This window comes from Solanum verrucosum, unplaced genomic scaffold (genome assembly GCF_900185275.1).
Source record: "Solanum verrucosum unplaced genomic scaffold, falcon-dt-bn FXZP01000294.1, whole genome shotgun sequence".
Taxonomy (NCBI): domain Eukaryota; kingdom Viridiplantae; phylum Streptophyta; class Magnoliopsida; order Solanales; family Solanaceae; genus Solanum; species Solanum verrucosum.
Genome location: NW_026019925.1, coordinates 292,949 through 365,037, shown reverse-complemented (window position 1 = coordinate 365,037; position 72,089 = coordinate 292,949). Strand labels below are relative to the sequence as shown.

The following is a 72,089-nucleotide window of genomic DNA, read 5'->3' as shown; positions in this document are numbered from 1 at the left end:
CTAAGAGAACAAATTTTGCACCCGAAAAGTGAGTGGGATAGAGAGTCATGTGATTGCTTGTGCTTGAAATGCTTGCTTCTATACAAGTGTCGTTTAGAGTCTTAGTGCGTCGCTTGAGGACAAACAACTAATTTAAGTTGAGGGTGTTGAAATACCGTGAGTTTACAGTATTTCTAATACATTTCACTTACAAGTTGTGTGTGTCTAGGGCCTTTTTGTATTGGTTTTTATCATATTTTGCAGGAAAGATGTTCAGGTGTGGAAGTAAAGAGACAGCTGAAAGAAATGCAGAAAAGGGCATCTACGGAGGTGATCTACGGACCTTAGGTCCATTGACGCTCCGTAGATGGTGGTCGTAGATCAGCAAGCAAGGCATGGAAGGCAAATCAGGGAAATCTGACCAAGTGTGGAACCACAGTGGCCATTGACGGTCCGTAGATGGATCTACAGACCGTACTGCTGATCCGTAGATTGATACTGCGAGGGTTCCAGTACCTGATGTTTGAAAAATTCTACGTATGGAGCTACAGAGAGTGATTGACGGACCGTAGATCGATCTTCGGTTCGTACTGCAACTCCATCATTTGCTTCAGAGAAGCTGATTTTTGGAAGCAATAATATTTTCCAAGTCCTGGCTGACGGAAGGGACTCATGGACCGTAGATCCATTGACGGTCCGTGAGTCAGTCTCGTGGAATGAAGACGCATGCCTGAACAAACTTTCCTTATTTTTTTTCCCTTTTAATTTAGGACTTGTTTCTTATAAATAGGGTATGTAAACCTCGTTTTTGGGGGTTAGACATTATTATTTTATTCTAGTTCTTGACTTGGGAGATTAACTTGCAACTTTAGCAATTCTTAATTTCTTAAGTTCGTTTTGAAGATTTTGGTGTTGCAATTCAAGTTGAATTTCTGGGTTTATTATTCTTCTTACGTAAGTTCATAATTCCTTCATCTAAATAATGAATTGTGTTCATATGATTATGGGTAACTAAACTCCACAACTAGGATTGTGGGAACCATGAGCGATTAACAAATTATGAATAGTAAATAAACAATTCTTGAATATTGTTTTGCATGCATTGATAATTCTTTCGTTTAGAAGTCTTTTTAACAAGTGCACGCGTTAGAACTCGCCTTGTTGCTACTTGCTGGACCAAGGAGGTAATCAACAAGAAAAGAATTATCAACATAGATTTAGTGTGATACTATCTAATAGGCTAGTGTCGATTGGTGTGAAGTAATAACTAAGCCAAACATTGATTATGATGTTTAATATGAGGTAAAGGTAAGGGTTAGTAAATTATACATACGTAGCCGGACCAAGGTGCAGGGTGAAATTCTCTAGATGTCAGACCAAGGATTTAGAGATACCTAACTTATCACTTTGCATGTAGTACACTAGGAAAAGATTGCTATTACTAGGATTACTGCGTTATGAGCTTGTGGGGAACACGTATACCCTAGTTATTTCTCTTATCTTGATAACAACCAAAATTGAGTTTTGATTACTGATTACTTATTGAATTATTACAATTTGTTTCACAACCCCCCTCCCCCTTTAATTACTTATTTCTGGAAATAATTTGACTAATAGAATATAATTGTTGATTAAATTAAAGTCTAAACCATTTTCCTCGTGGGATCGACCCCAACCTACAAGTTGGGTTCTTTACTTGATAACGACCGCTTATGCTTCTTTAGGGAGGTGTAATTTGAGCGTGTCAGTAATTCACTACATGCTCATTCTTACGTTGTTTATACTTGTGAACTCCACCATGATTATTGCACGATGGGTGCCGAAAAAATGATTAAGAAACTAATTTTCGAGTTGTCCCCAACTATCAATGGACTCATGTTCCAAGTTGATATACCAGTTAAATACATTCCCTTTCAATGAAAGAAAAAAATGTTTTACCAAAAAGTCACCATGTATTTCAGCATTGCTACAAATTTCAATAAAGTAGGTGATATGTTGCCTCTAGTTTCCTTTACCATCAAATTATTGTAGTTTAGGTGGTTGATAGTTCATTGGCATGTGTAGATACTCAATTCGTTTGCTATAAGGTTTGGAGTAATATAATGAATTTTGGGTGCTCCACCATATTGACCCCTAATAGTGTTTATTATCATGTCTTGTAGTTGTTGAATAGATAGAGTCGTAACTAAAGTAAATTCTTTCTCTTTTCGAAATTTAGACTTACCTTGTGACTCCTCAACATGCTTATTTAGCGGAACAAATCTAGGTGGACAAGTGGCGAAGTGACTCGACTCTCCGGGAGAGAAGAACTCTATTTTATTCATAAGTTGAGAGATTTGAAGACTTTTATCATCAACAGACTTCTTCAGGTCTTAATGATTTGTTCCATCATTGCGAACTTCTCTTCCATGTCGGTTGCGTCAACCATCAAGGTGTTGACATTCGTTTGAGTTGGAGAGTCCGTTGAACCCCAGATTCACCAAAGTTGAAGCCAATATGAGAAGGTTCTTCAAACAACATAGATGCAAGGCTACCCCAGTGATCTTGGTTACATCGCCATCTGGATTTACTTTTTTTTTAATATCTCCAAAGAGGTAAGTATTCAGATCCATCCAAACCACTACTTTTGAATTTGCATCATGTGATGGGTCCAACATGATTGAGCTTAGAAAACGTGGCAGTAGTAGAGTCCTAGCATGAAGCATCATTGATTTTTTCGAAGTCCACTACAGTAGTTGGATTTGTAGTTTTTTTTTTAATTTTCAGGTTGAAGAAATGAAGAGAAGAACTGGTTCCACTAGGTGTGCCAAATTTGTTCGCAATAAATTTTTGTAGTGCTTAAAATTAACTTCAATCAAAATAAATTTTTAAAAAACTAATATTGATGAATCTTCATGAGTACAATTTCGTTGTTCTCTTGATTTATTGATGAATCTTCATGAGTATAATTCTGTTATTCTCTTGATTCTTCTCTCCAAATATTTTTTATGATTCGAGGGCTGACAGTAGTGTATTTATCAAATGTAGGATGATGTAGATCTTTGAAAACATCAGACAACACTTTGTCGTCAAGTCGATCTCGGAAAAGAATTTTGTTGATCACACTTTCAAAGAACTATGTAGTTGATGTTTGGGCTTTCTTCAATGCTTCCAAGATGTCCTAAAAAAATTATGTAACCCTCATAATTATAGTTGTATAAGAGAGGCACCCCAAATATGAATGAACTCTTATACCTTCTTCTGATTGGTTTATGTAACTCATCAAGCTTATTCAAAATACTATGTGATAAGGTAGCTTTTTAATTGATTGTTGAACTTTGACCGATTACCACATCATTTGAACACATGAGATCCTCTTGTTGGTCTTTAAACTTGACTGGGACGCCAAGTCACCTTGATATGTGATATGAGCTTGGACCTTAAGATGAAATGAACTTTGAACTTGAAATTAATAAAATGAATTTATTTATTTGTGATGTTAAATATTCAACTCAAATGAATATAGATTTAATCCAATTTTTGTATGAATTGAATCCAACAAAATTTATGTGTCTACACTAATAAACAATATTAACCCATAAAAATGGGTTGATATGTTGTTTTACCATGAAAACAAAATTCAATCTATTTTCAAGAAAGATATTTTCTTATTCGATATGTTAAATATAGTCATAATTAAGAAATAATATAATTTTATTAGATATTAAATAATTATAAAATAATAAAATAAAAGAAAATAACGACCCACCTTTTAGAGGCAGTGCAATCTATTTTAACATGCTCAAATTAACCAAATTCAGCTATTTGACACTATTCACACATCCATAATGAAAAATGTATAACCTTAGGTAGGAGTGACAATTTAAGCCCATATATGTAAAATGGAACCATTTTTTCCTTATTAAATTAAATGGATCACTCATATTTTCTTAAATGGGTAAATATGGACTGACAAACTATTTAAGCTCATATTAATATGGACAAAATGGGTAAACATAAGAATCCATATATATATATATATATATATATATATATATCACTCTCTTATCATAAAAATCCCTAATTGTACCATTTATTTTTAAAAATAAAATATAAAAAATTGGGTGTGGGTGTGGGGGCAAAAAAATGGGTGTGGGGGGGGGGATATAGGGGGTAGGGGTTGCCATTTTTTTTTTTCAAAATAAAGTCTTTTTAATTTTTTTTTGGTCGTGGTGGGGGGGTATAGGGGTGGGGTGGTAGGGGTAGGGTGGGATGGTAAGAGTTGAAGTATTAACAACTTAGCTTTGATTTAATATATTTTGGCTTCAGGAGATTAAATTGGGTTACAACCATTTTACTCAAATCATATTTGACCAAATTCATATTTACCCATATTTTATATGAATAAATTGTAATCCAATATATTTTAACTCAATTCATATTCAATCCATTCAATTGCCAACCCGAACCTTTGGTAAAAAATAGGAGAGATTGTCCTTGTAAGACATAGTTGAGTGAAAATGAATATTTGAAGTAGATAAAATAATTTGTCAGATGTGTGGGGATGGTTTTCATTCAAAGTTTGGCCGGCCTTTTCTTTGAAAAGTTGAGACAAGTCAATCAGTGAATACAAGAATCACATGTGGCACTGACTCACCTTCTACTACCTAATGTTATCCATTCAAACGACTTTAGCTTTTTGCACCGAAAAACTCATTCACACTCACTATCAACATCTTTAATTAATTTATTTATTTATTTAATTTCAACAAACAACTTAAACTTATAATATATGAGCAAAACAAACTTTATGTTTAGTTATCATACGTCATATACCTAATGGTTTGTAACATATACACCTGAAATAAAAGTAAGTTTTATTCCAATTTCATCTCAATTTATGTGACACATTCGGATTAGAGATTCAAACTAGTCTATCTTTGACCGTAAGGTTTTCATATATCTTTTGAATATTTTTGAATTGTCAATTATTGTGACTTATAGTACTTTAGACTAAGCTAATAAGGCAATATGGAATACATTACAAGAAAACAATTAATGGTAGAAAAACAAGGAATCTTGTTAAACATAACTGAATTGAAATAAATTTGAGTGTTTGGTTGTCTATTGATTGGATTAGTCTCCCATCATTGTACAAAATTTGCTATTTATATAAAAAGAAGTCTCTCCTTAAAAATATTCAATCGCACTAGGGGGTATGTTTAAGTGAAAATTTTATAAATGACATTTATAAGATTAATATTTTCAAGTTATAGCAGTAGAGTAAAACTTTCAAGTTGTAAAAATAAAAAGTTTCAGGTTGTAAATTTTATTTAATTTTTTTAAAATTAATTTTAGAAAATCAGTTTTGGAAAAAAAAAAAGATAAAAAAGGAAAACAAATCGACTTTGAAAAAAAGAAGAAGATAAAAAACGGATAAAGGTGTATTAATTATTTTTGAATTCATTGATGATAATTGTTAATTAATATAAATCTAGGAGATTTAATTAGGAATATTTATTTTTCTTATTTTACTCTAATTTGTTAACATTAATTAAAAAATTAATTTTTATTCATTTTGTTCAAAGTTTTTATCTCTTCGTTTTTTTTTTCCAGAATTTTAGTTATAACATTTTACTAAAATAAAAAAACAATTTAAAATAATAGTAAAAAACAATTAGTATGAAAAATAAATAAGGTAAAAACGGATATTTTAGTAGTAAATAATTTGAAAATATTAATGATAATTAATAAGAGACATAAAAATAGAAGAGTCATAACAAAGGAATATTTATTTTCCTTGTTTAGCTCAAAGCAGTTATTGACATTTTGGAGCATATTTCTTTTCTTTTCTTCAAATGTTTCTCTCTCTTCTCAATATTTTCGCTGGTTAGTCGTCGCTCTCGTCTAATTTCTATTTGTTTTTTTCCAATAATCTTCATTTTCTTGTAATGGATAGTTTCTTATCAGCATTAATAAATCATTGTGGTAAATAGAATCCTTTAGGTTAGTGTTCGATATTTTATTCGTATTGGTAACAAAATGTGACAAAAATTATGAACATTCAAACTGGAATTTTTTTAAAGATTTTGTTTGTGTACAATAGTTTTATTTAAGGTGTTTTTTTTTTTGTTTTATATACTGTTAGATTTTGATATGAACATTCATTTTTTTTGTGTGTTTCTGATTTAAAATTACATAAAATTTGTTTGAAATTGACATGTTGGTACGATTCTAGTATTATTTATTCTGATGGCGTGATTCTGGTATGAATAAGTAATGACTTATGGCATGAAATAGGTATGATTTTGGCATCCAATAGATATGAAAAGTGTGCATAAAAATTGTATGAAATTTGTATACTGATTTCTGATTTTTCGTTGTGTATAATAATATTAGTTATGACATTTAAAAGTATAATGTTGAACATTTAATTTGTTCATTATTTGTCTGAATCATATATCATTTTTTTGGTATCTTTTTGGTTAAAAAAATTACATAATATTTTTTTGAAATTTGTAGACTACTTATGATAGACATGAATGGCAATTTATAATGTTTTTGGTACGATTCTGGTATGATTGATTGTTGTTTTTGGCATTATATTGGAATGAATTTGGGAATAATAATGTAATGAATTTGGTATATTGTGTATTTAATAAATGACAATTAATAGGTAGAAATGAAATTATTTTGATATTATAGTGGCATGATTCTAGTATGAATAATTGATGAATTTTGGCATGAAATATGTATGAAATGTGTGAATAAACTTGAACGCTGGAAGGGGTTTGCTGATGTGAAATTCAAGAGGTCTAAAGTTACATGCAATACATGTCGTCGAAAAGGCCACAACGGGAAGACATGTTCAAATTACCATGCACAAAAAAAAGTCATAATTTATAGTTGTGACAGACTCATGTTTTGATTTATTATGTCTTTTACTAACGAATTATAATTTCAGAACATTTATTATTAGTACTGTAAAATCTGTTTTTATGTATTCATTGTATTTCAAATATATAGTGAACAATTTATTAAGTAATGTTGGTATGCAATTGGTATCCATTTGGTATGCAATTGAAGTCACACAAATACTAGTTTATTGTAATTTTCAATTAGTATTCTTTTGGTATCCACTTGGTGTCCGACTTGAAAAAAAATATAAAACAAGATGTAATTGAGGTGGATACAATATAAAATGGTCACAGTTTTACATTGTCAGCTTCATTCTTCCCAGATTTATACAAGGTTGATACCAACTTCATACAATTTTTATTTTTTAATGTTTGTCTTAAATTCTCAAGTTAAAATACCAAATGTATACGATACCAATTTAATGTCATTCTTATTTTTCAATTTGGAGATCAAGTTGATACAATGTAAGCCAATATACCAACATTACTTAATCAATTGTTCATTGTTTTTCAGATATATAGTGAACAATATGCAATTGGTATTCATTTGGTATGCAATTGAAGTCACATAGATACTAGTTAGTGTAATTTTCAATTGGTATTCTTTTGGTTTCCACCTGATGTCCGACTTGAAAAAATTATAAAACAAGATGTAATTGAGGTGGATACAATATAAAATGGTCACTGTTTTACATTGTCAGCTTCATTCTTCCCAGATTTATACAAATTAGATACCAATTTAATGTCATTCTTATTTTTCAATTTGGAGATCAATTAGTTACAATGTAAGCCAACATAAAATAATTCATGTAATTTTAATTGGTGTCCATTTGATTCGAACTGATATCACATTGCAAAAATAGAAACATTAAGATGTATTTAAGATTTCAAACCAAGTTATCCAAACTAAAACTAGTTAATGATGTATCCAATTGGTATGCATTTTGTATACCACTGGTATCCCACTAAAAAATTATAAGAAACAAAACGTAAAACTAGGTAATGTATTATTCATTTGATATCTATTTGGAAAGCTTAAGTGTAACAATGTATACAATTGTGGTGTACTATGTTTATGAGGTGTTTTTCAAGACTAAAGTCTAATAAAAATTTGGCTAATGTTGATATTCAAATTGTATAAACTTGATATCCAACTTGAAAACTTTTGACAAATTAAAAATAAAATTGTATGAAGTTGGTATCCAACTGGAACAAATTACTAAAAGAAATAAATTTGAAATGTAAAACAATGCATATTGTATTGTTGCATAAAACTGTAGCAAAAACAAATATATATCATTTAAAAATTAAAAAAACATGACAATGATTATACATATAGATGCATAGATCATGCCAATTTCATGCCAACATTAAACAAATTTCATACTAGAATCATATGCATAAAGAAATAGTTTTTTTTTTTTTTTAAAATCCTACTAAATTAAATAATTGCTAAAATAATCTAACAACTTTTTTACCTTTTTTTGAAATTGAAATTTTTGAGTCATCTTTCATTGTTGCTCTTCTTTTAGAGGGTTTTGATGACTGACACCATTCGACATTTGTTGATTTTTTATTTTTTATTTTTAAAAAATCTCGCTTACAAAATCTGAGTCTGAATTTGAAGGGGGTTCCACCATTTTCCCTTTTCTCTTTTGTTACTTTTGATTTGGAGGACTTGCAATTTTCTTTGCTTCTCTTTTCTTCTTCTTTTCTGGAATTTGTTTCTTCTTTTGTGGGGTAATAACCTTTCTCGCCGAACTTGTATTCTTGTTGGTCGGCGGCGATTGAGTCAATATGTTAAAAGTTGGAGCCTTGATTTCAATAGTAGAACTCATTTCGACTAATCTAGGGCTCTTTCTAGGAGTATGCTCAAGTTTCTTCTACATTGTTTTCACATATTTGGCTTTTCTTTTGATTGTAGAATAAAGATGTCAGATTATGGTGATAGAGAGATGATTTACGATTTCTAAAGAAGATGAATGAAGAGGTGAGAGAGAAATGTTTAATTTTTGAACGTCGGGGTGGTGGGGTGTTGTTATGGTGTGTGAGAAGAATAGAAGAAACGTGGTGGTTGGGAGGTGGGGTTTGAAGTGTGACAGTAAAACAAATACAAGAATCAAGGTAAATCCCTAACAATGGGTAACATATAATTATGACTGATTCTTTAATTATATCACCTAATAATTAAAATATAATTATAAAATACTAATTATTTAATAAAGTAGAATTAAAATAAAAATAGATATGTTATATCCCACAATTAAAATGTTATAAGCAATAAATTTTAAAAGTAAATTTTAAACCCGTAATATTACTCCTTAAATATATATGGGGGGTAATTTTTCCTTTGTTTAATAGGGTACATTAGGAAAAATAATCCATATATTATGGATGATATTATTTAGTACTATATTTTGTAGAAATATTAGGCCTATATATAACTAATGCATGTATTAATTATACACCCTATATGTTATTATAAGATGTATAATTAATACCTTCCATTTGGTGGTATTAATAATATATGAAATTTAATATCATGAGATTAATCTAGATAAAAATACCCCCTCAAATTATTTTAATCGTTTTGTTTATTTTTCTATTTTCTATTTTATATTTGTACTAGTAAATTTATTTCAATAAATTAGCGTACATATTTTATTATTTAGAGAGAGTTTTTTATTGCTAAATAAATTCAATACAAATGAAATGTACAATGTTTAATCTAGTTATTATTAATATAAAATATTATAATCCGACTAATATAATAATGTTGATGTATGAATTTAAGACCAAGAAGCACCAACAAAATCATGAATTAACCTTAAATTAAAATAAGTATATAAGATGATAGTCTAATCATGAAAGAGACCATAAATACAAGTTAAAGCAATGCATTATGATCAAGTTTCCGGTTGCTTTCAGATGAGAAAAATTGAGATGACAATTTTATATCAGTTAAGAAATTACTAGACTAAAAAAATCTAAAAATAAAAAATTTTCAAATCAGACCAAAAAGTTCAATTTTATATGATAAAATTCTCGTTTCCCATAAGATCTAATAACTTTTCAAAATATTTTATTTAAAAAATACATCTTAGGTATGAAAATAGTTTAATTTCTTTTACTATTCTTATTTTTTAGTTTTTATTTTATGATAAATAGTATTTTTTTGTGATAAAAGTCCTAAGTTAATGATATTATTGATACAAAATAAAGTTCAATGACTTTTCTCTAAAAATTCTTATAGTTGTGTGATATTTTGAGATATTAACTCCAATTTATTAAGATGACAATTATTCATCCTAAAGTAATTTAAGTGAGTGTATCGACTTGTTCCCGTCATTATAGAAAAGCCAATGGGGAAAATTTTTGGACCGAAAAACTTTTTGGTAGTATCATGAAATTTCCCAACCTAGTCCAGATTTGGACGAAATCGGAGTCAGTGAGGACTAGGGAAATCTGGTAACAAATGGGAGGTCTAATTGTGAATTTGATTATATGAGTAGGTATCTAAGATGTTAAGGAACCCGTACGACTTTACAAAATTAAATTCAGGCGAGTAGAACTCCCAAAAATGATCTTAGCGTGAACGGATATTTTTTGAGTGTCGTGAGATGAAGGTGTGTTTTGAAATGGGGGTTTGAGAATTTTTTATTTAGCTCTTTGTTCCGTGCAAGCCTCTATGGTGGGATTTGTGCCGCCAGAGCGGGGCCGCTGCAGCGGGGTGAGGACCGTTGTGGCGGGACATACACGACTCAAGTCGGAGATAAACCCCAAATGCCATTATTGTGCACTTTTCGATTTTGAGAGCTAAGGAACGACCACTGGTGTTTTCTTGACAATTTTTCACCATTCTTGAAGCTAAAGGTAAGGTTTTCACGTCCCGAAGATCAGTAGAACTTAGTTTCTTGGATAATTATCGATGTGGGAGGATTTTGATCGGGGATTTATGGTGGGAAAAGCCCTAATCTGGGTATGGGGATCAAGGGTTTGACCTAGCGTTAATTTTATTGATCATAATCCGAGAATTTGGGTTTTTTTTATTGATCCTCACATTATTATGATTGTTTGTACATCAAGATTAAGTGGAAAAATTCTGAAAAGGAAGAATCAAGTTTCTTAGGGGATTCAAGATTTGTTTGAGGTAGGTGATGATTGTGATTTCATGTTTGTGTGATATATGTTTGTAATTGCTTCATTGTATTGCATGTATGTATGTATTCAAATGTTGCATTATTGATCACACTAATTTGTAAATGAGTATGAACAATAACTATATGCCATGAATCACCTTTTAGTTGCATGATTGTGAGAATGTACATTGTGATTGTGATTGTGATTGTGATTGTGGTATGTTGAATGGTGCAGGTGTCACGTTCCGACACACTAACTGGGATCGGATGTTACGTACCGACATGAATATTGGAACGGGTGTCACGCTACGACACACTAACTTGTAACGGGTGCCACGATCCGGTACATTAACTATTTGGGTTTGGGTTCCATGAGAGGAACAATGATTTGTTATGCACGCACTTATTGTTGAGAATGTGGAATTGTACATTGATCCTGAAATGATATTGATGTTGTATATGTTCAGTGTATGCATGTTTATGATGTTGTAATGACCTGCTTATGTTGCCTTAATTGGGATAGCCGCGTGATCCTACCAGTACACTGTGGTTTGTGTAGTGATACTGCACTTGCTCGTTCTTTGTTGAGTACATGGCATCTTCAGGCGGTTACTGGTAGACCTCAACTAGGGGATCTTGATCCCAATTATAGTGGATAGACTCATCCACTACAAGATCTCTACTAACAAACACCTTCTTACTACTAACATTGTACACTTTGTTTCCTTTTGCAACTGTACTATAGCCCAACAGAACACACGGTTCTGCCTTGCTATCTAATTTACCTCTTTTAGCATCAGGAACATGTGCATAGCATACCAAACAAAATACATTCAAGTGTCTTGCAGACAACTTGATACCCTTCCATGCTTCAAATGGTGTCATGTTTTGGACTGCTCTAGTTGGTAATCTATTTAGCAAATAGACAGTGGTATTTACTGCTTCAACCCAAAAGTATTTAGGCATGTTCTTTTCTGCCAACATGCATCTCGCCATCTCCATCACAGTTCTGTTCTTTCTCTTAGAAACCCCGTTCTGCTGTGGAGTGTAGCTAACAGTGAATTGTTGTTGGATACCCAAATCTTTACAATACTTGCTGAACTGATATGAAGTATATTCAGTTCCATTATCGGATCTAATATACTTCAATTTACAGCCACTCTCCCTTTCTACCATAGCTTTGAATTATTTGAAAATAGAAAACACTTGATATTTGCTACTAAGAAAGTAGACCCATGTCATTCGAGTCAGATCATCTACAAAGAGAACAAAATACTTATTTCCACTCAAAGAAGCCGTCCTCATTGGTCCATCTGGATGAACCAACTTTAGATTTTCCTTAGCTCTCCAAAGACTTCCTTTAGGAAAGGATCGTCTATGCAATTTACCAAATTGACATGACTCACAAATATCTCTACACATGTCAATTTTGTGTACTTCAAGCACCATACCCTTTGATTGCATATACATCAGTGAGCTAAGATTATAATGACCAAACCTTTTGTGCCAAAGCCAAGTATCGCTCAATTCAACATTAAAAGAGCAAGTATCAATAAAATAGCATGAAATTGGAAAGGAATTGTCAATCATGCTAATTTTAGCTACTTCACATCCTTTAGGATCATAAATGACACATTGTTTATCCTTAAAATTAAGAGAATAATTTTTATGAAGCAATTGAGAAACACTTAACAAGTTTTGAGTCAAATTTGGCACATAAAGAACATCATTAATAATTTTCGTACCTTCTTCAGTAGGAAGTTTTAATGACCCTCTTCCGTAAACTTCCACCAAAGCACCATTTCCAAGCTTCACTTTGGTTCTATCAGATCTATCCAAGGTAACAAACATATTTTCATCAATCGCCATGTGCCTTGTGCACGCGCTATCAACATACCATTTACATTGGTCAATATGTGATGTGTGCGAGGCCATGAAAACCTCCTCCTCTGATTTTCCAACTTGGTGATCATCTGCGAAATTCACTCGATGGGAAGACTGGCCACTTTGATTTTGATTTTGCCTACAATACTTCTCAATGTGACCATACTTCTTACAATATCTACATTGAATTGGAGACCTCTTTGAATTATTGCAACAATTCTTCTTTAAGTGGTTTGTCTTCTTTCAAATGCCACAAGGTGGAAATTTTCCTTATATCGACAAATCACCTTGGTTTCCACCAGATTTTACCTCTCCAGATTTATCCAACCAGACTTTTCTACTTTTCTTTTGATGTTTTCATTTATGCCTCACTTGAAAGGGATCATTTACTATCCCTTCACTTCTCATAGTGACCGTTGCTCTTGGACTTGCAATTTGGAGATTAGTTCGGCTATTGTAAGAGTAGTCAAGTCACAAGACTCATCAATAACTGAGATTTTTGATTAAAACTTTTCTGGAAGGCTGACCAATATCTTTTCTACAACTTTCTGATCTGGAAAGGTTTCACCAAGTATTCTTATTTGGTTCACAATCTCCATCAGCTTTGAAGAGTATTCTTTCACACTATCTGAGTCTTTCATCTTCAAAAGCTCAAACTCTCTCTTCAATGCTAAGAGTCTAACAGACTTTACTTTACTGCAGCCTTTAAACTCTTCCTTTAACTTATACCATGCCTCTTTGGCTGTTTCACAAGTCATAATCCTCGTAAACATCACGTCTGTAAGACTTGAATGTATGCAGGTGAGAGCTCGTGGGGATCTTGTCACCAACTCATCATACTTCTTAATTTCATTGAGAGTTACATTAACTCTCAATGGCTGGACAACAAGTTCTCCAAGCTCAACAACTTCCTATAAGTTGAGAGCGTTTAGATAAGTCTTCATTTTGATGATCCATATGTGATAATTCTCTCCGGTAAAAGTTGGAGGACCCATCGTTGGTTGATTTTCAGGTGGTATGAATTTTTTTCAGCAAGCAAATTCAAGAAAGAACAGAAAGTAGATGAGCGAAACAAACAAAATTTGATTCAGATCCCTTAGGAAATAGGCTTTGATACCATGTTACAACGAAAAGGAAGAAGAACTTTAGGTCTACAAGGTGTAAACAGTAGGAAATAGCAGTTGTAAATTGCTACAGAAAATCTGAAAGTGAAGAAGAACGCTTAAGTTTTCTTGAGTTCAATTTTTTTTCACTCGATGTTTCATTACATATGGTGTATTTATAGATAAAGTGTGAGAATTACAACCACATAATAAGCAAAATATCTCACACCAAACTATGTACCTATGTGGCTCACTAACCACCATTCATTTTAAATCAAGACTAACATATCTACTACAAAATATCTCCAACCTAGGAGTTTCTAGACAATTCTTACTTTTCTAACATATCTAATACAAAATATCTCCAACTTAGGAGTTTCTAGACAAAATCTTACTTTTCTAACATATCTAATACAAAATATCTCCAATCTAGGAGTTTCTAGACAAATCTTAATTTTCTAACAAACCACGACTGTTACATACTGTGTTATGATCACCTCATTTCCCTATTTAGACTCTAAAGTTCTTTCCAACAAATATCTGACCAAATTGCCAATGTGATGGGGCTATGTTCCACGAGGTAGATTTGTGTTTATCGCTAGTTGTGACCCTGAATGACAATGAATGACCAACCAAAACGGAGTTGGTTTGCCAGTTCTGACCCCAATTACGACTCAACATTATCCAGTTAGTCCTCGTACCCTTCAACATAATCTTCGTAATGTCACCTGCACCCGCGACATTCGTGACTAAAACCAAGTTGAAGTAACTAAAACCATTGATAGTGAACCTTATTCCACCTTGCTTCCTACATGGCACCCTGCATAAAAAAATTACAAATGACTTTTAACTTCTACACGCTGACACTATAAAAGAACTTTTACACTATCGCGTTTACTCTCAAGTGTGAAAGTAAATTGTACCTAATGTGAACATGTATACATGGTCATTGTGTTGTAGAATTTAAATCCTATGTTACCATGAAACATGGACCGTTAATTGTTGGAATTCAACCTTCTTCTCCACCATCTTCTCAACCATTGATAGCATGTTCTAATTTCACTAGAGAGAAGATAAATATGTCTTATCATGTCTTGTTTGAGAAAAGCAAATGGGCCAAGAGTGATATTGGGTCACAGAAGAAGACACGGCTAGGCTCATCTTGGAATTAGATAAATAATGTATAGGTTAAGATTTATTTAATTTTCCACACTTGTATAAATAGAGGATTCTTTACGCAGTAAATACACACGAGAAAATTTTCTATACGACCTTCAATTTTTACATGGTATAAGAGCGGTCAGAATTTTCTATTATTCTAATTCACATCAATGGGCGACAATTCAACCCTAGCTACTACTGCTGCCAGTATCATAGCTTCAATTGATTCAAATCATCCTCTCTATCTTCATGCTTCTAATAATCTTGGACTGACCTTGGTTAATAGTCTATTTGATGGTAAAGGCTATCAGGGGTGGAAGAGATCCTTAATCATAGCACTATCGGCAAAGAATAAAGTGGGTTTTATCAATGGTACTCTTGTCATTCCAACATCAGGTTCTTCAGATCTGCAACCTTGGTATAGAGCCAACGACATGGTGACTTCCTGGCTCTTGAATTCTCTGTCAAAAGAAATTGCTAATAGTGTCATCTATTCAAGAACGACTCATGAACTATGGACTAGCTTGGAGCACAGGTTTGGCCAGACCAATGGTGCAAAGTTGTTTCATCTACAGAAGGAGTTGAGTAGGTCATCACAAGGAACAAATAATATTTCTGCATATTTTACCAAACTGAAGAAGTTGTGGGATGACCTTGATTCCATCAACTCGAGTGTTAAGTGCATTTGTGTGTGCTCTTGTGAAGGAAAACATAAACTCCAAAAATCTTTGGAAGATGAAAGACTTATGTAGTTTCTCATGGGTTTAAATGACACTTATGCACAGACTAGGGGGAATATTTTGATGGTAAACCCCTTACCAAGTATCAACCATGCCTACTCTTTTAGTTTACAAGTTGAGAATCAGAGAGAGACTTATCTCATTCCTCATCTTTCATCTGATTCTTCTTCTTCTTTCATGGTGGGTAATACCAATCAATACAAACATGGAAAGCAGGCACAAAGGTATCCAACACCTTCATAGAGATCTGGGATCTCACAATCAAGAAATATCACTTCCCAAGAGCCACAAAGGTTCCAGAAACAACAAATCAATTTCAGAAATTCAAAGGAAAAAGGGCTAAGTATGATCCTAATGTTACCTGCACATATTATGGAAAAACAGGCCATGTAGAGGACAATTGTTTTAGAAAAATAGGTTTTCCAGAAGACTTTGTGTTCACAAATAATAAAGGAATGCAGGGACAAATCAGGGGAAATTGAGCATTGATTACCGAAGACAATGAAGGAAGAAACAATGATCAAACATATGCCACAAATGTTGCTCACAATTACAACAAAGAACAATACAATTAATTTCTTCATATGTTTAGACAAATGAAAATGGAGGAGGCATCACAGAAAAACACAGGCTCAGAGATCAACAGTAATGTTGTGGCTGGTACAATTTCAAAGTATCTTGGATCCTGTTTTTCTGTTATTGATTCTAGCACCTGGATCATTGATTCATGTGCATATGAACACGTGTTATAATCCCCAATGTTTTACCTCCATGTCCCCTCTTCAATTCCCTTTGACCATTAATCTTCCTAATTGTCAAACCATTTAAGTCACTCATTCAGGGACTGTGCCTATATTTTCTGATATCATTTTACAAAACGTTTTGTATGTTCCCAGTTTCAAGTTCAATCTCATATCTGTTCATAAATTCTGTGTTCAATTTCCTTACACACTATTTTTTACATGACATGAATGAGTGTTTCAGGACTCTTCAATGAGGAGGGGTCAAGTTTTTTGTGAAGCCAAGGAGGGTCTCTACTTGCTACAACCTAGTCCTCAGAAGTGTAGTTCTTTTTTTAGCAATAATGTTTCAGTTTCACCACATACTATATTTAGTGGATCTAGTCCTTTATCTTTACCTATTTCAGTTCTTGTTGAATCAGTTTCAGTTTCTCATTCTGTATATACAAGTGCAACTTCTAATGTAAAATTGTGGCATATTAGATTGGGGAATTTGCCTTACTCTTCAATGAAAAATGTCAGTTTCCTTTCTTTTTCGAGTAATTATGACTGTGTTTGTGATGTGTGTCCTAAATCTAGGCAATCCAGGCTACCCTTTCCCATTAGTCAAATTTCTAGCAAATCTATTTTTGATCTTATCCATGTTGATACTTGGGGACCTTATAAACTAGCTACTCATAATCATTATAGGTATTTTTTGACTATTGTTGATGGTTTTAGTAGAGCTACTTCGACTTGTTGGCTACAAAGAGCAATGCATTCACAGTCTTGCAAAGTTATTTACAAATGGTGGAAAGACAGTTCAATGCGAAGGTTAAAGTCATTAGATCGGATAATGCCTTAGAACTAGGAAAGAGTGAAGCAAGTTCTCAATTCTTTAGTTCTCATGGGATTGTGCATCAGACCTCTTGTGTGGCCACTCCACAATAAAATGGGATAGTGGAGAGAAAATACAAACACTTACTAGAGCTTGCAAGGGCTTTAATATTTCAATCTCATGTTCCTATCGTTTACTGGGGAGTGTCCATCCTTACAACCACTTATTTGATTAACAGGTTACCTTCTAAGGTGCTAAAAGGAAAAAATACCTTATGACATCATATTCGGGAAGTGACCATCTTATCATACTTTGAAGTGTTTTGGATGTTTATGCTATGCTAACACTTTAACTCATTGCAGGGATAAGTTTCAACCTAGACCTATGAAGTGTGTTTTCCTAGGTTATCCTAGTGATAAAAAAAGGTACAAGTTACTGAATCTTGAAAGTAAAAGGATATTTGTATCCAAAGATGTTCATTTCTTTGAGCATATTTTTCCCTTTGTAGATAAATCTGATGACATTCCTTCTTCTATATTTCCAGATTATGCCAATTTATCTACTGATCAGCCTGGTTCTCAAACTGATCTGATTCCTCATACCATTCCATCTACTAGTTCCTCTTCTTCACCATATCATCCATTCACTTCATCATCACCTGATTCAACTCATACTCAGATTTCCCCTCGGTTCAACTCACTCTCATATTTCATCCCCTGATCCTCCCATTAATAATCCCTGAAGATCTCACAGAATAAAGGTACTTTACCGTCATATCTTCAAGATTATTATTGCAACACCATTTTTTTAGTGATGTGACAAACTCCTATTTTGACACTCCTACTAAACCTAGTGTTATTTCTTTTAATGCTCTTTCTCTTTCTAATAAATCCATCATACAATTAGTTTCTACAATCACTGAGCCCACCAGTTATAAAGAAGCTTTTACTCATCCAGGTTGGAGGAAGGCTATGGATGATGAAATGGAGGCTTTACAAGCAAATCATATATGGGACTTAGTTGCTTTACCTCTGGGTAGACAAGCTTTACCTTGCAAGTGGGTTTACAAGGTGAAGCAACATGCTGATGGGACACTTGAGAGGCTGAAAGCAAGGTTGGTGATCAGGGGTGATATAAAGAAAGAGGGGATAGATTTCAACACTACTAGAAAATAGGTCTGTTGCAACACAAGAAAATTCATTGCCATAGACTCAAAGACTGTTGCAATTGCATTATGGCAACGGAAGATGGTGTGTTGCATATAAGCCTGTTGCGATATGTCTATAGTAACGGTTTTATGGCAACAGTTGTAAACCATTGCAATACACTATGTATAGCAACAATTATTCTTTAGTCTAGGCCGACACTATTCTATGGTTGCTATAACGGCTGCGTTTCGTTGCAAATGATATATCGCAACAACTTTACTGTACACAACGGTTTTGCTAAACTATTGCAACAATGTTATTAAGCTATTGCAATAGACTTTTTTAATGGTTATTGCAGGCTATTGTAGGCACTGTGTATATTCTTTATTTTTGAGATAAACTATAATACAATGATAGAAAATATTAAATCAATATGTACTTCAACTAGTAGCATCCACATATCAAAGATAAAAACACATGATCTTGATTTACAATTCAAGAGTTAACATACATGAGGTTCACAAACATTAAGCCAAACATAAAAATAGTCCTATAATGTTCAAGAGTTGGCATTCATTTAAGTTCACAAAAATTAGGCCAAAAAGTGAAAATAGTGCTAGAATGTTTGTAGATATATTGATAAACCAATTCTCTTTAAGTAACGTTTTCACTGCTTTCATCCCCACTTTGCTCATTTTGTTCACCTACAATTTCAAAGGGGTCAACAATTCGGAAAGAGGAAGTTCAAAAATGAAAAGGGAAAAGAAGACACACAACTCCTAATTTTTACTCTTTCTGGACATAACCTATACTACCACATCACTTTTTTTAAAAAAGAAAAATGCAAAGTTACTGATATTGTAGTTTGGAAGGGAGCAGAGAATTACAATAATGTGGACTTACCAAAGGAGGACAAACTGTACAAGAACAACGAGTAGATTAAAGATAAAAGGGGCCATGATGAAAATAACTCACAGAAACCAAGACTCTAAGTGATAGTACTAACATAGAGAAGCTCTAACTGTTCATGAGGAGGAGCCAAACCTATCAGGAAACAACTTGAAAAATATAGCTATAACAGTGTACATGGATGAGGACAATTTAGCAGCCAGTAAACACTTAGAAGAATTAGCACCAGGTGAAGAAGCTGAGAGGGAACAACCAAGTCAGAACAAATCAGTTAGCTGACTACATTACAAGCATTGCACTTGAACAAGACAACTCAATCCATTACCACAGTTTTCAAGCTCTACCCACCAAAGGACGGAAGACATTAAATTCCGATAAATCAGAAATTACAATCCTCAGAATCAGAACTAGAAAGATTACACAGTCATAAACATGATATTTGTTGATCAAAATAGAACAATTAAACACAAGAGACAACAACAAATAAGGGCTACATGAAGAGGCAATACAAGAAGAACAAAGTCGGTCACTATACATCAGAAACAAACGATGAACCAAAAGGGAAAAACCAACAAATAGGGTCAATATATTTTTACTAGAAACCAACAACACCTAAAATCAACCCAGATCTTGAGCACACCTTTTAAAACCTTTTTAATCAATTGATGTTTTAAGTTTAGTTCAATACTCCTAAACTATGCAAACAACAGTAACACTAATCTCGATAATATCAACTTCGATAAAAATAAAAAGATGATCGCAGTTGCACCAACAATAATACAAGAAGATTGCAAGTGTAGTAGCATAAGAAAAAGAAGTAGAAGTAGATTAACATAATAAGCCATAAATGAAGATGAACCAAACAGAAAACTGCAAAAGCAGTAGTAGAATAAAATAAAGAAGAAGGAGGATGATTCTGACCTTGATTGTTGCTACTGGTAGATGAACGATGAATTGGCCGAATATTTGTTTCTCGTGTTGACGAAACATCAAGTAATGTTGCCAAAACATTAACATCAATTGGTAGGCCTGAACGTTGAAGTTTTGTTATGACATCTTCTACAATTTCTTGTCTCATCGTGGTCTTTTGTTGGTCAAATTGTTCCTTCTGTTCCTCCATTTTTTCCTCCATTCTCAGCATTCTGTCTTCCATTTTTTTCACGAGGTCATTTGTTGCATTTAATGAGGCTTCAAAATTTCCCACTTTCCCTTTCAAAGTAGTTTTTGTAACCCCTCTTCCATATAATCTCAAACGTCCTGGATGTTCTGATCCCATGACAGAAGCAAATGCATCAATTGTCTCATTACCATCTTCATTTTGTTGCATTTCAATATTCTCCATCTCAGCCTATAATGCAGTTTTATTATTAAAAAACAAGAGAATTCAAGTACACATATAAAGAGTAAATATGAAAAAACAAATTCAAATCAAACAAAATAAAAATTAGATAGAAATCTCACAATTTTACTAGCTGTATCTTCATCTGTACCCTTGTATGATCGATTGGGCTTTCTTTTTCTTGTAACCACAAAAAATTCCTTAGGTGATGGAGTATCATTAGTTTCCCTCTCTTTTTTCCTGTACACATTAAAAGTGGATATCAAACATCTTCTTTAAAATGCGACATGTTTTTATTCAATGCTACGCAGGAGCTCATACCAAATCATTGCAAACTAAATCAAAGCTTTTCTTGCCAACAGTATGTGGAATCTTCAACTTTTTCCGATTCTCACGGTTGGCTTTAGACATTTTCTACAAATAGAAGAGAAGTTCCACAATGATCAAGTGATTTTTATAGAAGAGGAAAGCTTTTTTCCAGTGACTAGTGATCCGTAAAAAAGATGAGAGCTCAGTGGTCTCCCAGAAAGAAGAGACACTGCCAGTGATCAGTTACAAAAGAAAAGAGCTCTTTATATAGCTTAAAATATTTTGGAAATGAAGAGCAAAAATAACCACCAAATCAGCTAATCACAATATTCTCTAACTAAAAGAGAAGTAACTCAATCCATAAGGAATAAAATTTGACCAAGAAACATGTATTACAGGTTGTTCTCGGATCCAACAAGGACAGAAGGGAAAATGATAATATAAATCCCAACTTACCATAATTGAACCACTACCAAAGCTATCATATAATTAAACCAAGTAGCAAGGATGGAAAGAAAACAATCGTTTAAGAAAAATATTATATACTCAAAAGTATTAATTTAACAGTGGGATAAAGGTTCAATTACTATATTTAAGCAAGTACTATGACTGCCACAGTTAATTATGGGAGTGATAAACTAGAATCAATCACAATATAGAAGTAAAATCAGTAACTTTCTTTAATTAATCTAAAATAAAATTGTAAAGAAGTTGGACCCACGAAACACTAAAATGAAGGAGATTTTTTTTATCTTTTCCTAAGATCGATGAGTCAAATAACTCTTATTTCGTATTACCAACTAGTAAGACTTACCTGAAATTTTTCTGAGTTCCAATATTTAAGAAGTTCCTTAAATTGAGATGTTGGAACATCATCAAGCTTTTTTTCCATCTGAATTTAATCATTAGCGTAGGCATCAAAGTGGTGTGTTTTCAAATCAAACTTACGCCTTCTCCTGAAAATTTGGACATTGAGTTAGTGCAATAAATGTTAAATATATTTAACTTAACAGAGAATTGAAAACTTCAAACCTTGGTATAATCCCACAAATCCTTTTTTGTGTCAAGCAACTTCCAATTTTCTATATCAAGAGGACAAAGGGTCGCTTTCCTGGCAAGTGTACCGTAGAAGCTGCTCAACTCTATCACGACATCATTACTAGGACCAACTGGCTAACCAGCTTTATTCAGTACAATCAGTTTACGATCATGCCTTCCATGTACAACTAACATCTTTGTTTGATCTCTTTGTCTTTTTTAGTGGAAGAGTCTACAATAATACACAAATAAAGATAACCCTTCCAAAGTAGTATTGTAATTTGATTTTATAATTAAAAAAGAAAAGTAATATTATAAATAAAATATGGATGTTCTTCCCTTGTTCTTCACATTGTTCATTTACTTTAAGAGAAGTAGAATTCAATTGAATTTGTTCTTCTACGGGTTGGACTACATTGTTAGTTGAGTCAGCTTGTATATGAACTCCTGCCTCTGGATTGTGTGATTCTAGCACATCTCGTTCTTCTATTACATCTGTTAGACGCTGACGCTTTTCGATCAGTAGATCCTTTCTTCTTCTAGCTAGCAACAACTTCTTTTGATTCGCCAAAGATGTGAGTGTTCCAGCTGGAACAGTTGCTCTTGTTTCTTTATTCCTTATTCTTGAAGACTCTCGCTGTTTCATGACTACCAAGTATTGCCTGCTGTAAAATAGAGATATAAAGATAAGGAGTTAGACATCCCAACAGAATCAAGAAGATAAAGCAGAATTAGTGAAAATAAGATTAGAGTCACAATAAGACGAACTAGTAAAAAGGAGAAAACGTGAAGCAGAAATCAGAATCACCACTTCTTGCTACCTGATTCACATAGGCTTTCTAAAGAAAAATCACTCAGCTCGTTTCAGCAAATGAAGCACTAAAGCAATCTCTAATAATATTTAGATAACCCAAAAAGACAGAAGTACACAATAATAATAAAATAGGCAAAATCAACATTCTTTCAATTGACTTTCAAACCAATAGTACATATAAGAAAATGCAATAGAGATATATAAGAAAAATCCCTTCGTCAATCATCAGCCACCATCCAATCCCAATCGACATCATCAAAGTACTCATCTTCTTCTAATGTGTCCATATCTTCTTCTATATATTCTGAATGTTGATCATGAGTTGGCATATCAATGACATCACCAGGTACATCTTCTCTTGACCATCTGAGATCAACATCAACATCAGGTATTCCATTTGATGGTCCAATGTCATTGTCTGGCTCCCTAAAAAATGTATCTCCAATATTAGGGCAATTCTCTTCTTCTAAATCAAATAAATCAACATGAACTTTGGTCCTTGCATAATAAACATCTTTCTCAATTGGATCCTCTACATAGAAAACTTTATGCACTTGAGATGCCAGTACAAATGGATCTTCAGTACTGCATAACTTGTTGAAGTATACCCGAGTTAATCTATATTCATCTACTTCATTACGAAACCAATCACATTTAAACAACACAACACTAAAGCAACCCCAATAATCAATCTTTATGATATCTTGAATAACTCCATAATAGACAACTTCTCCATCAATGGGGTTTTGGTCTCTAGCACTAGCAAAACTATCAGTCGTTGCTGATAAAGTCACTCCATAGTTCTGGGTCTTACCTTGACTATCTCGTTTCATTGTATGAAATTGATATCCATTGATGAAATATGTTGTATATCTTTTTGCCGCAGTATTAGGCCCTTTAGCGAGTTGTCGTAAATGTTCAGGCACTTCAACAGATTTAACTTTCTCCTTAAACCAGTTGCCAAATTCCTGACTATGATTCTATGCTCTAATCCATGCATTTGATCTACTATGATTGTCAATTACAGTCTTATGTTCCCTGCAAGCAAGAATGTTTCAAATTAGCATGTTTCAAAGTTCTTATCATATAAAAAATATTGAAGTTTATAATAATAGTGACAGATCTTACATGATAGTGGTCTCCATTTTTCATCTCCGATATTAAACAATACATATCGATGTATATCAACACATAACTTGAGATCCATGTGAAAATTATTGCCTTTGTTTTTTTTCTCCCTTCCAATCAGATGGCCAAATTTAGGGAATATAGGTGACAAATTATCCCTCTGTTTCAGTTCCCTGCTCATCCTCTAATTGGAATCAACTAAATTTTGTTTTCACCCCAGCATGTAGGTATCTAGGACATAAATTCACGCGCTCTAGTGCCACGAATCCCTCTAGTATTGATGCTTCTAGATGAAATCGATTACGAACAAGCCCCTTGAAGAAACATAGGTTTCTTTTAGTGGAATACATCCAACGAAGATGTGTCGGACCCCCAAGCTTAATTTCATTTACTAAATGGATGGGCAAATGTACCATTATATCAAAAATGGATGGAGGGAAAATCTTTTCAAGGTCAGATATAATCTCATTGATCTTAGACTGCATTGTATCAAGATCTGCTTGCCTTATCACCTTGCTACTTATGACTTTAAAGAAGTTCCCCAATCGAATCAAAGCCATAGAAACTTTTTTGGGCAACACTTTTCTAACAACAATTTGGAGCAAGTAATGCATTATGAAATGAGCTTCATGGCTCTTGTAACTTGATATTTTCATATCAGTCACTTCCTCACATCTTGATATATTTGAAACACAACCTTTTGGTAATTTGGCATTTTTAAGAACAGTGCAAAATAACTTCTTTTCTGTTGGTTTCATGGAGAAACAGGCTTTAGCCATATGAACTCTTCCATTATCATCTTGTACTGGTTGAAGCTCCTTTCGTATCCCCATTTCTTGCAAATCATATCGAGAATTTACATGGTCTTTTGACTTTCCAGTTACATCCAACAAAGTCCCGAGCAAACTGTCACAAATATTTTTTTCAATGTGCATAACATCAAGATTGTGCCTCAGTTTGTTATGTTCCCAGTATGGCAATTCAAAAAAGATGGATCTTTTTTTCCATGGACCCTCACTATCACGACGCTTCCTTTTTTGGCCCTTTCTGAAAACATTATTGAATTCACACAACTCTTCTAATACTTCTGTGCCTAATAAGGGAGTAGGTGCAGATCTGTGATCTTCTTTACCATCAAATGATTTCTTATCTCTTCGAAATGGATGATGAGGAGGTAAGAATGCCCGATGACCCATGTAACACATCTTACGACTATGCTTGACATATTAAGAGCATGTCCCATTATTACAAGTTGGGCATGCCTTTCTTCCTTTTGTGCTCCAACTAGAAAGCATTGCATGGGCTGGAAAATCACTAATTGTCCACAATAAAGCTGCACGCAATTGAAAAGTTTGGTTAGAATCAGCATCATATGTTTCCATCCCAGTTTCCCACAATTCTTTCAATTCTGCAATTAGTGGTTGAAGGTAGACATCAATATCCTTTCCTGGAGACGATGGACCTGGAATGATCATAGATAATATCATATACTCCGGTTTCATGCAAATCCACGGTGATAAATTATAATTGATTAACATAACAGTCCATGTGCTATGGGAAATACTCATGGTTCAAAACGGGTTGAAACCGTCACTTGAAAGACCCAATCTAACATTACGAGGATCTCTAGCAAAATCTTTGTGCAAGGAATCAAAATTCTTCCAAGCTTCCCCGTCAGCCGCATGCCTTATGTTGCCATCTTTGGGTTATTCAGTATCATGCCATTTCATATTTGCAGCTGTTTCAGGACACATGAATATTCTCTGAAGCCTAGGTTTTAAGGGAAGGTACCTTAAAACCTTTGCAGGAATTTTGGAGCTTTCATTAGTCAAGGGATCATTAACAGTCTTCCATCTAGACGAGCCACAAACAGAGCAATTATTTTCCTTCCAAAATAACATGCAATCATTAGGACATGCATGTATTTTTTCATAATCAAGACCCAAATCTTTAATCACATTTTTTGCTTTGTGGAACGACTCAGGTATATGAGCAAATGGAAATGCCTCTCTTAACAGGTCTAGCAAGTCTCCAAAGGCCACATTACTCAAACCATGAATGCATTTGAACAAGAATAATCGAATGGTGAAATTCAGTTTAGAAAAATTCTCACACCCATGATATAACTCTTGTTTACCTTCCTCCTGCAATTTAAAAAATTTCTTTGCATCTTCGGATGGCCCCTCTCTCACTCCCTCACCTCAAGTCACCTGCAACATCTCTAAAAGTATCATGAAGTAGGCCATCAATATTGTCACGCATGTTGGAACCTTCCTTATTATTATGATCTGGATTATTTCTCGAGGAAAAACTTTCCCCATGAAAAATCCATTTGGTGTACCCTTGTACAAACCCATAAACAACCAAGTGATCGTCTACCACATTTCGATGATGCCACTTACAATTAGCACACTTTTTACAAGGACATAATATTTCATCTCCTTTGTCAGCTCGTTCAAAAGCTGTATCAAGAAAGTTATTCACACCACTGATATACTCATTGGTGGATCTCCGGAGACCCATCCAACTTTTATCTCCACTATCCATTTAATATATAATATCCTATATGACACCAAAATCAAATTACCAAGATAAGAAATAAAAGAGAAGATTCTGAATAGCACACCAACATATTTGGTTCCCTTAAAAACTTACATTCAACAGATTTTGATCAGTGGCTCTATCTTATTTTATTTAACAACATAAATGAAATGTCTTGTTTCCTTGAACTATTTGTTATACATAATCAGCTCTCTACTTAACAATACCTATTTTACCTAGAATTTCAATTAGTTAAAAGATAAATGATGTAAAAGATTTAAAATCTAAAAACTCAATCTTAAGATAATAAGACACGACAGTAAAGTGAAATGATTTTGACAAATCTAAACACTTAAAAGATGTAATGGATTTCATATAAAAAATACAAAATTTCATATTATTTTGTCAAAGACAACAACCTCACTCAAGAAACTAAGCAACACACGATTGCAAGACTCCCCCTTGAGAGGCTGAGTTAATGTTCAAAACCTTATGTGTAGCTCAACCAGACCCAATATCTACTCAATCAGTTCTAGAATCAGCAATGGCCACAAAATAGAACATGAATCAGAAAAAAAGAGTAATAGGAAAGTCACATAAAAGGGAAATCTTATCCAACACTCTAAACTTACTATACATGTACAACATTTAGAGAGCACATATATGGGGAAAGAATCACCTGGAAATGATTATAAACAACACAAAAAGAAGAGTAAAAACCAAGATTCACACACACATCAATGGAAGTGAGAATAGACTAAAAAGAAACTGACTACAAAATTAAGAGACAAGGGAATATTACCTCTTTTTATGCAGTGAATGGCTCACTACATGAAAACTTTACTAGTTATAACCTTTTAAATTAAAGATAAGCATAACTAAGCTAACTAGGCAAATTTGAGTTAACAAGTTGAGGGTGTTGTGTCTCTAATTAAAGACTTCTAAATAAATTTAAAGGTAAAAGAAAAGCATAAAAGGACAACAAAACCAAAGTCACTAATCTCACTCAAGAAACTAAGCAGCTCAATCGTAAAACTTCAAATTTATAAGAAAAGACAAGGGGCAGCCTTAGAGAACTTGGATGTATGGTTAAATGTAGACATGCATATCTAAATCTAGGAGCAGCCTTAGAGAGGTTGAGTTAACACTCAAAGCCTTATTTTGTGCTCAACTACACCAAGGATCTACTCAATGTATTCCAAACGCAAAAATGATCTTAAAACAGAAAATACAATATTTATCACAAAAAGAATATTAAAGTAGAAAACAAAGAACTACTCAATACCTAAAGTTTTATTCGGTGCTCAAAGAATAAAGAGGTTGGTTTCATAATCAAAACCTTATTCTATCATCAACTAGACGCTAGGTCTGCCCAATGTATTCCTGAACTAGTAATGCTAGTTAAAAGCACCTGGTAACCTTAATGACAATCATTAAAAAAGCTATGACCTCAGACTTCTGTTTTCATTTCAAGAAGAATACACACCACCACTACACAACTATGTTTAGAAGAAAAGCTTTCTTGCATTGGTACACTAGGGAATGAATGGACGAGATGGAGTTCACTAAGGCAGAAAGTAACATGAATGATCTAGTTTCTGAAGCTCTTAACTCACAACAGAGAAAATTGATCATGAAATATTTTTTACAATAAAGCATAAAGTGAAAGTTTTTCCAACATTCTAAACTTACAATACAGACCTTAAATCTGAAAAACACAGTCATATGGAATGATTTAACTAAAAAATGAATAAGAAACAACGAACAGAGATAAGTAAACGTAAAATATCTAACATACACACATATATACATCAAAGTAAAATAAGAGAAACAGGAACATTACCTCTTTTTAAGCAGTGAGCTGAGCTTGATGACCAACTTGTAGTTTGTCCACTAAAAAAATTAGACAAGAAGGAAGAAAGTATAAACTTAGAGCTTAAAAATTGAACTCGAAAGAGAGAAACAAAATCCCTTAATGTTCGATTTCAATGACTTTTGGAGTTGAAAAATATTTCAGTTCATTTTATTCTTAGAAATCGTTTGTCCTGTTCAAAAACTTGAGGTTTTTTGATAGATAAGAATTATCATGTAGAATGAGGAATCGAAACTCATCTTTCATAACATTAACTCTTCATAAACTGAGAATTTCCATCTAAACATTTTTGCAGAGATTTCTCAATCTTCACCAAAATTGAGATACACACTCTAATGCACAATAAGATTACATTATAAACATAAACTCTAGCAAAGAACATCTACTTCACAGAAATCCATTTGTCTATTTTCAAATCTTTTTCAAGAACCCTTCTAATAAATTTCTTACTTTGAAGAAGATGGAATACGACATACCTGTAGCTACAGAAACGTAAAACCCACGAAGAAGAAGACCCAAAACCTGCAGATTCCTACAAGGAAAATCAAAGAAGAAGGATTAAAGGAAAATGCTACTTTTGTTCTTCAGAGAGAAAGGAGAAAGTCGATACCTACGAGGATGAAAAGTCTGAAGAAACAAATTAACCTAGTGATATTTTACCTTTTATTTTATTTTTACAATTAATTAAAAAAAAACTCTTTTGGCGGGTGTAGTAAAATTAGTAGAGGGAAATAATTGAGGGAAAGAGTTTGGCGGAACCGTTGCCATAGAGTACCTAAGGCGACAATTTGTAGGAATCGTTGCAATAAAAGATACTATGGCAACGGTTGTCACAATAATGCAACGATTTACTTCTTAAAGTGTTTCATTAGGTCCATTTGTCTATTGCAAAGGTTATAACCGTTGTGAATTACTGTCTATTGCAACGCATATTTAGTTGTTGCTAAATAATTGTTGCTACAGGCATGTTTTTTAGTAGTGCAATAAGACTTTTTCCCCGGTGGTCAAAATGACCACTATCAAATGTTTGCTAGCCTTTGCAGCCAAGAAGAATTGAGAAATTTCTCAATTTGATGTAAATAATGCCTTCTTGCAGGGAGATTTGCAAGAAGAAGTTTACATGAAGTTCCCAATTTGTGTTGATCCTCCTAAAGCTAGTTTGGTTTGCAAGTTACAAAAGTTTTTATATGGTCTCAAGCAAGCCTCTAGGCAATGGTATGCCAGACTTGCAGGGGCCCTCAGTTTCAAAGGTTTTATTGCCTCTTTGATTGATTATTCTCTTTTCTTTAAGAAAGTAGGGGATACTATTGCTATTGTGGCTATTTATGTGATGATATATTGATAACTAGAGATGCTACACTGTGATAGAGGATCTAAAGGTCTTTCTTAATTCAGAATTTAAGATCAAGAGTCTTGGGTCCCTGCATTACTTTCTTGGTATGGAAATCTTAAGGGACAATCATGGTTTGATAGTCAGTCAAAAGAAATATACCTCTGATTTGTTGTGCGAATTTGATGTCTCACATCTTCCTCCAGTTGCCTCTCTATTAGATCCTGCAGTGAAATTTGTCATAGAATTAGTAGAGTATATGGAAGAACAACCTTATATTGGCACATCATTGGTAAGTTAAATTACTTAACTCATACACGACCGGATATATGTCATGCAGTTTTGATTCTCGGTCAATTTATGCAAAAACCAAGTCTTGATCACTATCATGGAGCTTTGAGGGTTGTAAGTTACCTGAAACAGTATCCGCATCAGAGTCTATTCTTTTCTTCTTCTCCACCCTTTTCCCTTAATGCTTTTTGTGATATGGATTGGGCTTCGTGTAGAGACTCACCGAGATCTATCAGTGGTTTTTTCATTAGTTTAGGGGGTTCCCCCATTTCTTGGAAGTCCAATAAACAAATCTCTATATCCCTCTCTTCCACAGAGGTAGAGTATCGATCTATGCGTCAATTGGTGGCTGAATTAACCTGACTTACTCGATTATTGGATGATCTCTCTGTTCCGCCTCAACTTCTTGTACCTGTGCACTCTGATAGTGCTGCTGCCATTCATATCGCATGAAATCCAGTCTTTCATGAGCGGAAGAAGCACGTTGAGTTGGATTGTCATTTTGTCCGTCAACAGTACTTGTTAGGGATCATTTCCCTATCTTTTGTTCCTTCCAAAGAGAAACTCACTGACATATTCACTAAGCCTCTTCATGGCCCGCAACATCATGGAGTTCTAAGCAAGTCAGGTTCTCACTCCGCTCCCCTCCACCTTGAGGGGGGATGTTGGAATTAAGCCTTCTTCTACACCATCTTCTCAACCATTGATAGCATGTTCTAATTTCACCAGAGAGAAGATGAATATGTCTGATGATGTCTTGTTTGAGAAAAGCAAATGGGCCAAGAGTGATATTGTGTCGTAGAAGAAGGCATGGATGGGCTCGGCTTGGAATTAGACAAATAATGTATATGTTAAGATTTATTTAATTTTCCACAGTAGTATAAATACAGGATTCTTTACGCAGTAAATACACACGAGAAAATTTTCTATACGGCCTTCAAGTTTTACATTAATTAAGGATGGAAAAAACACTTTGGCTGTGACATTTTCACACCACCTAGGGGTTTAGAGTTTGACATTCAAATGGAGACAAGTTCCCCAATTTTCCACAAACAAAATGTTTCAAATTTTTCATTACTAGTGCATCCATCTGTTCACTTTTACTTGTTCACTTCAAATTTTTGATAACCCTTAGAAAAAAATGATTAATGTAGTTCACACCCAGCTTTGACAAGTGATAACAATGCCCTATGACATAAAATAACTATTAATCCCTCTATCCCAATTTATGTAGAACTTTCTTTTTTTTGAAAGTCAAACAGTGTAAGTTTGACCGGTAATTTGCACATGGAATGTTCAAATTTTTTGAAATGAAATTTATAGATTTGTAAACTAGGTAAAAAATACTATAAGTCATAATAGTTGATAATTCAATTTTTTTTAAAAAGCTATGAAAAACTTACTGTCAAAAATAAACTTATTTGAATCTTGAAATCCGAAAAGTCTCACATAAAATGAGACGGTGGGAGTACTTCAATAACTATCAAACAAAAAACTAATAAAGGAAACCAACTCAACATGACCCCACAAAAGAAAAAGAAAAAGGAAAAAGAACAAGAAAACACAAATAAATGAAAAAACAAGAAAAGCTCAAAAAAGCTAATTAAGCTCTTTTCCCACTTTTGGCTTCACTCGTCATGAATCTGAATTAGTCCATCAATTGATTTCGAATATTGAATATCTATAGACTTTCTAAACAAATACATATGATATACATAAGTTATATTCTTTAAGAAAAAGCCTTATTTTTATCGGGTTATCAATTAACACTTATAATATAAACAAAGTTTGAAAAAATGCTTACCTACGATAAACAACAGGGGTGATACCAGCACGATACTTTGAGATATTGAGGAACATAGGCATGGTGAGATCAAAATGAGTATGAGGTGGATTACACCAACCACCATTACCATTACGCAATGCATAATTTGGAGGACAAAAGTTAGTTGCAGTAATCAAAAATTTCTGGCGAGTTGAATATACTATTTTATTCAGAGTTAATCTTTTGAGTTAAAGATTTTGTAATTTAGTTCAATGAATTTTATTCAGTTTTAAGCTTTGTATGCTTGTAGTCAGCCAAGATGAGGGTTCGCTTGGGGGACAACAATGGTTCTCGAGTGTCGGATGAGCATGCCAACCATCTTCGTATTGTTCTAGGTGTTCTTGGGAGACAAAATTTATACGCCAAATTTTCTAAGTGTGAGTTTTGGTAGGATTCAGTTACCTTTTTGGGACTTGTAGTTTCAAGGAAATGGGTAATGGTAGATCCCCAATACATTGAAGCGGTTAAGAATTGGGTCCGACAAAGCTCTGTGACTGAAGTTAGGAGTTTTGTCGGGCTCACTAGCTACTATCGTCAATTTGTGAAAATTTTTACTTCTATTGCCACACATTTGTCAAGGTTGACCAAAAATGAGGTGCCTTTTGAATTGACTAAAGAGTGTGAAGAGAGATTTCAAAAGCTCAAGACCCTTTTGACCATAACACTTATCCTGGCACTACCGGTGGAAGGTAAGGATTTCATTGTTTATTGTGATGCTTCACATTCGGGTTCGGGTGCTGTGTTAATGCAAGATAAAAATGTTATAGCTTATGCATTGCGACAGTTGAAGGTGCATGAGAGAAATTGCCTAACATATGATTTAGAGTTGGCAACGGTAGTGTTTGCTTTTAAGATTTTGTGGCATTACCTCTTTGGTGTCAAGTGTGAGGTGTTTACTGATCATCGTAGTCTACAACATGTATTTACTCAAAATGATATGAATTTGAGACAACGAAGGTGGATGGAGTTACTTAAGGATTATAATGAGACCATTCAGTATCATCCGGGTAAGGCTAACGTGGTGGCAGGGACATTAAGCCGAAAGGCGATGAGTATGGGTAGTCTAGCTTGCTTGAGTCTATTCGAGCGACATTTGGCTAAGGAAATTCAAACCTTGGAATCTAAGTTCATGCAGTTGGGCATATTAGAAAAACATGGGGTTTTAGCTAGCATTGAGGTGAAGGCTACATTCATTGAGGAGATCAAGGCCAAACAATTTGAGGAAGACAACTTGAATGAGCTCAGAAAGAAGACAGTGTCTAGAAATGCACAAGATACCACTCTTGAAGCGGGGGGCGTGCTCAGCTTTACAAGAAGGGTTTGTGTTCCTTGAATTGATGTCTTGATTTTGAAATTATTGACAGAAGCTCATGGTTCGAGGTATTCCATTCATCCGGGTGTGACCAAGATGTACCGAGACTTGAAGCGACTTTATTAGTGGCCTGGCATAAAGAAAGACATAGCCGAGTTTATAACTAAGTGCCAAAACTGTCAGCAGGTAAAGTATGAGCATCAAAGGCCTGCAAGTTTTCTCCAAAGAATGTCAATTCCAAAATGGAAGTGGGAAAGGATCGCTATAGATTTTGTGGTTGGTTTTCCCAAGACTTTGGGGAAGTTTGATTCTATTTGGGTAGTGGTTGACAGGTTGACTGAGTCAGCTCATTTTATTCCAGTCAGAATAGACTATAATGCTCAGCAGTTGGCTAATGTTTATGTGAAAGAGATAGTAAGGCTGCATGGGGTGCCCTTTTCTATCATCTCAGACCGTGGTACACATTTCACATCCAAGTTTTGGAGGAAATTACATGATGAATTAGGCACACAACCCACTTTTAGTATAGCTTTCCATCCGTAGCCAGACGGGCAGTCGGAGAGGACTATTCAGGTATTAGAGGACATGTTGAGGGCATGTGTGATTGACTTTGGAGGGAATTGGGATAAGTTCCTACCGTTTTGCGAGTTCTCCTATAATAACAATTACCACTCCAACATTGATATGGCACCGTTCGAAGCACTTTATGGGAGGGGATGTAGATCACCCGTATGGTGGTTTGAAGATGGAGATGTAAAACCTTTGGGGGTTGAATTGGTGAAAGATGCTCAGGATAAGGTAAGAAGCATCCAAGCTAAGCTTTTAGCAGCCCAAACTCGACAGAAGAAGTATGTAGACCATAAGGTAAGACACATGGCATTTCAGACTGGTGAGAATGTTCTTCTTAACCTGTCACACATGAAAGGAGTGATGAGATTTGGCAAGAAGGGCAAGCTTAGTCTGCGATACATTGGTCCATTTGAGATTCTTGACTGTGTAGGACCAGTGTCTTATAGATTGGCTTTACCACCTAGCTTATCTGGAGTTCATCCAGTGTTCCATGTGTCCATGTTGAAGAAGTATCATGAGACAGAGATTATATCATCAAATGGGACTCAGTTTTTGTTTGACAAAGACCTTCAGTATGAGGAAGAACCAGTAGCAATTTTTGACCGCGATATTCGGAAGCTGAAGACTAAGGAGATAAAGTTGGTGAAAGTTCAATGGAAGCATCGTCCAGTTGAGGAAGCTAATTGGGATGCTGTGAAGGACATGCGAGATAGGTATCCCTAGTTGTTCGACGATTCACGTACTACTCTACCCTTACTTTAGCCCATTTTATTCCTAGTTTGTCACTCGGGGACGAGTGATGGGTAAATTGATATCTATTGTAACGAACTGTTCCTGTCATTATTGTAAAGCCAACGTGGAAAGAATTGGGGTGAGAAATGTTTTTTGTAGTAATTTGGAAATTCCTATCCTAGTCCAGATTTGGACGAAATATGAGTCATGTGAGGTCTAGGGAAATCTAGTAATGAATAAGCGATTTAATAATGATTTGGATTACATGAGTAGATAGCTAAGACGTTAAGGAACACGTACGACTTTACATGACCAAATTCAAGCAAGTGGAACTCCCAAAACTGATCTTAGCATGAAAGGGTAGTCTTCCAACATCATGGGTTGAAGATGTGTTGTGAAATGGGGGTTTGAAACTCTAATTTCGATTCTCTGTCTCTGTGTAAGCCGTTGTAGGGGGATTATTCCCACCAGGGCGGGGACGATGTGGCGGGATGGGGTATGCTGTAGCGGCATAGTCGCGAATTAAATCCCAAAAACGTTATTTTCTGCAAGTTTTGTTCTTGAGAGCTAAGAGACGACCCATGGGTATTTCTTGAAGGTTTTCCACCTATTCTAGCACTAAAGGTAAGGATTTTACTTCCCTAATCCCTTTTTCGATCCGTAGAACTTAGATTCTTGGTTAATTATTATTGGGGGAGGGTTTTAGACTAAAATTGATGGTGGAAAATAGCCCTAGCTGCATATTAGGATCATTGGTTTGGTATTAGGTTATTGGGTTTGTTATAATTCGGATAATTGGACCTTAAATAATTGATCCTTGCATTAAATTGTTATTTATAAACCACAAACAAGCGGAAAGAATTTGGAAAGGGTAGATTCAAGTGCTTATGAGTCCAAGATTTGGACTTATTTAGGGCTTTGTTTATGTAGAATTAGTGTCCTCAAAAGCTTATTTTGTGCTAATAACTGATGTAAAACCCTTGATTTTAAGGTATATGGATTGAGGAACAAAGAAAGGACACTAACAAGCAAAAAGGAATAAAATAGGTTGAAAGGATGAAGAAAGGCTGCCTGGTGATCGCCAAGATCACTCGACGAATCGCAGAGTGGCTATTTGACCACCTGAAGTTCCAGTGTGCCAAGCCCTGAGGGAAGAAATCAAGTTGGCCACGGAAAGGAGCAGTCGGTAGATCACCGAGTAGTTTCGCGATGTTGTGCTGGATCGCCCAAAGTTACAGACCTTGAGGATGCTGAATGCCAAGGTAGAGAGACGATGAAAGTGACCAAAGGGCGGCTCCGCGAGTGGTTCGACGAGCCCGACTTACTTCGTCAAGTGACTCTGCCCAACACATTTTTGACGACTATAAATACATTTTTGAACATTTAGTTTAGTATCTAATATCATAATATCTTATCATAGCTCATATTTTTAGAACTGAGACAATTTTTTTCTAGTTTTTCCTAAGCTTTGAAGAACTGAAATTTTTCACTTTTGATAAATTGGAAGTGGGTCTTTGAGATTCTTTGAATTGGAGCATTTTAAGGAAGAATCTACTCTTACCCAGTAGATGGATAATCAATTTGGTAACGGTTTTTACCTTTTTATGATGTCTAGCTAAAACCTAAATTCTTGGGGTGTGATTATGTGATTTTGGGTTGATTTAGTTTATGGGTATTGCTAATTGTTAGTTTAAATGCTATTTAGAAGTGAGTTCAATCATTAAATCTGGTTTAATTTAAGAATTGTAGTTGCAAATACAGTTCTAGCCTTGTGTTTGTGGCTTGCTCGAGAGAGAGGTTTTAGAACTAAGTTTTTGACTGATAGTCAGTGGGTATTGGGTTGACCTGGGTCCAACTGAGAGAGTGAATCCTAAACCCAATCCCACACTTTCAACTCGAGAGAGTGAATGGGCTAAGGTGTGGGCTATTCTTATTTTGCATGCTTGTTGATGTTCGAGAGAAATCAACTTTATTCGGGGGTAAATTTTTTGAGAGAAAGTTTATCTCCTCCATAGCCTAGCTTACTCACTGATATTTAGCTATTTTTTAATAGTTGCAATCACCCACTTATCTAAATTAGCGTATAATCTAATCGCATCCCAAGAACCCGTCTCATTATTGTTATCTCATATTGTTTGGCACTGTTTGAAGTTGATAATTAAAATCAAAACCCCTCATTTGACATTCGTGTCACCCCCTTATTTGAATGATGTTTTTATTTGATAACTTTTATTCCTATGACTTATTTGAACATGTTGATACTTCTCAATTGAATCTTATACACGTACTGCTCCCTGTAGGATTCGACCCCAACTCATTTAGTTGGGTTATATACTGAGTAACAATCGTTGACAATTAGAATTGGATGAATTGTCGTTGAAACGATTAATGGAAATGGTGCCGCTGCCGGGGAGCGGTGTAGTTTGAAATTCTTTTGGTGAAGTTGAATTTTGTTCTTTTTAGTCATAGTTGAATCTACTTACTTTTAGTTTTGGTTTTTGCGTTGTTGTTTTATTGCAGAGAAAATAAGTGTCAACAGAAGCAATGGTAGCCAAGTGGGCCACCAAGATGACATCGGCAATCTTAATGATGTAAATGAGCCGAATGTTAATGACCCTAATCTAGTCGGTGGTGTTGGTGCCATTCGCTTGCCTCCAGCTGAAGGGAACACCGTGTTCCACATTACTAGCACCATGTTGCAGCTCTTGCAATTGAAAGGGTTGTTTGGTGGCTCGGCTCATGAGGATCCCCATGAGCACATAAGGAACTTTGTTGATGTTTGTGGGTCGTTCTCCTTTAATAACATATCTCAAGAGTCGGTCCGGCTGAAGTTGTTTCCATTTTATCTAATGGTAGAAGTGTGCAATTGGTTGGCAGAGTTGCCAAGAGATTGTATCACTTTGTGGGAAGAGCTCATTACCGCATTTCAAGTGCGATTCTTTCCCCCTTCGAAGATGATGACTCTTTGGGACAACATCCAAAGCTTCAAGTGTTTGGAGGTTGAGCTAATCCATGAGACTTGGCTAAGATTTAAGAAGTTGGTGCTACAATGCCCAACCCATGGTTTGCCCAACAACGTTTAACTGTAATGCTTTTACCGAATCCTTGATTCGGTGAACAAAGGAGTAGCTAATCAACTTTCTCTGGGAGGTCTGATGCAACAACCTTATGTTATAGCAACCCTGATCTTGGATGGTATGACCAAAATTAACCGGGCATGGTACTCTAGTGAAGATCATGTCACGACCCAAGCCTAGGGCCTAGATGTGACATTGCGAATGAGGAACCCGAAGGAACCCCAAACAAGCCTCTCAAACTTGTCATCACACTTCATCGGTCGCGGAAGTACAATCAACATTAATTAACGGGAAATAGGGACTAAGGGCAAATCATTTAAAAAAGACATTATAGAACAAGAGTCAAGATCATTTACAAAATACTTGTCCAACGCACACCTCTACATGCATAGATAGGATGGGGGCCATGACATACTACCGGCTCCCCTCATAGTCAAAATACAATTGCAAGCTAAAGTCTCAAAACATAGGAGTAGGAAACATAACATAGCTCTTGAATCATTGAGGACTCACCAACAAACTCGGATAAGCACCGTACTAGCCACGTGAATGGAGAGAAGGATCAAGAGTAGCTCCGGTCCCTACATGGTGACATCATGTAGGCAAAATATGCGTTAGTACTTGGAATGTACTAAGTATGCGGGGTGCAACACAACAATAGACAAGGACGCAATCGAAATACAAGAAATAGTTTCATAGGCATTATGAATAACAATATGAGGATACATGATCAAAGTGAAGTCAAAACATGTTTAAGTAAATCTATACTAATAGTAGTTATCATATGTGTATGCATGATCCAACCAATCTATAACCCCAACTTAGGATGGGGGATGCTGTTCGCACCCGGACACCCTGGTGGCAAGGTATAAACCCCTCACATGGTTGATGTTGGTCACACCCCAAGCATCCTAGGTGGTGACATATAAACCTCTCACATGGTTGATGTTGGTCACACCCCAAGCATCCTAGGTGGTGAGATATAAACCTCTCACATGGTTGTCCGGTTCTTTTCCCCCGGACCGGGCATGGTCATACAACACTTTATATAGGAAATTCCCATTAGGCTCTAATGCAATCTCACGTATGGAATGAACATATACACAAACTTAGTTTGTCATCAACACATCTCTGGATTGCCATACATCTCATAACTCAAGCTTTAAAGCATCGATTCATCAATTCTCCATAGTTGGACATTTTGTCAAACACCTTGAAGGCATGTAATGGAATCAAAGAGCATGGAAAATAGGGTAGTAATTATGCAGCCAAACCAGTGAACAACCTACAACAACACCTTTTAACACCCACAATACCACATGAAAATCTCCACATCCATTCCAAATTTAGATTCAAGTTCTAGAGTCACAACATGCTCAAAACAATCACTTTTCATGTTTAAAATTCAATGTGCAGGAAATTATTACAAAGAACAAGACTAATTTATGAATCTTAACTTAAACCATGAATTAGTGAGTAGAATAGAGTCTAGGCACTATGGGTGGAAGGACCCATGAGTTCAACACCACATACCTTGAGTTCTTATGAAGGTCTTGAGAGTGTCTTCAATGAAAGCTTGGAACTTGGAGCAAGAGTCTCTTCAATCTTGAGGAAGGTTTTGGATTAGGGTTCTTGAGAGAACTTGAGAGAAAATGTGTCTAAGTATGGGAGATGTGTTTTGGAAAATGTTTTAGAGATGAGAATTGAACTAATGGTATATAGGAAATAACATATGCCCTTTGGAAAAATGGTCCAACACTTAGAAAAAAAAATGAGGCGGGTGAACAGTAAAAACGCTCACTGGAAATTGCATTTCCTGCCGGACAGATTTTACGAAAATGGGCATAACTTCTTCGTCCGAACTCCGAATGAGATGAAAAGAATTGCGTTAGGTAGCTAACTCAAAGGGCTTTCCATGGATATGTTATGAGCCACACAATTATTTGTGTGCTAGGAGATATGACCCTCCAAAGTAGACCCTCGAAAAGGCTTCACTTGGAAATTTCGGATTTTGATACGGGTGCTCTAAAATTTGGGTTAGACCCATTTCCCACTCAATTTGACCCCCTAAACAAGAATATGAAGTTGGATTTTCGAAAAACGAAACGGATTTTTTTTTGATATAGCTAAACAAGTTTTCGGTAACTTCCGAAGCACATTTTTAAGAACTTTTTGGGTCATTTCAGATCAGGTCTCCCCTCTCACTTTTAAATTGACAAATGAGCAGCTTGAGAAAGATCAAGAGAGGGACCAAATCATGGCAAAGATGATGACCCAACTCGACATTTTAGCCAAGAATGTCATGGAAGTTGGTTCTAAAAGTGTAAATGTTGTGGGTGTTGGGTGTGTAAACCCTGATGAGGCCAAGGTTGAAGCGCTGTACAATGAGAAAATGAACTTTCTAGCTAACCAAGGAGGAGGTTATCGTGCAAACTACCCAAGATAGGGTGGTAACCAAGGTTGTAACAGGGATGAGGGATGGAGAGATCGTGATAAAGAATGGCGAGATCAAAATGCCACTTGGAAGGAAATAGATGGGGAGAAGGATAGGTATGTTCCTCCCCACAACTATCAAAAGCCCAAAGATTCTGAGGGTGGCCGATCTGAGGATATGCTTTCTCGTGTTCTCAACAAGGTTGAAGGGTGCGATAAAATTTTGAATGATATGAAGAAAGATGTATTGACCCTTAACCAGATGGTGACCTCTCCTTCCGTCTCTATCAAGCAGTCGGAGACCCAAATGGGTCAAATTTCTTCTCATTTAAACCTGAGACATCAAGGGGTTTGCCTAGTGATACTATGGCGAACCCTAAGAATGAAGTTTGAGTGGGGACTTACGTCGTGCCACGACGTTAACTAAGGCGCTGCTTGGGAGGCAACCCAAGTTTTTATTGCTTTATTTTTGTTTTTGGAATAACGTGTGTTGATTGTGCAGGTTAAAGTGTAGAATGTGTTGGAAAAGTGTAGGTTGGCGAGTAAAATGTCCAGTCGGCGACTCACCGAAGAGGTCGGCGTGCCCGACTTGGACCACCGTTGGGCTCAGGAATATATCAGGTTAGAGTCTGTAAAACTCAGCGGGCCCATGGACTAGTCGGTGAATCATTGAACAGGTTGGTGAACCTTTCTTTGTCCACCGTTTGGACCCCCAAGTCAACTGGAGGTCCTACAAAAGTCGGCGAGGTAAGTTACCACTCGGTGTGTAGCCGAGTGGTTCGGCGAGGAAAAATAATATCGCCGAAAGGTGCGAACTGCATGGTTTTAAAAGGCCAAATGTATAAACTCTCAAATTCTTTCACATTCCTTCACTTTTCAACTTCATACTGTAACATCCCGTATCCTAGATAGACCAAAATGCAGATTTTGAGAAGTTACAGGTGCAACCCAAGGTCGCTATCCACGGACCGTAGGTCAGACCATGGCCCGTGCTGGTGGTCCGTGGTCACCACTGCAACCCCTCCCCAAACCCAGCTAAGAAAATCGGCTAAGTCTCGACCCACGGACATACCCAGGGTCCATGGTCTGTGTCTGTGGATCAAGACTCCTTTACCCATCCTCTAAAATGAACTACGGTCGACCAGCATGGACCATCATTCAATGGACGGTCCGTAGGTTTGACCGTAGATAAGGGTCAGCAGCCAGTTTGAGGAAAATTGTTGATTGGGTCAACTTCAAATAGTCATAACTCTTAGTAGAAAATGAATTATGTGTCACATGACCTATTATATCATAGATAATTGAATCCTCTTTCCAACGCCACCAAGTTTTCTAAAATCCGACCTCCGAGTAAAAAGTTATGCTCGTTTTAGTGAAGACCTACCGGATAGACTTGACCGACGGACCCAAACGACGGCCGGTAGATCAAACGACGGACCGTCGTTCTTTTTGTGGATGGGCTTCGCCAAAATTAACCTAGGGTTGTTTTGGTCCTTTTCCTAATTCGTAGGACCCCTAAGCTACGTCGTTTAACCCTAAATTATGAGGTTTTATTCAGTTTAAGCCTAGAAACATAACTAGAACTTACCTAAGTCAAATCATTAATCAAAACTTAGAAAAATTAGAACGCTAAGAGGAGAAAGAAGTCAAGAACCCTAGTTCAAGAACATATCAAGTTTCCTCCAGTTCCAGCCCTGAAATCGAAGGATTTCTTCATGGAATTCGTCACCAGGTATGTGGGATTTCACTAGTGGGTTCCTTTCGCCCATTAGGTCCCTAGAATTCAGTTAGATTCTTGATTCCATGATTATGAACAAACCTAGGGTTTTTTAGAATTTCAACTAATCATCATGAATTAGTTGTTTAAATGTTCCAAATCAGATTATCATGTTATTGCTCAGTTTATTTCATGAATTTCAGAACCCTAGCTATATATTTCTTTAGTTCTTCAAATTACACATGCTAGGTTAGATATTTCAGTTATTCAATTATACATGCCTCAGTTATTAATGCATCAATATTAGATTAATTGTTGCATTCTCAGTTTTGCATATTCAGTTTAAGCTATCCAGTAACTTACAGAAATTCAGTCATAATGTGTTAATCACTTAATCCATTGGGAGTAGCATAATACCGAGTTGGACTAGGGTTCAGCGTACCCAAATAGTCCCAGAACTACTAGCCACGTAGGTTGTAAGTCCCCTATGTGGGCATCATTTCAGGGATCACGCCAGCATGCCTCTATTCCTCTGGCAGGGTATATTAGGTCCTCTCGATGGGGAGTATACATCGGACTCCACATTTATCTCATGTGGTTTTATTATCGATTATTAGTAGCTCCCACAGTTCAGTCAAATTCTATAGCATTGACCATTTATTAGTATAGTCAGTATTCAGTTTCAGCATGTTATAAATTGGTCACTGCATTCAGTTATCTCAACATTCAGTATCTATATCCTGTTTAGATTATATCATTTCTTATTTGCTTTGTTCAGTTATATGTTATTTCAGTTGTATTCTATTCTGCATGCTCAGTACCTTTTAAGTACTGACGCATACGTGTGCTACATCTTCTCGTGATGTAGGTTCAGGTTCTCAGCATCCAGATCACGCTTAGATCGGTTCCCGATCTCTAGTTCAACAGAATCAGTGGTGAGTTCTCATTCTCCGAGGAAAATAGTCATGAGTCTCTTTTCAGTATTATTTTTAGTCCTTTAGTTTCAGTTTTGCTAGACTTAGTTGGGGTCTGTCCCAGCATTTCTAGTCAGTTAGAGGCTATTTTCAGACATAGATAGATTCAGCTTAGTATTGAGTTAATATCTTCTTTGTATTAAATTCATCAGTTTTCATTTATCTAAGTTATAGTATATGGGTATTCCCCATCTTTTCATTTTTATTTATGATTTATCTTCCGCATCAGTTTATTATCTTTAGTATGCTCATGATTATGCCAGCAGGGTTAGGTTGGGGTCACTTGTAATCCTAGGTCCCGTGTTCGCGTCTCGGGGCGTGACACATACAATCACACCCGCACTCTATATTTCCCATATTTTTGCATTTTTCGCTTTTAAGTCATTGATTCTGTGTTCAGAGTTGGATACTTTGCCGCCTAACTTACAGATACATATATTCGGCATTAAAGGTTGGTTTTCCAAACCCTAAATTCGTAAATAGAGGTTGAAATCAAATGCTTTGTTATAAATTATGTTGATCTGTGCTGGGCCTTTCTGAATTTGTATATGTGTGCTTGTTTGCATGTTTTAAATTCAATTTCATGCCTTAATTACCTATGTGGTTGATTTCCCGAATTTCCTTCTTTAAAATTGATCGTAATCTTGTGGGTTGTGCTTAATTGGTGTTGAGTCTACTCGGGTGATGTCTGAGTAACCCAAATTGTGCTAAATGACGTGCTTTTCCCAATGATGGAGTGTTTGACGTCATTCTTAAGGGCAAAACTCATCAAATGGCCAATTTTAGCCAAATCAGGGGAAGTCTAAGTACCCCGGTGGTATGGGTCTAATGGGTCTTGGCTAAATTGATAATGTGTGTGGTTTGATTTTGTTTTTGGGGGTTGCGGGTTGATTTTAGAAGTTGGGGTTGAAAATAGGCATGTTGCGTAGTTTGGCTAGCTGGGTCGAGCTAGCCGAACCACTCGGCGGTTCGCCAAAATCCCTCTTGATTGCCTTCAATTTCATGCTTTTGTTGAGTTTGGTTCTATAACTTTTGGTGAGAAGCTTACGCTCGCCTGGTGCACTCAATGACTCACCGAAAGTCTTCTTTGATCGCCCTTTCTACGCCCCTAACCACTAATATGCATTGTAACTTTTGATAGGCTTGTCTGTGCTTGCCGAATGAGGTCGGTGATTCACCGAAAGGACTCTCCCATCACCGACATGCCATTTTTTTGGGAAATTTTTGCTCCAGTCTTTTCAGCGAGCCCGATCTGGCTCACAAAAGTGATTCGACGAGTCTTTCTGCAATTTATTTTCTGCATTTTTCTTGAATCGTTCTAACTTATTTTGGTGTGTTTTACAGATATGGCTAGACCAAAAGTGGTAGGTACAGACATGCCGCCCCGCAAGTGGGCAAAACGAGTTATCATAAATGAGGATGCAGCTGCATCCGAAGCGAAGACCACATAGCTGCCTACCACCAGTGGGAAAGGCAAAGGGAAAGGCAAGGCACCTGTTTTGGCATCACCGGATGTTAGCTCCGATAATGAGGGGATATATGCCACTCACCTCACCATTTTTGAGAGTGAGGGTGAGCACTAAGACCCTCAGGCTGCAATTTCTGAGCCTGAGGATGATGAGCTACTGATGGCTCAGAGTGATGAACTGTGCTCCAAGAGGATGCATGATCCGTCTAGGATCTGGGTATCCCAAGCTGCTACTCCTCCTCCTATCCCAGACCAAGCAGTGGTCCCAACACCACCTGCACATGGTCCTCCTCTCTGGTCTATGAACAGACTAAAGATTGAGGGATTGAGGACCATTATCGAGGATAAGAGGTTGTCTACTGACAGAGTAATAGACATATACCCGGAGATTTGAAGCTTCTTGAGGTCCCATAAGTTCCAGATATTCACTAGACCGCGTGGCCCTTACATTCCAAATTGGGTCTGGGAATTCTACACTGCCTACAGAGCCATGGTGCCACAAGGGAAGAAGAAGGCCACTAAATTCAAGCCGGTTCATTATGTGGTTGTCAGGGGAAAGAAGGTAAAATTCAGTGATGACATCAACACAGTTTTGGAGTGCACCAGAAACATCTCAGAGAACTATCAATACATGATCAAGACAAAGTCATTGGAGACTCTGAAAAAGTGGTTGGCCCCTATGATATCTGATGGCACTTTCCTAGTTTCTAGTCAAGTGGGAGTCATGGATATATATTATCTTCTTGAGTCTATAATCCTATAAAAGCAGATGTTTCTGGTTAATAAAGAGGGCACTTGTACAAAGTATTTCCTTCGTATTCTTTGTGCAGTTCTAAGATTTGTAGTTAAAGAACCTCTATGTTTCCTACAAGAACTTCATGGTTCTCGAGAAAGAGTATATGTAAGTTAAAACTCCATTTCGTCCATGTAGCAATCAAGGTAAGCAATATATCAAACATGTTGAAACAAGTAAGTTTTTTTCAGAACTATTGAGATTTAATTGCATAGATGACTGAAATTAAACTTTTATGTATCAAACAAAACAAGCAGCTAGACTAGCTAGTAGTTATTCTTATATATGTACTCCTTTATTCTTCTAATCACTCTCACTTGTAGTTTATGGATCAGTAGTGGTCCGATAATCTTATGATTTCAAAAAGCCTCATTCTGGCTCTCCAAGAATGATATATAACCGCTGCAACTACTGCCAATAACATAGCTTTGCTCACTGATTGTTGTGTCCTTTTGATCATTTCTATCCATATGCATTGTAATGTCAAGTCTTACAAGTTTAGGCCATTTTTTTTTGTAGAATTATTTTACATTCAATACAATAATTTATCAAATAGTCATTGTGAATTTATATACAAATAGTAGTGGTTTGTTTTCTCCGGGTGCTTTTGGTAAGGGATGAGGAAAAGGACATAAAAACTCTACCATGTCTTCTAGTCAAATGCATACTCAATTTCATTCATCTACCATGTGATCTATCTTAGTTACTTAGTTTATATTGGCTAGTTCTTAAAAGGGATCTATTCTATATACATTAATCTAATCAAAAATCTAATCATAGTACAATAAAATGAAAGATGTATATGTGCTCGCTCAAACCTTGTGGTTTAGTATCTTGGTAGAATATTTGCTCGCCTAAACCTTGTTGTTACACTTCCAGGGGAGGATAGTGATAGCCAACAGATTGATCAAATGGAAGATCAATGTGGAATCAGAGTGTGGACTTTGTAGAACTACTGATGAAAGCAGAGACCATTTGTTCGTTTCATGCAACCATACTCTCGACATATGGGCAAGGCTATTAAGTGGATCAAAAAATTAATGGTCACTGCCCAAACCTAGAAACAATATGTAGATTGGGAAACTCATTATAGAAGATAAAGATCACAAAGTGCTAGACTATTTAGAATGGTCTTTACTGAAGCGATGTATGCCATCTGGATAGAGAGAAGTCTGAGTTTCAATTAGTTAAATCTTATATGAAATTAGTTTTATACTGGTGAATCATGAATACATTATGTATGCAATTAGTTTTACCTTGTTGAATCATGAATACATATAGTTGCCTGGCTTAACTGTCATCTTCCATCTAGTGCTTAACTTCATGTTGAATTGAAACTTTTTTTTTGTCTATTTCCATCATTAACCATTGTTATACATCTTCTTCTTACTTTACTTTTTACATAGTTTTTGCATAGTTGACGCACATTTTACTCTCTTTTTTCATCTTCCTTACTATAGAAGTGAAATTCATCATCGTTTATGTTGTGTTCATTAACTTAATTCATATTTTAATATTGTAGGATAAATTAGAGAGTGTTGACATAATCATTGTGATCATATATCTGGATGGATGAATGAGTTATGGAACAAATGGAGAGGAAGCTTGCATGCAACTTATTGAAGAATAAGCCAACTATATAGGCTCTTAACTATATTCCCAAGGGAGTAGACAAGAAGCAATGGGAGTGGTTAGTTAAGGAAAAAAAAAATTCCAAACTAGTGATTTTATAGTCTATTTTGTCAAAGCTTTCATTTCGTAGCTCGTCATAGTATTTTAGATGTGAAACTTTCAATTTGCAAAATTGCACTTCAAATTTTATTTTCTACATTCAATTTCATAGCTTTGTGTCAAATACAATGGATGATTTTGTGGGGGTTAGGTATAAATTTCATTTTCCTTTCAATTAACAATATAGGCGAAAAGTAGTAGAAATGCAGAAAACCGAGCTATGTTGAAGATGTTTCATCGTATTGGTAGCAAGCCTGTTAGATAGATTATTTATCAGCAGGTGTTATTCGCAAGTATCATCACACATATATTTTCTACACGTACAGTTGCATGCACGTGATTTTCCTGTTTTTATTTTTTCTTATTTTCTACATACAATTGTTTCAGAAGTACTATACTTCACTCATCCTTGTAGCAGTGGAGATGTGTTTGGTCCATTTTTCTTTAAATCATCATATAGTTGAAGAATTTCTTCATCGTGGCTTACATTTCTATGATTATTGCCAACATATTTTTTACTCCCATTGAATCATATCTACCAGACAATAATGAGGATGTCATGCAAGTCACTTTTCTTGTTGTCAAGTATCACTTGGGTCTTTATCCATGATCGATTTCTTTGGATTAAAATTATAGAAATATGCTTACAATATTGGATGTATCACACACAAAAGCATTTCTCTACCCAATTTTACCACAAAGGAGAACAAAACTATTAATCCAATAACAAATTATTTAACTTAATCATCTTTAATTTGATCAAGGTTATAGTCAGAAATAGTAAGAAATTATTGTGTAGCATCAAGTCTAAGATTCCTTCTTCATGTACTTACTTGGACATACTGGAATCATATAAATGCCACAATAACAACGTTTACGATATGTTGTGCCCCAATCCAAAAATCTGTCCAAAACAAATTATAAGGACACAAACTCCTACTTACATGATCTATTTCCCTTGATCAAAAGAACAAAAAAAGATCCAACAATATGATAGTTTCCTTAAAATTATAGTTCAACCTATAATACTAAGATACTTAGAAAAATAACTTTGAAGAACATGGTAAGAAACAACAATGTTTAAAGAATACTTTAAAAATTAGAAACTTAAAACTAGCAAAGAAAATAGAACAAAAAACATATTAGAAATAATACAAAAATATATTTTCTCAGAGAAGAAAATCGAGCCCGCATAGTGTGTCCTTTAGGAAATTGTTCCCCTAAAGTATCCGAGGTTAATGAAATATATCCTCCCATAATAAAATGATATTACTCACTGGTGTATCAGTAGCTAAAACGATGGTATCAGTGAACCATTCAACAACAATAAAGTATACTTATAATACTAGTACTAGATTTAATAGAAGCAGAAGAAGTCCAAAAATTCGTTGTTGAAAAATAAGAGGAAACCCCTCTATTAATAGACAACAAAGAGTTGTGTGAACACGTGTTTATTGTGCCTTATCAAAAATATCACAACCCATTGGAAAAAGTAAAATGTCATAACCCTTCGTCAAAGTCACAACCTTACAAAAAAGTCACAACTTTTCAAAAATGTCACAACTTTTCATAAAAGTCACAACTCTTCATAAAAGTCACAATTCATCATAAAAGTCACAACTCTTCATAAAAGTTATAACTCTTCATTTTTCATGTACACCTTTTAAAACCCAACAACCACTAAAATAGTTCCTTTCTATATATGAAAATGTATATACTAGTCTCCTTCCCTATATATAGACCCCAAATCTGTCTTCTTCTCCCATAGGTTTATTTGAGAGTGATTTAAGATTTTATATTTGAAAAGAAAAGAAGAGAAAAAGATGAGTCGAACAAATGTTTTTCTTGTCAAGTGTTCTTTAGTCCCTTGTCCAACTCCAGAAAATGACACTAGGGACACTTCCCCCACTATTGTTCTGGATCAGTTCGTATTCTAAGTTATAAGCTTATTGTCTTGACCTATTCTCATGAGTCATTTTTTTAATTTATAAAATCATCAATTTTGATTTACTCAATATTGAGCGGTCTATTATATTTTGTGCCCTTCGAATGTCATGGGGTGTAATGTGTCAGAATGAGATAATTTGTTTGTCTTTGGTTAGCCAAGTGGAATAAATTTATCTACAAAAAAAATATTCATCTACCTACTTTTAGAGAATAATTTAACCATTGAGATAAAAGGGGGACAAAATTTATAGAGTGGCCTTCGAAATGATTAGACGGTGAAAACCATTGAGTCCTTATCGAATCCTCCCCTAATGAACTAGCTAGCTTTTGAGATTGATTAAATCTCTGTCAAGATTAGTTCCATTTTCTTACAATTTGTTGAAATGCTCAATTCTTTGTTGGAATACTAATTTGGGATTTTTTTGTGTGTGTATAGTGGTGATCCAACAATGTATGAGTCATATTGGAGAAAAAAGGGAACAAGTGTGACATAACATTCCATGGTGATGATTCATTGAGTTATTTTGCTAATGGTAAGAGCTTGTGTTGGTTCTTGGAGTCAAAACTAGAGGAACAAACTAAGAGGCTGCACAATGTAGTTGGAAATGCAATTTTTGATGATCATTATATTGTTGTTGGCACAGGATCAAGCCAGCTTGTGCAAGCTGCCCTTTATGCTCTTTCTCCGTCTGATCAACCTGAACCAACCAGTGTAGTTTCATATACACCTTTTTATTCGGTACACGTTTATACAATATTTTTTTATTTAAATTGTAAAGTTTATGCTCTGCTCAATAAAATTAGCAGTCTGAAGTTATGGTTCTTGGTACATGTTAGATCCATTAAATATAACATTCTTTTTCCTTTGCTGGATTTTAAATTCGAATTTTTAGTATTCACAATCAACATCAGTAATCACTAGGTAAAACCCTTAAATACAACATGAATCACAATTCTTGGAACACATCGTGTGACTTAATAAGTCAAATTTAAAAGTGTCATTTTTCGATGTTTATTAATAAGTTTTGTCTTTTTGCAGGCATATCCTGATGTGACTCATTTTGTGAGGTAAGGACTACACAAATGGGCAGGAGAGATGCAATTTTTTTTTAGAAAGATGGAGCTTATATTGAGTTGATTACATCTCAAAATAATCATGATGGGATTATTAGAGAGCCTGTATTTAATGGATATTAAGCAAAATTAATCTACGACTTAGCTTATTATTGGCCACAGTATACTGCTATTAACTCACATGCCAACCATGATCTTATGCACTTTACTATTTCAAAATGCACTGGCCATGTTGGTTCCAGAATTAGGTAAGTTTTTAAAACATTAATTTCAAGTGAGCTCACAATAATTAGAAAATATTTCAATTTATCACTTATTATAATTTGATTTGCATGTAGTTGGGCACTTGTTAAGGACAAAGAGGTGGCAAGGAAAATGACTAAGTTCATGTAGATCGGTATAATTGGTGTTTCAAAAGAAGCTCAACTTAGAGCTGCTAAGACTCTTGAAGTGGTCTCTAATAGTTGTTTGGATTTCACATTGAAAAAATTATTTGAATATAGTCAGTCTCTTATGACTGACAGATGGCAAAGGTTAAGAAAAGTTGTTATGGACAATGACCTTTTTGTCCTCCAAAATTACCCTCCTCAGTATTGCCTCTTCACAAAAGACTTGTGTGAATCACACCCTGGTAATCACGAAAATATTACAACGTAACATTTTTATTTTAATTTATTTAAAAAATAATGTAACTTCATATACTTGAAATTCCTTTACATTTTAAACTATATTATTGATATATATTTGAAAAAGTTTTATTTTCTTTTAAATTTGAAATTCATATTTTTTTTTTAAACTACTTTTGCATTGGTTATTTGCAAAGGAGGTGAAGAGGGGGATTGTGAAAAGCTTCTTAAAGAACACAAGATTCAAACAAGGAGTGGAAGGAGATTTGGAAGTGATTCAAGAAATGTTAGGATAAGTATGCTGAGTAGAGATGAAGACTTCAACATTTTTCTGAAGAGTCTTATGGCTATTCAAGGATCTACAAATAGAAAATAATACATTTATGCATGAAATATTACTTTGAGACATTATATTGCCATTTTCTTGTTGCAGCAATGAAACTTTGAGTTTGGATGTGTTAAAGTGTAGAATAATTTTCCTTATTGATAGAACTACATTGATTAATGCCTAAATGTGAATTGTTCTTTTGATTTTTGTGATATTAGATGTGAAATGTCTATTCTTCAATTAACTCAAGTGTGTGTTAAAGTATGTTATATTTGAGTTATTTTTGAAATTGTATTACTGTCAAATATGAAGTAACAATACATACTCAACTTAATATATTGATAATTAAGATGTAACTAAATAAAGATTAAATGTATTTAATCAGATATCATAGGAATCAAAATTAAAATTAATTTATATATAGAAGAAAAGGAAAAACAAAAACAATTGGTGTGAACAAATGAAAGACAGATAGATCCACTCTTTCATAACAAACAAACAATCTTTTCTATATATCTAAAGATATTTCTAGACTAATACCTTATAAATGATTTCACACACAATATGACCTTAATAACCAGAAAAAACTAAAGGCATGCATAGACAGGCTAATGTGTAACAACGTGAATAAGTTTCACACATAAGGCTATAGTTAATACTCATATCAACATATAATCAAGTAACACAATACAATAAATCTAGCCAATGCAATGCAATAAGATGAAGAAATGATGTGGTTGAATCAAGGTCTTCACATAACCTATTGTATACACCTTGCCAAGCTTTAATTCCAGAAAAAGATCCATGGGGGACTCACAGTCCATATAACAATCTCAATATCTCATCAACTTTTCACCTAGCTCGTGGTCAAGGATAAATGTTAGGTATCTCATTTTCTTTCTAAAATAAATAACTTTTCTCCACTTTCTCACATTTCCAATGAACAATAATATGTCAAATGAGGATGAATGCATCACAAATACAACACAAATGAATAATCAATTCATCAAGGATTTTGAGTCTCTAACCAACGTTCGAAATTAATAATGTTGACCAAAGTCAACCATACTAATAATTCTCAAATCAAAAGGGTCAAAATCACCAAAAACACATCCGATCGCATCGGAGACCACACCAACCATTCCCATAATACAAACTAAGAATGATAATGCTATGGGAAAGGGAAAAATGGTCATTTCCTAATTAAAACATAAGAAATAGGATATTACATGAGCGTATAGCCATTTTGGATAGGCAGGTCCAAAATCTTAGGATAAAAAAGATTGCTTTAGTGAAGGTGCACTGGAAACACTATTTAGTTGTTGAGGCAACTCAGGAGACATCGTTTGATATGCATGCTAGATATCCTTAAATTTTTTATGCTCCAAGTACTTTCTTTTTCTTTATGATCGAGGACGAACATGGGATTTAGTGGTGGATAATGTAATAAGCCGGTTGGTCATTTTTAGAAATTTTTGTAAAATTATAATTTTTTCCCTCCCGATATTAGCCCTGAGTATTTTCTAATTGAGTTTTGAAAGGTTGTTTCGACCTTTGAATATAGTCAGCCTCTTATGACTGACATATTATAGATGTCAAGACAAGTTGTTATGGACAATGACCTTTTTTGTCCTCCAAAATTACCCTCCTCAGTATTGCCTCTTCATAAAAGACTTGTGTGAATCACACCCTGGTAATCACAAAAATATTACAACATAACCTTTTCTTTTTAGTTTATTTTAAAAATAATGTAACCTCATATACTTGAAATTTCTTTACTTTTTCAACAATATTATCGATATATATTTGAAAATGTTCTCTTTTCTTTTGAATATTGAAATTCATATTGTTGAAACAGAATTTGCATGGCTAATTTTCAAAGGAGGTGAAGGATTGTGAAAAGCTTCATAATGAACACAAGATTCATACAAGGGGTGGAAGAAGATTTGGAAGTGATGCAAGAAATGTTAGGATAAGTATGATGAGAAGAGTGAAAACTTCAACATTTTTATGAAGATGATTATGGATTTTCAAGGATTTACAAATAGAAAATAAGACATTTATGCATGAAAGTTTACTTAGAGACATTATATTGTCATTTTCTTTTTGCATCAATGATATTTTAATTTTTGATGTGTTGAAGAGTAGAATAATTTTCCTTATTGATAGAACTTCATTGATTAATGCCAAAAAAGTGAATTATTCTTTTGATTTTTGTGATATTAGATGTGAAATGTTTATTCTTCAATTAACTCAAGTGTGTGTTGAAGTATGTTATATTTGAATTATTTTTAGAATTATATTACTGTCAAATATGAAGTAACAATACATACTCAACATAATATATTGATAATTAAGTAACATAATTAATTAATAATTATATTTATTTGATGAGATATCATAAGGATTAAAATTAAAATTAATTTATATATAGAAGAAAAGGAAAAACAAAAACCATTGGTGTGAACAAATGAAACAGAGATAGAAACTTCACTCTTTCATAACAACAGTACAAACAATGGTTTTATAGATATCAAAAGATATTTCCAAACTCACACCTTATAAATGATTTCACACACAATATGACCTTAATTACCAAAAAAACTTAAGGCATTCATAGTCATGCTAAGGTGTAACAATGTGAATAAGGTTAACACATAAGGCTATAGTTAATACTCATATCAACAGATAATCAAGTTACACAACACAAAAAATCTAGGCAACGCAATGCAATAAGATGATGAGATGAAGTGGTGGAATAAAGGTTGTCATACAACCTATTGTATACATCTTGCCAAGATTTAGCTTCTAGAAAAAGACCCATGGGGGACTCACATTTCATATAAGAATCTCAAAATCTCAAAATCTCAATATACAATCAACTTGTAACCTAGCTCGTGGTCAAGGATAAATTTAAGGTGTCTCATTTTCTTTCTAAAATAAATAGCTTTTCTCCACTTTATCATATTTCCATGAACAATCATATGTCAAATGAGGATAAATGCATCACAACACATACAACACAACTGCATAATCAATTCATCAATGATTTTGAATCTCTAACCAATGCTCAGAATTAAAAATATTGACTAAAGTCAACCATACAAATAATTATCAAATCAAAAGGGTCAAAGTCACAAAAAACAACACATACGATCACATCAAAGATCACACCAACCATTCCCACAACACAAAATAAGCATGATAACGCTATGGGGAAGAGCAAACTGGTCATTTCCTTATTAAAACATAAGAAATAGTACATTACATGAGCATATATCCATTTTGGATAGGCAGGTCGAAAAGCTTAGGATCAAGAAGATCGCTTAGTGAAGGTGTAGTAGAAACACTATTTAGTTGGTGAGGCGACTTGGGAAACAGATTCTGATATGCATGCTAGATATCCTTAATTTGTTTAAGCCCCAAGTACTTTCTTTTGCTTTATGGTCGAGGACGAACATGGTTTTTAGTGGTGGATAATGTAATAACCCGGTTGGTCATTTTTAGAAATTTTTGCAAAATTTTAATTTTGTCCTTCCCGATATTAGCCCGAGGCTTTTTTTATTTAGTTTTGAAATTTAGTTTCAAACATTGAGTGAAAGTTGTGGATATTTTTAATTTTTGAGTTTTTAAAGGGTAAAGTGATTAAGAGTGATTTTTTGGAGTTTCAATTGTTAGAATAAAATTTTGACTATTCCATCGGTCCCGAAAGTTGGGGGTTTCATATTTAGAGTCTTTTTGAGGATTGAAGTCCGAAGTTGGAAATTTGTGAAATTTTAACCTTTGTATTGACTCTGGTCGACATTCGGGGTTCGAAAGTTTGGATAAGAATTCTGAGAGTTCCATTGGATTCAATGGATAATTTTAGGCCTGAGTGAGGTCTTGGTTGAATTTTCAGAGGTGCCGAGTTTGATTTAGCCTTTTTAGGCGTTATGTTCATTTACTTGAGACTCTCACGAGTTTTAGATCAAGTTTACCTCAGAATCATGTTTCGATGGTTCCATTTGATTTTGGAATGATGAGTTTAAGTGGATTGAATATGTGATTTGTATGTACGGGGTTCTGATCTATTCCCAAGGGTCCTTTCGGTGATTTTGAGTTGGTTGTATTTTGCTAGTATCTTCTATGCCGCGCTTTCACAAAGGGTCATCACTTTCACAACCTTCGTGATAGAGAGAGTCTGATCAATGCATTCACGATGACCTGTTTGTGATCACGACCTCAATGTTAGCGAAGACTAGTTCGCGAAAGCGAAGATCGGGTTTTCTGGTGTTCACTTTTGCAAACAAGATGTCGCTTTTGCGGTATTAGAGACCTTTTTGGCTTGTCATTTCAGGGTTTTACTCCTATTTTTCCCTATTTTGAATTTCAGAGAACGCCTAGAGGCGATTTTGAACTAATTTCTTATGATAAATCATTAGGGTAAGCCTTTGTGACCCTAAAATTGCAATCCCCTTTTATCATTTATAAAATTGAATATCAAAACTTGGGATTTTGATTGACAATGACAAGGTTTTACAAGAACTTGAGTTCTAAAATAAAATGGTGATTGTGAACTCATTTTAATTCCTTTTTCGAAATTGTTTTCACCAATGAGTTCCAAATTCATTGGATAATATTTTCAAGTAAAGAATTTTTTTATTCAAACCTCAATTTTGGAATTGGGGTTTTGAGTTCTTTTGACCCATTTTTAAATATTTATGATTTGGTTGTTGTTATTTCTAACATCTTATTGTGCTTACTTGGTTGAACTAGATTGTGTGTCTTTGTGCATTGTTCAGAAAGGGAAGACTCAAGTCTTGAATTGACATTTGATTGAATTGAGGTAGGTGATCTTATAAACCCATAAAACTTGTAGAATCTTGTATTTCCGTTCATTGTGTATTGATTGATGAGAAACCTTGATGCCATTATTGTGGACTTGAATTACCCGAGTTATTGTCTCTTTCTTATGATGTAAAATTACTTATTTTCATCGATTGTTGTGCACCGTGATTATACATGTGATGATTATGCCGAAGGAAAATAGTTCTGACAAGTGATATTATAAAAAGCCAAAGGAAAATGGTTCTGAATAGTGATATTGTGTCAAAGGGAAATGGTCTACTTGATACTCGTTGGTTGTTGAAATTTGACTGTTAAACTGTGAATGTTAAGATCTGCGAACTATGTATTGCAAAGTTGTTAGGTTTGACTTATTTCTATGCAAGTTGTAGTTTCAGGAGGTTCAGTTGGGATCAAAGGAGTACTCGTATTCTAACTTAGTTGTGCTTTGTTTAGTAGGTTACTTGCTGAGTACCGTGTTGTTTGGTACTCAATTTGTAACACCTCGGAAATCAAATTTAGAAGTTGCAGCAGAAAAAATGCAGAAAGTGGTGAACCACGACAGGGTTCGAGGATCGTGAAAGGAACCACGGTCCGTCGACTTACCTGTGGTAGCCAGACAGAACCCACCAGGCATAGGCGTCAGACAACGGAGCCCTCCAAGGGCCGTGGTCTCGAAGATGGGCCGTGGTGGCGTCTGTGAACCTGAGCTGACATACCCTAACTCAAGTGAAGAACCATGTTGACTTTCACGGTCCGTGGTCCTTCACACGGGCCGTGGTAAGGCTCGTGGTTGGACCACCCAGAACTAGAAGGCACTGGACAGTAGACCACGACCCACTTGATGGGCTGTGGTCCTTGTGACGGTCTGTCATATGGCCCGTGGAAGGCCTCCGTCGGATTTTATGTTGGGGTCATTTTGGTCATTTTCTCTATGCGTTGGACACTTAAACTACATCGTTTAACCCCTAAACTACGTAGTTTTGGTCAGTTTAAGCCTAGCAACTGCATTAGAACTTTCCCTAACCAATTATTCTCCTAAAATTCATCAAACCTAGGGCAAAAGGAGAAGAAACAATCGACCAATCCCTCTCTAGGAACGCAACAAGTTTTCCTCAGTTCCAGCCCCGAAGTTGAAAGATTTCTCCGTGAAATTCGTCACCAAGTATGTGGGATTTCACTAGTGGATTCCTTTTTTTCACTAGGTCCCTATACTTCATTCAGATTTTTGATTCTCTATCTTTTGTTTAGACCTAGGGTTTCTAGAAACTTTAGATATTTGTTGTAATTTAGCTGTTCTAGTGTTTTGAATTGAATTATCATGTTTTCTTGGAATCGTTGTTAAATTCCTTGTATGAACTTCAGAACCGTAGTTGTGTAGATTCTTTAGTTTATGAAATGCACTTGCTAGGTTAGTCAAACAGATAATCATGCTTCAGTTTCGAATGTCACATTATTAGTATATAATTGTTATAGTCTTAGATTTTGCATATCAGTTTTTTAAGCTATTCGGTATTTCAACATTTAAGTCATAATGTGGTATATACATATTCAGTTGGAAGTAGACTTTACATCGAGTTGGAATATGGTTCAACGTACCCTCTTAGTCCTAGAACTACGTGCCGCCTTATGTTTATAAGTCCCCTATGTGGGCATTATATTTAGTTATCACGCCAATCATGCCTTTATACCCTTGGCAACGTATATTGGGTCCTCTTGATAGGGCATATACATCGGACTCCACGTTTAGCTCACATGGTTTTATGTCGGTTAATAGTAGCTCCCACTGTCATAAATTAGTGTAGTTGACCAAGTCTTCATTTATACCTTAATATGCATTCTCAGTATGTCATGTTCAGGATTAGTACTTGGTCATTGCATTTAGCTTAGTATTCTGTATATTTCAGTATTTATATTCAGTTCAGATTATATCATTGCTCAGTTTATGTATTTTATTTAGCTACATTCTATATCCTGCATGCTCAGTACATTCCAAGTACTGACAGATACTCTGTGCTACATCTTTTCATAATGTAGGTTTAGGTACTCAGCATCCAGATCACATGTAGATCGATTCCCGATCTTTACTTCAACAGCTTCAATGGTGATTCCTCATATTTCGAGGACAAGAGACATGTTTTCTAGATTCAATCTTTTCATTTTAGTTTTCAGTATGTTTAGTGTTAGCTTCGGCCTGTCCCAACAACTCTAGTCAGTTAGAGGCCTTTTTCAGACATAGTATTAGATTCAACTTTAGATTTGAGTTGATCTTTCAGTTGCATTAAAACTCATAGTACCTTACATATTCAGATCAGTTGAGTATTCCCCACTTTAGTTATCCTTTACTTTAAACTTCCGCATAGTATTTGTTTTTCTTTCAGTATGCTTATGATATGCGAGCTTATGGTTAGCTTGGGGTCACTCGTGATCATAGGTCCCGTGTTTATGTCAAGGGGGTAGCCTCGGGGAGTGACACACTCCTTGCTTCTGCACTTTTGTAGGTTCCTGATTTCACGTATCAGGACACTACTTCCAGTTTAAGTGTCAATGATCGTGAGTTGTAATATAACCCAACTAGTGAGTTGTGGTCGAATCCCAAGGGAGTTGTTTGTACTCAAGAATCAATAGAAAAGCATAAATATGCTCAAGTCAATTATAGCTAAAAGCATTTACGAAGAAAAAAATGAAAAATTAAAGGTTGACACAAGTGACAAATATCAAAAGGTGGTTTGTAGTCAACTAGCAACTAAAAACAGCAAACAATATGAAAATACGAATATGGAGACGGGATTCTTGGGATGTGATAGGATTATGGGCTAAGGAAAATAATCGGGTAATTGTAATTAATTGTAAACCGCTGCAAATCAGTGAATAAGCTAGACTTTAGTGGGGGTAAACTTTCTCTCGAACAATTTACCCCGAATCGAATTGGTTTCTCTCGAACACCGATAAGCCGCAATGAAGAACAACCTTCGCTTTAGTCCATTCACTCTCTTGAGCTGAATGTGTGGAAAAGGGTTTAGGGTTCACTCTCTCGAGCTGAACCCATGACAACCCAATACCCACAGACCATCAATCCAACAATTTGGTTTTTAAAACTCTCTCTCGAGCAAGCCAAAAGCACGAAGTTAGGATTGTATTTGCAACTACAACCCATTAAATTCAACCACAATTACTGAACGAAATCACTTTTAAACATAAAATAGACTATAAATTAGCAATACCCAACAGTTAATTCAACCCATAGTCACATAATCATACCCCAGGAATTAGGGTTTTAGCTAGACATAGTAAAAGGACAGAAATCGATACCGAAATGTGTTTCCATCAACTGGGTACGATTAATATTGTCTTTACAAATGTCTAAGATGAAGAATCTTCAATACCCACTTTCAATTTGTTAGAAATGGAAATTTTCATATCTTCAAAGCTAAGGAAAAATGTCTCTCAAACTCAGTTCTGAGTTCGCAACTTCAAAAACTAAATAATAATATGATATCAGATACTAAGCTAAAAATTTAAACAAGTATTTATAGTTTCCAAAAAGTGTGATGCGAAGGACCAGTTGGTGAAATAAGTCAGGATCGCCGATCCACTCGGAGATCCGCCCATTGGTCATTTGTATCACCTTTTTGCATTTGCCTTCAGCATCCTTGAGGTCCTGTAACTTTGGGCAATAGAGTACTGTACCGCGGAACCGTTCGGCGACTCGCGGACTGCTACTTTCTATCACCGACTTGATTTTCTCCTTTAGGGCTTGGTACACTGGAACATTAGGCAAGACCAAGGCCATTCGATGACTCGCCCAATGGTTTAGGCGATACTCAGGCCTTCTTTTCTTTGTTCTTTCAGCTCCCTTGTTCCTTTTTGGTCAATGGTGTCCATGCTTTGTCCCTAAGTCCAAATACCTGAAATAAAAAGATTTACATTAGTTATTGAGACAAAATATGCATTCAAGGACACTAATTCTATTAAAATTAAGCCCTAAAATGAGTCCAAATCATGGACTCATCAACACCCCCAACTTAAACTTTTGTTTTTCCTCAAGTAAAACTCAAGTTCAGCAGTTCAAAGAGGATATCTCAAACAGTGCTACACAAGACTCAATCGTGAATGCACACAAAAAGACTCAACTTACTCATGCAAAGATCAATTGTGCACTCAAAGAGTCAAGCTGTGACACACCAATATCAAAGAATCTCAAGCTCACAATACTTGCTTCAAATGCAAGTTTAAGCTCAACAAAGGTATTCAAATGCCCTCACACAAAGAATGATTCCATATTCACATATAATGATTCAACAATTTAAAGTTTCGAAATCAAATGCAATGCTCACACTCACAAAGATGAACAAAATGTATGATTTCACCCATAGGCTTGCTCGTATTTTCCAACCAACATTTGTTTCAGCTCATTCAAGATCAAAGAGTGCAAAGGTATGGTCAATTTAGGCTCAGTGGCTAAACTCCTCATGAAATATGGTGTGAACAACACTTCCTTTCCTTTTCTTCATCATTTTTCATTCGTGCTTACAAGTCATCCCCTTATTCACTTTCCATGGACTGTTGGAAACCCCATTTCTTTTAGTATTTTCACAGCTTTATTCCACAATTTTTTCATTCTTTTGCATTTTTTTTTTCATTCTTTTCTTCTCTTTCTTGCACGTCTTGATTTACCTTCTCCTTTCACCGCACCCCGAACTTAGGCTTTTGGCCTAAGTTGACTATTCAAACTAATCACAAATCATGAGGATTACGGGTATTGGATCAAGAAAAGGTCACAATGTCATCAAGTTTCTTCCAAGAAAAGGTTAAGGCTCAAAGGGTGCTCAAGAGGGGTTCACACACTCACAAGGTAGGCCACAAAAGAGGTATAATGTCAAATTGTTTTACACTCTTTAAAGTTGCCTAAGATCATAACAAGAGATTGCATCACTTAGACAGCCGGACCAATGGGGCAAATTCTAGGTGTCATCACACATGGTTCACAATAAGCTTATCACAGAAGGCATTGACACCAAAGTCAAACAAGACTCCACACTTTCGCTAGTGTCCAATGTTCATCACATGAGACTCAATTCGATACTTGGCTAGTCATAACGAGATGCAAAGAGTTCATATATTGGCTATGCAACTTCATTTGGCCTCATCGTAGCCGCACATTCATTTTTGTTTGATTATGAGCACTATTCAAGTTATCGGTATTGATCAAAACCGATACTCAAATTTGCACAAGAACAACCACATTCAATACAAACAAGAGTTGGCAACAATTTTTTGGAAGGGTCAAAAATCATTTATAATTAAAAACACGGAGCCACAAGCTCAAACCTTCCACAAAAAGCAGTGTATAACACAGTTTTAGCTCAAAAACCCAAATGTATAAACAAAACATAAATATTCACAAAAAATCACACAAAAGGTGGGCCTCACCCCACCACAAATAAAAGCATTTATACTCAAATGCAAACAAGAATATCCAAAAGTTAAAATAAAAGTAAGATAAAGAGGGAGGTAAAGAGGGGATCCTGTCTACGCAGTCGCTCCATTAGTCTGGGCATCTGTGCCCGGTGCATCAGTCCTGTCTCGGGCCTCAGTACCCAAAGTCATCTCAGAAGGAACATTATTAGCACTAGGAGCTGCCAATGGTGTATATACCAAAGAAGCCTGTACAACATCATCTACCATGGCCTCTTATGTCTCAGTAAGGCCCTCATATGCAGCTTCCTTAGCCACCTTGAGCATCTCCTCATCAGTTTCCACCACAGACTCAGGATCAGTTCTATGCTCAACTCTACCCTCATCTCCGGTGGTAGCACATATGGGATCTCTACTGTCCCGAAGATCATGAACATATCGATGGACTTCAGTTGATCCACATCGCTCTGCAACACAGCTATAAAGGCTTTTAAGGCCGTCACCTCCTCGATGGCCCTTTAGCCACGGTCGCACACCACTATCCTTGCCGTAAGGGCATCAATGACAGTGCTCAAGGGTGTCACAACATCAACCAGGAAAGTCTGAATCATGCTCAGAATGCAGGCCTCGATTCTAGCAACTCGACGATCCGTAGAATAGGCAAGTTGCCCCATCTGGAGTAATGAAGCCTGAGTGAACGGGGTCCGGAAGATAGGAGCAGCAGCAGGTCTAGGAGGCAGTGTAGAAGCAGAAGAACTTAGAACCTCAGAAGGGACAACGATAGGGGTACCTGAAGGCCTAGGGGCCGGAGTAGGGAATGATGCCTCTATAGGTAGGGAATCTGTATCCATAACTGGGGATTAATCCATCGGGTTTGCCTTCTTTTCTTCTCAGCCTGGTCCTTTAAATATTCAGCCTCAATTCTTCGGATATCAGTGGCAGATGTGGGAATCACTTTCATATCCTTATTTGCATCTCTCGGAACTAGAGCCCGTCTGCATAGCTCGGTAATCAACACCGGGAAGGGGAGTAAAGTCTGGCGCTGCTTGGACCACATGATCATTTCCTTTGTGATGATCATCCCAGGTTTAGACTGGACCCCTTAATGAGATAGCCCAAACAGGCTTCTTTGGCATGGCGAAGAATAAACTAATTTTGGGAAGGCATGATCACGTTGCTGATGAAGCCAAACCAATACCTCGCTGCCACATTGAGGTCCTTCTTTTCAATAGCTACTCCAAACTCAAGCCACTTGGGAGTGTCGTCTGATATCAATGGAGCCAGCCACTTCCTCATGTTCTTCAGAGTCGTCATCGTGATCTTGTGGAGACAGTCATCCTCAAGCCTCGTTGTGCATTCTAATTATACGTTGACGGTAGTACAATCACATTGCACCTTCTTACCCTGACAACCACGTAGTCAATCAGGTTGAATTTAGCTGCTGGCTTCTTCCCCTGTGGTCTCAAGGTCCCATAAGAGGCATAGAACTCCCGGACCCAATTTGGAATATATGGGCCAGGGGGCTTGGTGAAGATCTGGAATTTCTGAGCCTTCAGACAACTCATAATCTCTGGGTATCTGTCAATCACCCCATTTGTGGACAGACGCTTTTCCTCAATGATGGTCCTCAGCCCCTCAGTCTTTAATCTGTTAATCGACTTGAGAGGTGGACACTGTATAAGAGGTGCTAGGAATAAATCCTGTTTTGGAACTGGAGGATAAAAAGTGGTGGGTGGAGGTGTCCTGATCCTAGATGGATCATGCATTCTTTTTTAACGTAGCTCTGCCCTCTATGCTACTATCAGCTCATCATCATCAGAAGCTATAGTTTGAGGCTTCTGATGCTCACCCTAACTCTCAGAAGTGGTAAGGTAAGTTTCATAGATGCCGTCACTGTCGTAGCTTACCTCCTGTGACACAGGTGCTTTTCCTTTAACCTTGCCTTTCCCACCAGTTGTGCGGAGTTTTATGGCCTTGCCCTTGGATACAACTGCATCCTCATTGAGTGCAATCCCTTTTTGTTTCCTTCGGGGTGGCATATTTCTTCATGTAACTTTAGATCTAGCCATGTCTGCAAAACATTGGGAAAAAGTTAGAACCAATTCAGTTAAATTCACAGAAAAATAGTTGCAGAAAGACTCGTCGAACTAGTCGGTGAGTCGTCGAACCGCTTTGGCGAGCCAGATCGGGCTCGGCAAAAGGATCAGCTTTAAAGCTAGTGCAAGTCGGCGATGGGAAAGCCTTTCGGTGAATCACCGACAACATTCGGTGAGCAAGGATTAGCCCGCCGAAAGTTACAACGCAAAAAGGGTTAGGGGTGCAGACAAATGGGGATCAAGAAGACTTTTGGCGAGTCGCCAAGAGCCTCCGGCGACCTCAACTTCTCGCCAAAAGTTACAGAACCAAACTACTTATTTAACATGAAATTAAAGGTGAGATGGGGACTTTCGGCGAACCGCCGAGTTGTTCGGCAAGCTCGACTCAGCTCGTCAATGACCCAACGTCCTTACTTTCAACCCATCATCTTGAATTCAACCCCGCAACCCCCAAAAATAAAATCAAAGCATGCACTAGTCAAATTAAAGCAAGACCCATAGCACCCATTACCTCAGGATACTCAAACTTTTCCCGATTTTGGCAAATTTGGCCAATTGATGAGTTTTGCCCTTAAGAATAATGTCATTCATTTTGTCATTGGAAAAATTAGGTCTTTTGGCACAAATACGGGCAACTCAGACTTCACTCAACCGAACTAAACAACATGCAAGCACAACCCCACAAAATTTAAATCATTTCAATGCATAAGAATACACGATTCTAACAATCAAAACAATACAGGCAAGATTATCAACTTAAAATGGGCATTCAAACATTCTAAACCTATAAGAGAGGCCCAACACACGACAATATGTTAATAGCATTGCAAATGAGTACAAATTTGATAAAAATAAACTCGAGGTTCGGAAAACCAACCTTTTATGCTGATGAAAACAAGATTAAAATGCTAGGTGGCAAAGTAATCCAAATCCGAGCATAAATCAACAACTCAAATACAGTAATGAAGCAATAAATATAGAAAATAAAGTGCGGGTGTGAGTTTGGCAAGATTGAAAGTGAAGAGTTTGAAAATTTAAACCTTCGGTCTTATAAAAATCGTCCAGTTCTTGCCCAATCGGCGACATTAGTCGTGCTCGCCAATCCACTTGGTGATACTTACCTCGCCAAGTTTTACATAACCTCCAGTTAAACTGGGGGTCCAAACAGCGGATTAGATCGAGTTCGCTGACCTGGTCGACAATGCGCCGACTGGAGATTTTGCTCGCCAACCTGCACTTTTCAACAACTTTCCCACTTTGACTTACACAAACAACACACCATTATTTCTTAAAGCAAAACTAGAGCGATAAAGAGTCTTGGGTTGCCTCCCAAGCAACGCCTTAGTTAACGTCGTTGCACGACGCAAGTCCACACTCAATCTCCATTTTTGGGGTTGACCTTAGTGTCACTGTGTAACCACTCTTGTTTGTTTGGGTGAAGATTAGGCCATACATAACCCATGAGGTTTTAAATTAGATGGATAGATCTAGTGTGACAGCCAATCATCTGATTTAACACTTCGATATTCTCCTTCATCTCTTCCAGCACTCTATCATGCTCATTTACCTTTTGGATAATGATTGAGAACATTTCTTTGACACGTTTACCCTCATCGTCCTTAGGCCTTCTTCGCTCATGAGGAGGGATGTATCTATCCTTCCTTTTGAATTGGACTTCAATCTCCATCATCTTTTTGGCCAAATCATCCAGCTGGTTTATCAGTGTTGCCAACCTGAAGTCCCTCTCTACTTCTTGGTTTGTTTCAGCCATGTGATCAAGCAGTTGGGCTGCTATCACATAGGGTTGTTGTGCAATACCACCCGAGATGAGTTGATCAGCTAAAACCTTGATCTCGGGACTAAGACTTCTGTAAAAAAATTCCAGGAGGAGTACATCGGGAATTTCACAGGTTGGGCATTGAACCATCAATGCTTTAAACCTTAGTCACGACTTATGAATCCGTTCACCTTCCAATTGTTTGAAGGTTAGGATGCGATCCCTGAACATCATCACTTCTAACGGAGGAAAATACACTTGTTCGTATTTACTACCAAACATGCTCACCTCCTCTATTTCAAAGTACAACCACACAAAACAAAACTAACAATTAAGTAAGTATTACTATTAACTAACATGAAAAAAATCTAACTTAACTAAAAATTCTTAAGTAACACCACTCCCCGGCAGCGACGCCACTTTGATTTCAGGTATCAGGACACTACTTCCAGTTCAATTGCCAACGATCGTGAGTAGTAATATAACCCAACTAGTGAGTTGGGGTCGAGGTCCAAGGGAGTGGTTCGTACTCAAGAATCAATAGAAAAATATATAAATGCTCAAGTCAATTATAGCTAAAAGCATTTACGAAGAAAAACATGATAAATTAAAGGTTGACACAAGTGTCAAATATCAAAAGGTGGTTTGTAGTCAACTAGCAACTAAAAACAACAAACACTATGAAAATACGAATATGGAGACGGGATTCTTGGGATGTGATAGTAAACCTTTGCAAATCAGTGAATAAGATAGACTTTAGTGGGGGTAAACTTTCTCTCGAACAGTTTACCCCTAATCGAATTGGTTTCTCTCGAACACCAATAAGCCACAATGAAACACAATCTTCGCTTTAGTCCATTCACTCTCTCGAGCTGAATGTGTGTAAACTGGTTTAGGGTTCACTCTCTCGAGTTGAATCCATGACAACCCAATACCCACATGCCATAGATTCAACAATTTTGGTTTTAAAACCTCTCTCTCGAGCAAGACAAAACACAAAGTTAGGATTGTATTTGCAACTACAACCCATTAAATTCAATCACAATTACTGACCGAAATCACTTTTAAACAACAAATAGACTATCAATTAGCAATACCCAGCAGCTAATTCAACCCATAATCACACCCCAAAAATTGGGGATTTAGCTAGACATAGTAAAAATACAGAAATCGATACCGAAATGTGTTTTCATCAACTGGGTACGATTAATATTGTCTTTACAAACATCTAGGATGAAGAATCTTTAAATTTTCAAAGCTAAGGAAAAATATCTCACAAACTGAGTTCTTATTTCTCAACTTCAAAAACTGAATATTAATATGATATCATATAGTAAGTTAAAAATTTAAACAAGTATTTATAGTTGTGAAAAAGTGTGCTGCGAAGGACCAGTCGGTGAAATAAGTCAGGATCGTTGATCCACTCGGTGATCCGACCTTTGGTCATTTGTATCGCCTTTTTGCGTTTGCCTTCAACATCTTTGAGGTCCTGTAACTTTGTGCGATATAGCACTGCATTGCAGAATAGTTTGGTGAATCGCCGACTGCTACTTTCTATCGCTGGCTTGATTTTCTCCTTCAGGGCTTGGCACACTGGAAAATTAGGCGAGACCAAGGGCATTCGGCGACTTGCCCAATGGTTTAGGCGATCCTCAGGCCTTCTTTTCTTCATTCTTTCGACTACCTTGTTCCTTTTTCCTCAATAGTGTCCATGCTTTGTCCCTAAGTCCAAATGCCTAAAATTCAAGGATTTACATCAGTTATTTAGACAAAATATGCATTCGAGGACACTAAATCTATTAAAAGTAAGCCCTAATTGAGTCCAAATCGTGGACTCATCAGTTCCCAGTCCAGATTCAAGTGATTGCTCTTCTTCTATTTTTAGGGTTTCGAAAGACTTTGAGAGGCAACTACTTGTCATTCCAACGGACCCTCTTGTTCCTTATTTTGTGCTTTGTTCTATTCTAGAGACAGACATTGAGACTTTTACTTCCAGGTTTTGGGGTTATATTAGAATTACTATGTTTTCCACTATTATGTTATTATTGTTTTATTTTCCGCATTTCTTTCCTGTTGTTGAATTTGAGGCCGACTTTTCTTGCTGAGAAGAGAGTTGTGCCATTACGTCAAGTTTTGGATCATGAAATTAATGGTCTCTATTGTTGAAACATGAAAAGGAGGATTATCCTTAACCAAAAGGTCTTCTTCCTCTTTATTTCTTTCCACGATGAATAGACATATAGCCTTGAGCCATGTTGAACCTGAAAGGCAAACATCAAACATTAGAATGAAAATATATATAAAAAATTCGTATTTAAAATCTTACTTTAGTGATCATTGATGAACACAAAAATATATAAATTAGATTTGACAAAAATATATAGGAAGGAAAAACCAGATTCTAAGGGTGTGTTCTATATATGAAGGAAAACGTTCTCTTAAAAAATAAGTAGATTTCTTACCATAATTTTGATCTTGTGTGCGGTAGATATGACAAAATATTCTCCTAAAATTATTTATACATAATCTAGAAAAATAGTACTATGAGAGATGGGTAGGGTGAAAATGAGGTGCGTTGGTGCTTGGAGTGTGAGAGGAGACAATCAATATGGAATGCCTCTTGTAGAACTTTTTTTTCCTATTTACACTGAGAAAGTAATTTCCTCATCAGTTATGGAACTTAATTTCCTAGAGAAAATATTTTCGTATCAAAATGCCATTGACAACATGAAGTTTCTTTTGAAAATAATATTCTACAAAATAATTGTAGTGCTTCAATTCCCTTTGACAATCTTTACAAACTGTCAAAGTTCATTTCATAGAGGCACCCATTGCAGGCACACAATCACTAACTTTATGTCACTATTTTTTTTGTCACAAAAAATTTAGTATTCTGAATACTAACAATAAAGGCTGAATCTTTATAAAATTTGTTTCTAGTAAATGAAGAAATTTTTATATTCTTTAGTGATAAGGCACAAGTACCCCCTAGACTATGAACGAAATCCGAGAGACACACCTAAAATTTACTAGGGTCCAATTACCCCCCCCCCCCCCTCCCACAAACTAATTTCTAATGGAATAAATACACCACAAATGCTAACATGGCATAGAGAGTTTGCACAATCTCTCGGACACATGTCATTTTTTGATTGGTAACTTTATAATAAGTTAGTACATATATTTATTGATTTGAAAACTTATATATGTTTAACTACTTTTATTTTGTGTATTATTTTTGAAAAATATTTTAAACATGTACTTTAATTTTAACGTTTTAATTTTTTTTATGCTTTATGTGATTTTGTTCACCGAATGAACTTTTAAGGTTAAACGTCAAATAAATTTCAAATTCAAATGGAGTAGAAAATCAAGAGGTTTTAATCTCCAGAAACCAAAAATAAAACATTGGTTCTAGTTAGCGATGAAGTTTTTCTAATTTTAAATCATTTAGCCATAATATTCCTGGCGAAGTTTAATATTCTTCGAACCAAATGCACATTCAAATATACATGGTAAAGTTTTTATAGTCTTCAAATCAAAGGAGTAGAAAATCAAAAGATTTGAGTCTGCGAAAATCCGACACAATCAAATTTCACAATGAGTGGAAAACTACAAAAAAAATTAATCTCCAAACATAACAAAATTATATTCTGAGATCATCACATAATGAACATCTATCCTAAAATTTATGAAATAAATCTCGTAACTTATAAAGGTGAAAATGAAATAAGCAAGGAAAATAAACTCAATTTTTACTCCCATTGAATCATATCTATATCTGACAGTAATGATGATGTCATGCAAGTCACTTTTCTTGTTGTCAAACGTCACTTGGGTCTTTATCCATGGTCGATTTATTTGGATTAAAATCATAGAAAGATGCTTACAATATTGGATGTAACACACACAAAAGTATTTCTCTACCCAATTTTACCACAACAGAGAATAAAACTATTAAGCCAATAACAAATTATTTAACTTAATCATCTTTAATTTGATCAAGGTTATAGTCAGAAACAATAAGAAACTACTGTGTAGCATCAAGTGTAAGATTCCTTCATCATGTACTTACTTGGATATACTAGAATCATATAAATACTACAACAACGTTGTTTACAATATGTTAAGCCCCAATTCAAAAATCTGTCCAAAATAAATTATAAGAACACAAACTCCTACTTCCATAATATATTTCCCTCAATAAAAGGAACCAAAAAGGATACAAAATATAATAATTTCCTTAAAATTGTAGTTCAACCTGTATTACTAAGATACTTATAACAATAACTTTGAAGAAAATGGTAAGAAACAACAGAGTTTAGAGAATACTTTAAAAACAAGAAACTTCAAATTAGCAAAGAAAATAGAATCCAAAACACATTAGAAATAATATAAAAAATATATTTTCTCACAGAAGAAAATTGAGCCCCCATAGTGCGTCCTTCAGGAAATTATTCCCCTGAAGTATCCGAGGTTAATGAAATATATCCTTCCATAATATAACGATCTTACTCGCCGGTGTATCAATACCTAAAATGATGGTGCCAATGAACCACTCATGTAATACTAGTACTAGATTTAATAGAAGATGAAGAAGTCCAAAAATTCGTTGTTGAAAAATAAGAGGAACCCCTCTATTAATAGACAACAAAGAGTAGTGTGAACAAGTGTTTATTGTACCTTATCGAAAAGATCACAACCCTTTGGGAAAAGTCAAAAGTCATAATCCTTCGTAAAAGTCACAACCCTTCGTAAAAGTCACAACCTTACGAAAAAGCCACAACTTTTCATAAAAGTCACAATTGTTCAAAAATGTCACAACTATTCATAAAAGTTACAATTCTTTATAAAAGACACAAATCTTCGTAAAAGTCACAATTCTTGATAAAAGTCACAACTCTTCATTAAAGTCATAACCCTTTATTTTTAATGTACACCTTTTAAAACCCAACAGTCACAAAAATAGTTCCTTTCTATATATGAAAATACATATACTTGTTTCCTTACCTATATATAGACCCCAAATCTTTCTTCTTCTCCCAGAGGTTATATGTGACAGATTAAAGATTTTAGATTTTTTTTAAAAACGGCCTCTACTCAAGGGAGAGCTTCCATCTCAAGGTCAATATCCACTTGCTTCTAAGTTTAATTCCTAGATAATAGTATTTTTTTAACTTATTCTCATTATCCATGGAAAGGCATGTAATTTTGCCAATCCAGTTAGTTCATTAGGATAACTCTTATTTATTGATTCAATTAGGTGAGAATAACCTTTTCAACACAACAAAAACAACAATATTGGCACTTTACTCTCAAAGCACCCTTAAAGCCTTCACATTGGTTTCATAAGATCATGCATACTCGTACATTGCCCTTTCAAGGTTCAAAGTTACTTTCAATCACTAAATCTAGAATTCTAGCATTAGATAGGGATTTATCATAGATTCATGTAATTCTATTACTTAATGCTTTAGATCATAAAACTCATCTTTCATAATCAACAACCCTACTCTATGAGATGACAATTTGGAAAGCATGGGGGTTTGCACAGGTTCATAGACGAAACATCATAAAAGCATTGTAAATCATCAATTCATGCATATTTAAACATAATTCAATCATTAAGATCAATAATCAAAAGAACCCATGATGTTTGAGGAAATCCCTAGCTAATTGGGGAATCTTATCATTTGAAATAAAGGAATTCAGGGACTCCATGGGTGGAAGGAACCCATGGATGAAAGCTACCATACCTCAAGTCCAATTTCCTATCTTCAATGGTGAATTTGGATCCTTAGGTTGAAACCCTAGGTGAAATCATCATCTTCATCTTCAAGTTCTAGAAATGAAAATATTTGATAGGAATTGGTTTTCTTTTGGGATTTAGGAAGAATGAATTAAATGGGGTAAATTTGGGGTTAAAAAGGATTATATAGTGGTTCTAAATATAGGTAAAATGACATACCACATTACCCCTAAGTTAAACTTCCTGCAGCCTCCGACCTACCACTTATGGACCCAGCCGACGGCGTGGATGGACCTACGGTCAATCCTGATGAGCAGTGGTTGGTGGTAAGAGAATTTGGCCTTGACCTATGGCCACTGGATCACGGGGCATGGACCAACCTTCGGTCCGTAGGTCCCTTCAGTGGTCCAAGCTTGGACTATTTTTGATTGCCCAACGACGGACCTAGTCGATGGGGCGTGGTCCGACCCACGGACCATCCTGGTGGGCCGTCAATAGGGGTCAGAATCTTGGGATTCTGGGGCTCCAACCACGGACCACGCCTACGGTGCATTGTCCCCTCCACGGGCTGTGGGTGGCTGGCGTGGTTGGCTGCACCAGCATTTGGAAAGCAACTAAATGTTTCTCTTTGGACGCGTGGTGTTACAATATATCCCCCTTGGGAGCATTCGTCCTCGAATGAGATTTAAACTACTCCTAAAAGAGTAGGAGAGGAACTTGCAACCTAACCTACGATGCAATACAATCAACCAATGAGGAATTATCAACTGCAAGCTAGGACGTTCGCAAAAAATCAAAAGATGGGTGAACTAACTCTATCAGCCCACTATGCATGCAATCCACATAAATAAGGAGAAAACATCAACTCCAAACTCATCATACTCAAATGCATCAAAAAGGAAGTAGGAACTACATCTAGCAACCCAATATACATGAAATTCAAAATTTCTCATGTCTAAGGAGGAACTTTCTTCTCCAAACTAAAAGCATGTTCAACACAATCTCATGGAGCCTTTATGCAACTCATTCTCAAAGAGTATAACAAATGCATGCTCAACAATCATCTCATGAAGTCTATAGGCAACTCATACTCAGTGCAAACAACATGAAGAAAACAAATAATACAAGTAATTTCTTTCAAAATTTAAGCTTTTACATGCACATGCATAATCATAAGGGAATCATGGAAACACATAAATCACAAATGACTCCCAACACATAAAACAACCCGAGATGAGATTATTACCTCAAGCTAGAGTAGGAGTAGAAGGAAAGATATGATGATATCAAATCACATAACGTCCTCTCAAGTAGCACCCTCGACTAAGTAATTTCTCCATAGCACCTCACTGAGCCAACTTCCTTGTTTCTCAACTTTTTGACTTGTCTGTCTAAGATCTCAACCGGTACCTCCTCATAAGCAAGATTTTCTTTAACCT

General features: G+C 35.6%; 1 protein-coding gene and 1 pseudogene across 1 annotated transcript; one reads left to right on the top strand and one right to left on the bottom strand.

Annotated features, from left to right (window-relative positions):
* Positions 1-14,474: 14,474 nt before the first annotated feature.
* On the bottom strand, positions 14,475-32,460 carry LOC125827577 (expansin-A6-like). Its single transcript, XM_049506878.1, has 3 exons — positions 32,407-32,460; positions 31,984-32,147; positions 14,475-14,821 (listed from the first exon to the last, which is right to left on the bottom strand). Exons 1-3 carry the CDS (start codon positions 32,458-32,460, stop codon positions 14,512-14,514), a joined length of 528 nt encoding a protein of 175 aa, XP_049362835.1. The 3' UTR covers positions 14,475-14,511.
* Positions 32,461-48,634: 16,174 nt separating this feature from the next.
* LOC125827567 (L-tryptophan--pyruvate aminotransferase 1-like) lies at positions 48,635-50,834 on the top strand (annotated as a pseudogene).
* The last annotated feature ends 21,255 nt before the right edge of the window (positions 50,835-72,089 follow it).

Bases quoted from the DNA above. Each gene is read 5' to 3' on its own strand.
- LOC125827577 (XM_049506878.1), bottom strand. From the start codon at position 32,460: ATGTATTGGGGATCTACCATTACCCATTTCCTTGAAACTACAAGTCCC. The intron at 32,148-32,406 runs GTAACTGAATCC...TCAACTCGCCAG, and splicing joins AAACTACAAGTCCCAAAAAG to AAATTTTTGATTACTGCAAC. The intron at 14,822-31,983 runs GTAAGCATTTTT...TTTTTTATGCAG, and splicing joins ACCCCTGTTGTTTATCGTAG to GGTGCCATGTAGGAAGCAAG.